The sequence below is a fragment of the Streptopelia decaocto genome, assembly GCF_964273445.1.
Source record: "Streptopelia decaocto genome assembly, contig: HAP1_SCAFFOLD_65, whole genome shotgun sequence".
NCBI classification, from domain to species: Eukaryota; Metazoa; Chordata; class Aves; order Columbiformes; family Columbidae; genus Streptopelia; species Streptopelia decaocto.
Genome location: NW_028115796.1, coordinates 337,239 through 407,811, shown reverse-complemented (window position 1 = coordinate 407,811; position 70,573 = coordinate 337,239). Strand labels below are relative to the sequence as shown.

The 70,573-nt window shown below is 50.2% G+C and overlaps 3 protein-coding genes and 1 pseudogene across 4 annotated transcripts; 2 read left to right on the top strand and 2 right to left on the bottom strand.

Annotated features, from left to right (window-relative positions):
• Window positions 1-29,700: 29,700 nt before the first annotated feature.
• On the top strand, window positions 29,701-30,663 carry LOC309452592 (olfactory receptor 14A16-like; the record flags this gene model as incomplete). The annotated part of the gene is made up of 1 exon (XM_082077214.1): window positions 29,701-30,663. The coding sequence occupies one exon, from the start codon at window positions 29,701-29,703 to the stop codon at window positions 30,661-30,663; it is 963 nt and encodes a 320-aa protein (XP_081933340.1).
• A 13,680-nt stretch (window positions 30,664-44,343) lies between these two features.
• LOC309452591 (olfactory receptor 14A16-like) lies at window positions 44,344-45,386 on the bottom strand (annotated as a pseudogene). Its single transcript has one exon. The product of its transcript is annotated as an olfactory receptor 14A16-like (transcript).
• A 14,873-nt stretch (window positions 45,387-60,259) lies between these two features.
• LOC309452598 (olfactory receptor 14J1-like) lies at window positions 60,260-61,174 on the bottom strand (the record flags this gene model as incomplete). The annotated part of the gene is made up of 1 exon (XM_082077219.1): window positions 60,260-61,174. One exon carries the CDS (start codon window positions 61,172-61,174, stop codon window positions 60,260-60,262), a length of 915 nt encoding a protein of 304 aa, XP_081933345.1.
• A 3,591-nt stretch (window positions 61,175-64,765) lies between these two features.
• Window positions 64,766-68,921, top strand: LOC309452590 (olfactory receptor 14A16-like; the record flags this gene model as incomplete). The annotated part of the gene is made up of 2 exons (XM_082077213.1): window positions 64,766-64,906; window positions 68,022-68,921. 2 exons carry the CDS (start codon window positions 64,766-64,768, stop codon window positions 68,919-68,921), a joined length of 1,041 nt encoding a protein of 346 aa, XP_081933339.1.
• Window positions 68,922-70,573: the final 1,652 nt, after the last annotated feature.

The following is a 70,573-nucleotide window of genomic DNA, read 5'->3' as shown; positions in this document are numbered from 1 at the left end:
TTGTGACATGGAGGTGACATGGGCCCCCAGTGTCCCACCCCACCCACTGCCCATCCACCCAGCACTCTTTGGAGGAAGGACTTCGGGGTGCTGCTGGCCCCGAGGCTGTCCTTCTGTCCAGGAGGCCCAGGTGGCTGTCCGTGCTCTTGGTGGTCATGCACTGGGCATGGCTGAAACCAGCTGGGAATGGCGGTGCCATGAAATTACTGAGGAGGTTATTCAGATACAAAGGAACTTCTTCTCTTTTCCTTTAACGTTACTAAATGAAACTATGAAAAACAATCCTCTAGTACATGCTGGTAATGAATTGCTCTGCAAAAGTGCTGCCATGGCTGCAGGAACCTGCCAGCCTACGTCTATTCCATTCAAGAATCTCAGCATTTTGGTGCCAGCTCCATGTGAAGCCAGGGGCCCTCGCACCTCTCCAGCCGTAGCTCTGATGGATCATCAGGCAGAGTGAGGCTAGAGGCGAATTCCCTTGCCAGGAGCGCCCCCTGTCTAGAGGGCTGTTAGGAGAAAGTCTGTCAGGAGCAAGGACTTCATATCTCAGTGCCTACTTCTGCTGCCTTTTTTTTTCCCAATCCACACACATGAACTGGAAGAAAAATGTCAGGAAATCCATGTTGGTAACACCCATATGGCTAACATAAGCTTGCCATTTTAGCCCCAAACTAGAGTCTTTTACAGGAATCCCTTTGCACCACAGGAAGGAGGCAAACTCCATGATTATATCAAACCCATCATATACAAATGAAGAAATCTCAGGGGTAGCATCCCTGCATCCCCCTGGAGCCCAGCCTAATTAGACCTGTCACAAGCTCTTTTCTCTGTGGTTTGCATGGTTTAGGTGGCTCGAAAACAGATGGCAATCTTCTCTTTTTTTCTTTCTTGTTTTTTTTTTTTTTTTTTTCCTGGTAAGCTCTTTTTATAGCAATGGGAAGACCACTCATACCATCATTTTTCTGCTCACGTGTATTATCTAGCACAGTGCAAATCATAGGCTGCTCCCAGTGTTGCCATGTCCTGCTGGAAAACACTCTTAGTGGGGAAAACAAATCCCCAGCCATAGGCTGGGCTGGACAGTGGCAATACACCACCATGGCAATAAGACTCGCTTTGAAAAACAAGCGAGCACAGGTGGCACTGGTGTGCTGGAAAGGTCAATCATGTTCAGACGTAGAACATTTGGATCCGTTCCCAAAGCACAGCCAGGCAAATGATGACTCTTCCCAAATGAGCAAAAACAGTCCATTGCTGCTACTGCAGTCTTGATTCCTTTTCTAGCCAAACCAAGATCCACAGTTGGCCATCTGTACAGGGGATGCGAAATGCACTTCAGCCGCAGCGTAAACCTTCCACACCTCATGTGGGACTTGCACCTTTCTCAGAGTTCTTTGCCTACCTCAGTGTGTGGCAAGAGGTTCAGAACTTATGAAAGCCTATAAGAGTTACTCTTTTGAGTACTGAAAGAGTAAGGAAGCTACTGTCACTTTGGACATTTGTGTCATACACACATGGGATAGTGTGTGGTATGTGGTGTGGTGTGTGGCATGGATTTTTTTTTTCTCCTTGTTCTCCTTGTGCTGCTCTATTCTGTACACTCACAATGAGTCCAATAAAGATGTGACTGTTGGACTGAAATGCCAGAGTGGTTTTAGATCCAAAAACTATTTCAGGGACACATACACAAAGGATACAACGGGAAACAGAATTTTATTTTATCTTTTTATTTATATTTATTTTATTACAATTACAATATAGAAATTACAATTACAATATACAAATAGTGTGTGCTCTGTTGTGTGGTGTGTTGTTTGGTCTTTGTTGTGGGTGGTGCTCTGTGTGCTGTGTTTTGTGAAGTGTGTTGTCTGGTGTGTGATATGTTGTGTGTTGTACTGTGTATTGTGTGCTTTTGTGTATTGTGTGGTGTGTGGAATGTTGTGTGTTTTGTTGTGGTATGTTGTGTATGTTGTGGTGGGTTGTGCGTTGTGTGTTGTGTGTTTTTTGTCTTGTGGTGTGTGTAGTGGTTGTGGTGTGTATTGTGTGGTGTTTTGTGGCACGGTGTGTGGTGTGTTGAGTGTTGTGGTGCGTTGTGCGGTGTGTTGTGTGGTGGGGTATGTGGTGTAGCGTGTGCTGTGGTGTGTCAAGTTGTCTGTTATGTGTGGGGTGGGGTGTGACGTGTTCTCTTGCAGTTTTTGCAGTGTGTAGTGTATTCTGTTGTGTGTTGTCATGTTTTGTGTGTCTTGTGTTGTGTTTATGGCATGTGGTGCAGTGTGGGAGGTGTGGTGCACTGTGTGAGCTGTGGTGTGGTGTGTGTTACCTTTTCTTGTGTGGTGTGGGGTTTTTATGTTATGTGGTTTGCTGTGTACTGTGCTCTATGGTGTGCTGTGTGCTCTGTGGTGTCTCGCTTTGCTGTTTAGTGCTGTGTTCAGTTTGTTGGGTTGTGCGTTGGATAGGGTGCTGCATGGTGTCTTCGTGTCTTGTGTGCTGTGTGGCACGATGTGATGTGTGGTGTTGTGTGCTGTGTTGTGTATTGTGTGGTGTTGTATATTGTGTGGTGTATTGTATGTTTGGTGTGGTGTGTCATGTGCTGTTTTGTGGTGTGTGAGGTGCTGTGTGTTGCATTGCATTGTGTGGTGTGCTCTGTGCTGTGGTGGGGCGTTTTGTGTTATGTTTGGTATTGTGTGGTGTTGCAAGAAGTGTGGTGTGGTGTGTGGTGTGTGATGTGTTTTCTGTGGTGTGTTGTGTGGTGTCATATGTGCTCTGGTGTGTAGTGTGTTGTGTAGTGCTACGTGGTGTATGGTGTTGTGGGGTGTGGTATGTGGTGTGTGCTATGTGGGGTGTTGTGTCTTGTTCTTTGGTGTGTGTGTTGTGCAGTGTATGTCTGGTGTTCCATGAGTGTGAAGAGGAAGAAGAATGAGAATGAGAAGGAGAAGGAGAAGGAGAAGGAGAAGGAGAAGGAGAAGGAGAAGGAGAAGGAGAAGGAGAAGGAGAAGGAGAAGGGAAGAAGGAGAAGGAGGAGAAGGAGGAGAGCTGGCTCCTGCTGCAAACTTGCCCTGGGAGAAGGAACCTGAGAAAGCCAGGGCACGAGTGGTGCCTTGGAGGGCAAGAGCAGTGGGCATGAACTGAGCCAAAAGGGCCCAGAGGAGCTCTGACAGGTGGTCATGCTCAATGCTGCAGAGGAAGGCAAAAAAACCCCGGGGACCAGCGCCAATCTGCCCCGGGGGAAAATTCCTTCCTGACCCCAACACTGGCGATCGGCTGTTCCCTGAGCATTTGAGCAAGACCTGGCTCCTCGACACACAGGCTGGTCATGCCTCCCAGGAGAACACAGAATAAAAGAATTATAGAATGATAGGATGAAGATCTCTTCTCTTCTCTTCTCTTCTCTTCTCTTCTCTTCTCTTCTCTTCTCTTCTCTTCTCTTCTCTTCTCTTCTCTCTCTCTCTCTTCTCTCTTCTCTCTTCTCTCCTCTCTTCTCTACTCTCTTCTCTCTTCTCTCTTCTCTTCTCTTCTCTTCTCTTCTCTTCTCTTCTCTTCTCTTCTCTTCTCTTCTCTTCTCTTCTCTTCTCTTCTCTTCTCTTCTCTTCTCTTCTCTTCTCTCTCTCTTCTCTCTTCTCTCTTCTCTCCTCTCTTCTCTACTCTCTTCTCCCTTCTCTCTCTTCTCTTCTCTTCTCTTCTCTTCTCTTCTCTTCTCTTCTCTTCTCTTCTCTTCTCTTCTCTTCTCTTCTCTTCTCTTCTCTTCTCTTCTCTTCTCTTCTCTTCTCTTCTCTTCTCTTCTCTTCTCCTCTTCTCTTCTCTTCTCTTCTCTCTCTTCTCTTCTTTCTTTCTTTCTCTTTCTCTTTCTCTTTCTCTTTCTCTTTCTCTTTCTCTTTCCCTTTTTCTCTCTTGTCCTCTTTCTTCACCTCTTCCCTCTCCCTCTCCCTCTTCCTCTTCTCTCTCCTCTTTTTCTTCCCTTCTTTTCACTAGCAGTACATGCTGACGAAATCCCTGACAAACACTTGTAACCTTGCCCAGCTTACCCATTCGCTCCATCACCTTGTGGGAAGGAGCCATGTACCTTCTGGTGGCCGTGAGAGCACCGGGCCCCCTTCAAACCACTCTGCATTCCACTTCCTACAGCTGCTTACCCTGGCTCCCCAGTCCATGAGGACGGTGAGCTCTGCACTGCTCCTCAAGAAGGCATTGCCTTGATTTTGCTACTGATATCCAGCTGAAAAGGATGTTCATCCATCAGATGAACTTGGTACGTGGCCCTGCTGGGAGATGGTCTTGCAGCGGAGAAACTCCAGCTGCCTCATTCAGGTCTTCCTCCTTCAGCCCCTGTCAAGGGATTCCACCGGCTCCTCAAGGACTTCCTCTCCAATGTCTTCAGGCTGCCTCCAGGCCAGCTCTGGCAGCAGACACGGGAGGCTGCTCCCTTTTATACTGTCCCAGGGCATTGTGACCTCAGCATTGCTGGCTGGTCACACTGTGACACGGAGGTGACATGGGCCCCCAGTGTCCCACCCCGTCTGCTGCCCATGCACCCAGCACTCCTTGGAGGAAGGACTTTGGGGTGTTGCTGGCCCCGAGGCTGCCTCCAGGCCAGCTCTGGCAGCAGACACGGGACGCTGCTCCCTTTTATACTGCCCCAGGGCATTGTGACCTCAGCATTGCCCGGTGGTCGCATTGTGACATGGAGGTGACATGGGCCCCCAGTGTCCCACCCCACCCACTGCCCATCCACCCAGCACTCTTTGGAGGAAGGACTTCGGGGTGCTGCTGGCCCCGAGGCTGTCCTTCTGTCCAGGAGGCCCAGGTGGCTGTCCGTGCTCTTGGTGGTCATGCACTGGGCATGGCTGAAACCAGCTGGGAATGGCGGTGCCATGAAATTACTGAGGAGGTTATTCAGATACAAAGGAACTTCTTCTCTTTTCCTTTAACGTTACTAAATGAAACTATGAAAAACAATCCTCTAGTACATGCTGGTAATGAATTGCTCTGCAAAAGTGCTGCCATGGCTGCAGGAACCTGCCAGCCTACGTCTATTCCATTCAAGAATCTCAGCATTTTGGTGCCAGCTCCATGTGAAGCCAGGGGCCCTCGCACCTCTCCAGCCGTAGCTCTGATGGATCATCAGGCAGAGTGAGGCTAGAGGCGAATTCCCTTGCCAGGAGCGCCCCCTGTCTAGAGGGCTGTTAGGAGAAAGTCTGTCAGGAGCAAGGACTTCATATCTCAGTGCCTACTTCTGCTGCCTTTTTTTTTCCCAATCCACACACATGAACTGGAAGAAAAATGTCAGGAAATCCATGTTGGTAACACCCATATGGCTAACATAAGCTTGCCATTTTAGCCCCAAACTAGAGTCTTTTACAGGAATCCCTTTGCACCACAGGAAGGAGGCAAACTCCATGATTATATCAAACCCATCATATACAAATGAAGAAATCTCAGGGGTAGCATCTCTGCATCCCCCTGGACCCCAGCCTAAATTAGACCTGTCACAAGCTCTTTTCTCTGTGGTTTGCATGGTTTAGGTGGCTCGAAAACAGATGGCAATCTTCTCTTTTTTTCTTTCTTGTTTTTTTTTTTTTTTTTCCTGGTAAGCTCTTTTTATAGCAATGGGAAGACCACTCATAGCATCATTTTTCTGCTCACGTGTATTATCTAGCACAGTGCAAATCATAGGCTGCTCCCAGTGTTGCCATGTCCTGCTGGAAAACACTCTTAGTGGGGAAAACAAATCCCCAGCCATAGGCTGGGCTGGACAGTGGCAATACACCACCATGGCAATAAGACTCGCTTTGAAAAACAAGCGAGCACAGGTGGCACTGGTGTGCTGGAAAGGTCAATCATGTTCAGACCTAGAACATTTGGATCCGTTCCCAAAGCACAGCCAGGCAAATGATGACTCTTCCCAAATGAGCAAAAACAGTCCATTGCTGCTACTGCAGTCTTGATTCCTTTTCTAGCCAAACCAAGATCCACAGTTGGCCATCTGTACAGGGGATGCGAAATGCACTTCAGCCGCAGCGTAAACCTTCCACACCTCATGTGGGACTTGCACCTTTCTCAGAGTTCTTTGCCTACCTCAGTTTGTGGCAAGAGGTTCAGAACTTATGAAAGCCTATAAGAGTTACTCTTTTGAGTACTGAAAGAGTAAGGAAGCTACTGTCACTTTGGACATTTGTGTCATACACACATGGGATAGTGTGTGGTATGTGGTGTGGTGTGTGGCATGGATTTTTTTTTTCTCCTTGTTCTCCTTGTGCTGCTCTATTCTGTACACTCACAATGAGTCCAATAAAGATGTGACTGTTGGACTGAAATGCCAGAGTGGTTTTAGATCCAAAAACTATTTCAGGGACACATACACAAAGGATACAACGGGAAACAGAATTTTATTTTATCTTCTTATTTATATTTATTTTATTACAATTACAATATAGAAATTACAATTACAATATACAAATAGTGTGTGCTCTGTTGTGTGGTGTGTTGTTTGGTCTTTGTTGTGGGTGGTGCTCTGTGTGCTGTGTTTTGTGAAGTGTGTTGTCTGGTGTGTGATATGTTGTGTGTTGTACTGTGTATTGTGTGCTTTTGTGTATTGTGTGGTGTGTGGAATGTTGTGTGTTTTGTTGTGGTATGTTGTGTATGTTGTGGTGGGTTGTGCGTTGTGTGTTGTGTGTTTTTTGTCTTGTGGTGTGTGAAGTGGTTTGTGGTGTGTGTAGTGGTTGTGGTGTGTATTGTGTGGTGTTTTGTGGCACGGTGTGTGGTGTGTTGAGTGTTGTGGTGCGTTGTGCGGTGTGTTGTGTGGTGGGGTATGTGGTGTAGCGTGTGCTGTGGTGTGCCAAGTTGTCTGTTATGTGTGGGGTGGGGTGTGACGTGTTCTCTTGCGGTTTTTGCAGTGTGTAGTGTATTGTGTTGTGTGTTGTCATGTTTTGTGTGTCTTGTGTTGTGTTTATGGCATGTGGTGCAGTGTGGGAGGTGTGGTGCACTGTGTGAGCTGTGGTGTGGTGTGTGTTACCTTTTCTTGTGTGGTGTGGGGTTTTTATGTTATGTGGTTTGCTGTGTACTGTGCTCTATGGTGTGCTGTGTGCTCTGTGGTGTCTCGCTTTGCTGTTTAGTGCTGTGTTCAGTTTGTTGGGTTGTGCGTTGGATAGGGTGCTGCATGGTGTCTTCGTGTCTTGTGTGCTGTGTGGCACGATGTGATGTGTGGTGTTGTGTGCTGTGTTGTGAATTGTGTGGTGTTGTATATTGTGTGGTGTATTGTATGTTTGGTGTGGTGTGTCATGTGCTGTTTTGTGGTGTGTGAGGTGCTGTGTGTTGCATTGCATTGTGTGGTGTGCTCTGTGCTGTGGTGGGGCGTTTTGTGTTATGTTTGGTATTGTGTGGTGTTGCAAGAAGTGTGGTGTGGTGTGTGGTGTGTGATGTGTTTTCTGTGGTGTGTTGTGTGGTGTCATATGTGCTCTGGTGTGTAGTGTGTTGTGTAGTGCTACGTGGTGTATGGTGTTGTGGGGTGTGGTATGTGGTGTGTGCTATGTGGGGTGTTGTGTCTTGTTCTTTGGTGTGTGTGTTGTGCAGTGTATGTCTGGTGTTCCATGAGTGTGAAGAGGAAGAAGAATGAGAAGGAGAAGGAGAAGGAGAAGGAGAAGGAGAAGGAGAAGGAGAAGGAGAAGGAGAAGGAGAAGGAGAAGGGAAGAAGGAGAAGGAGGAGAAGGAGGAGAGCTGGCTCCTGCTGCAAACTTGCCATGGGAGAAGGAACCTGAGAAAGCCAGGGCACGAGTGGTGCCTTGGAGGGCAAGAGCAGTGGGCATGAACTGAGCCAAAAGGGCCCAGAGGAGCTCTGACAGGTGGTCATGCTCAATGCTGCAGAGGAAGGCAAAAAAACCCGGGGACCAGGGCCAATCTGCCCCGGGGGAAAATTCCTTCCTGACCCCAACACTGGCGATCGGCTGTTCCCTGAGCATTTGAGCAAGACCTGGCTCCTCGACACACAGGCTGGTCATGCATCCCAGGAGAACACAGAATAAAAGAATTATAGAATGATAGGATGATGATCTCTTCTCTTCTCTTCTCTTCTCTTCTCTTCTCTTCTCTTCTCTTCTCTTCTCTTCTCTTCTCTTCTTTCTCTTCTCTTCTCTTCTCTTCTCTTCTCTTCTCTTCTCTTCTCTTCTCTTCTCTTCTCTTCTCTCTCTCTTCTCTTCTCTTCTCTTCTCTTCTCTTCTCTTCTCTTCTCTTCTCTTCTCTTCTCTTCTCTTCTCTTCTCTTCTCTTCTCTTCTCCTCTTCTCTTCTCTTCTCTTCTCTTCTCTTCTCTTCTCTTCTCTTCTCTTCTCTTCTCTTCTCTTCTCTTCTTCTCTTCTTTCTCTTCTCTTCTCTTCTCTTCTCTTCTCTTCTCTTCTCTTCTCTTCTCTTCTCTTCTCTTCTCTTCTCTTCTCTTCTCTTCTCTTCTCTTCTCTTCTCTTCTCTTCTTCTCTTCTCTTCTCCTCTTCTCTTCTCTTCTTTCTCTTTCTCTTTCCCTTTCCCTTTCCCTTTCCCTTTCCCTTTCCCTTTCTCTCTCTTGTCCTCTTTCTTCACCTCTTCCCTCTCCCTCTCCCTCTTCCTCTTCTCTCTCCTCTTTTTCTTCCCTTCTTTTCACTAGCAGTACATGCTGACGAAATCCCTGACAAACACTTGTAACCTTGCCCAGCTTACCCATTCGCTCCATCACCTTGTGGGAAGGAGCCATGTACCTTCTGGTGGCCGTGAGAGCACCGGGCCCCCTTGAAACCACTCTGCATTCCACTTCCTACAGCTGCTTACCCTGGCTCCCCAGTCCATGAGGACGGTGAGCTCTGCACTGCTCCTCAAGAAGGCATTGCCTTGATTTTGCTACTGATATCCAGCTGAAAAGGATGTTCATCCATCAGATGAACTTGGTACGTGGCCCTGCTGGGAGATGGTCTTGCAGCGGAGAAACTCCAGCTGCCTCATTCAGGTCTTCCTCCTTCAGCCCCTGTCAAGGGATTCCACCGGCTCCTCAAGGACTTCCTCTCCAATGTCTTCAGGCTGCCTCCAGGCCAGCTCTGGCAGCAGACACGGGAGGCTGCTCCCTTTTATACTGTCCCAGGGCATTGTGACCTCAGCATTGCTGGCTGGTCACACTGTGACACGGAGGTGACATGGGCCCCCAGTGTCCCACCCCGTCTGCTGCCCATGCACCCAGCACTCCTTGGAGGAAGGACTTTGGGGTGTTGCTGGCCCCGAGGCTGCCTCCAGGCCAGCTCTGGCAGCAGACACGGGACGCTGCTCCCTTTTATACTGCCCCAGGGCATTGTGACCTCAGCATTGCCCGGTGGTCGCATTGTGACATGGAGGTGACATGGGCCCCCAGTGTCCCACCCCACCCACTGCCCATCCACCCAGCACTCTTTGGAGGAAGGACTTCGGGGTGCTGCTGGCCCCGAGGCTGTCCTTCTGTCCAGGAGGCCCAGGTGGCTGTCCGTGCTCTTGGTGGTCATGCACTGGGCATGGCTGAAACCAGCTGGGAATGGCGGTGCCATGAAATTACTGAGGAGGTTATTCAGATACAAAGGAACTTCTTCTCTTTTCCTTTAACGTTACTAAATGAAACTATGAAAAACAATCCTCTAGTACATGCTGGTAATGAATTGCTCTGCAAAAGTGCTGCCATGGCTGCAGGAACCTGCCAGCCTACGTCTATTCCATTCAAGAATCTCAGCATTTTGGTGCCAGCTCCATGTGAAGCCAGGGGCCCTCGCACCTCTCCAGCCGTAGCTCTGATGGATCATCAGGCAGAGTGAGGCTAGAGGCGAATTCCCTTGCCAGGAGCGCCCCCTGTCTAGAGGGCTGTTAGGAGAAAGTCTGTCAGGAGCAAGGACTTCATATCTCAGTGCCTACTTCTGCTGCCTTTTTTTTTCCCAATCCACACACATGAACTGGAAGAAAAATGTCAGGAAATCCATGTTGGTAACACCCATATGGCTAACATAAGCTTGCCATTTTAGCCCCAAACCAGAGTCTTTTACAGGAATCCCTTTGCACCACAGGAAGGAGGCAAACTCCATGATTATATCAAACCCATCATATACAAATGAAGAAATCTCAGGGGTAGCATCTCTGCATCCCCCTGGACCCCAGCCTAAATTAGACCTGTCACAAGCTCTTTTCTCTGTGGTTTGCATGGTTTAGGTGGCTCGAAAACAGATGGCAATCTTCTCTTTTTTTCTTTCTTGTTTTTTTTTTTTTTTTTCCTGGTAAGCTCTTTTTATAGCAATGGGAAGACCACTCATAGCATCATTTTTCTGCTCACGTGTATTATCTAGCACAGTGCAAATCATAGGCTGCTCCCAGTGTTGCCATGTCCTGCTGGAAAACACTCTTAGTGGGGAAAACAAATCCCCAGCCATAGGCTGGGCTGGACAGTGGCAATACACCACCATGGCAATAAGACTCGCTTTGAAAAACAAGCGAGCACAGGTGGCACTGGTGTGCTGGAAAGGTCAATCATGTTCAGACCTAGAACATTTGGATCCGTTCCCAAAGCACAGCCAGGCAAATGATGACTCTTCCCAAATGAGCAAAAACAGTCCATTGCTGCTACTGCAGTCTTGATTCCTTTTCTAGCCAAACCAAGATCCACAGTTGGCCATCTGTACAGGGGATGCGAAATGCACTTCAGCCGCAGCGTAAACCTTCCACACCTCATGTGGGACTTGCACCTTTCTCAGAGTTCTTTGCCTACCTCAGTTTGTGGCAAGAGGTTCAGAACTTATGAAAGCCTATAAGAGTTACTCTTTTGAGTACTGAAAGAGTAAGGAAGCTACTGTCACTTTGGACATTTGTGTCATACACACATGGGATAGTGTGTGGTATGTGGTGTGGTGTGTGGCATGGATTTTTTTTTTCTCCTTGTTCTCCTTGTGCTGCTCTATTCTGTACACTCACAATGAGTCCAATAAAGATGTGACTGTTGGACTGAAATGCCAGAGTGGTTTTAGATCCAAAAACAATTTCAGGGACGCATACACAAAGGATACAACTGGAAACAGAATTTTATTTTATATTTTTATTTATATTTATTTTATTACAATTACAATATACAAATTACAATTACAATATACAAATAGTGTTTGCTGTCCTGTGTGGTGTGTTGTTTGGTCTTTGTTGTGGGTGGTGCTCTGTGTGCTGTGTTTTGTGAAGTGTGTTGTCTGGTGTGTGATATGTTGTGTGTTGTATTGTGTATTGTGTGCTTTTGTGTATTGTGTGGTGTGTGGAATGTTGTGTGTTTTGTTGTGGTATGTTGTGTATGTTGTGGTGGGTTGTGCGTTGTGTGTTGTGTGTTTTTTGTCTTGTGGTGTGTGAAGTGGTTTGTGGTGTGTGTAGTGGCTGTGTTGTGTATTGTGTGGTGTTTTGTGGCACGGTGTGTGGTGTGTTGAGTGTTGTGGTGCGTTGTGCGGTGTGTTGTGTGGTGGGGTATGTGGTGTAGCGTGTGCTGTGGTGTGTCAAGTTGTCTGTTATGTGTGGGGTGGGGTGTGACGTGTTCTCTTGCGGTTTTTGCAGTGTGTAGTGTATTGTGTTGTGTGTTGTCATGTTTTGTGTGTCTTGTGTTGTGTGGTACGGCGTGTGGTGCAGTGTGTGAGCTGTGGTGTGGTGTGTGTTACCTTTTCTTGTGTGGTGTGGTGTGGGGTTTTTATGTTGTGTCGTTTGCTGTGTACTGTGCTCTATTGTGTGCTGTGTGCTCTGAGGTGTCTCGCTTTGCTGTTTAGTGCTGTGTTCAGTTTGTTGGGTTGTGCGTTGGATAGGGTGCTGCATGGTGTCTTCGTGTCTTGTGTGCTGTGTGGCACGATGTGATGTGTGGTGTTGTGTGCTGTGTTGTGAATTGTGTGGTGTTGTATATTGTGTGGTGTATTGTATGTTTGGTGTGGTGTGTCATGTGCTGTTTTGTGGTGTGTGAGGTGCTGTGTGTTGCATTGCATTGTGTGGTGTGCTCTGTGCTGTGGTGGGGCGTTTTGTGTTATGTTTGGTATTGTGTGGTGTTGCAAGAAGTGTGGTGTGGTGTGTGGTGTGTGATGTGTTTTCTGTGGTGTGTTGTGTGGTGTCATATGTGCTCTGGTGTGTAGTGTGTTGTGTAGTGCTATGTGGTGTATGGTGTTGTGGGGTGTGGTATGTGGTGTGTGCTATGTGGGGTGTTGTGTCTTGTTCTTTGGTGTGTGTGGTGTGCAGTGTATGTCTGGTGTTCCATGAGTGTGAAGAGGAAGAAGGAGAAGAGAAGGAGAAGGAGAAGGAGAAGGAGAAGGAGAAGGAGAAGGAGAAGGAGAAGGGAAGAAGGAGAAGGAGGAGAGCTGGCTCCTGCTGCAAACTTGCCCTGGGAGAAAGAACCCGAGAAAGCCAGGGCACGAGTGGTGCCTTGGAGGGCAAGAGCAGTGGGCATGAACTGAGCCAAAAGGGCCCAGAGGAGCTCTGACAGAAGGTCATGCTCAATGCTGCAGAGGAAGGCAAAAAAACCCCGGGGACCAGGGCCAATCTGCCCCGGGGGAAAATTCCTTCCTGACCCCAACACTGGCGATCGGCTGTTCCCTGAGCATTTGAGCAAGACTTGGCTCCTCGACACACAGGCTGGTCATGCCTCCCAGGAGAACACAGAATAACAGAATGAAAGAATGATAGGATGATGATCTCTCTTCTCTTCTCTTCTCCTCTTCTCTCTCTTCTTCTCTTCTCTTCTCTTCTCTTCTCTTCTCTTCTCTTCTCTTCTCTTCTCCTCTTCTCTTATCTTTCTCTTTCTCTTTCTCTTTCTCTTTCTCTTCTCTTCTCTTCTCTTCTCTTCTCTTCTCTTCTCTTCTCTTCTCTTCTCTTCTCTTCTCTTCTCTTCTCTTCTCTTCTCTTCTCTTCTCTTCTCTTGTCTCTCTTCTCTTCTCTTCTTTCTCTTCTCTTATTCTTTCTCTCTCTTCTCCTCTTTCTTCACCTCTTCCCTGTCCCTCTTCCTCTTCTCTCTCCCTCTATTTCTTCCCCCTCCTTTCACTAGCAGTACATGCTGAGGAAATCCCTGACAAACACTTGTAACCTTGCCCAGCTTAGCCATTCGCTCCATCACCTTGTGGGAAGGAGCCATGTACCTTCTGGTGGCCGTGAGAGCACCGGGCCCTCTTGAAACCACTCTGCATTCCACTTCCTACAGCTGCTTACCCTAGCTCCCCAGTCCATGAGGACGGTGAGCTCTGCACTGCTCCTCAAGAAGGCATTCCCTTGATTTTGCTAATGCTATCCAGCTGAAAAGGATGTTCATCCATCAGATGAACTTGGAACGCGGCCCTGCTGGGAGATGGTCTTGCAGCGGAGAAACTCCAGCTGCCTCATTCAGGTCTTCCTCCTTCAGCCCCTGTCAAGGGATTCCACCGGCTCCTCAAGGACTTCCTCTCCAATGTCTTCAGGCTGCCTCCAGGCCAGCTCTGGCAGCAGACACGGGACGCTGCTCCCTTTTATACTGCCCCAGGGCATTGTGACCTCAGCATTGCCCGGTGGTCGCATTGTGACATGGAGGTGACATGGGCCCCCATTGTCCCACCCCGTCTGCTGCCCATGCACCCAGCACTCCTTGGAGGAAGGACTTTGGGGTGTTGCTGGCCCCGAGGCTGCCTCCAGGCCAGCTCTGGCAGCAGACACGGGACGCTGCTCCCTTTTATACTGCCCCAGGGTATTGTGACCTCAGCATTGCCTGGTGGTCGCATTGTGACATGGACGTGACATGGGCCCCCAGTGTCCCACCCCACCCACTGCCCATCCACCCAGCACTCTTTGGAGGAAGGACTTCGGGGTGCTGCTGGCCCCGAGGCTGTCCTTCTGTCCAGGAGGCCCAGGCGGCTGTCCCTGCTCTTGGTAGTCATGCACTGGGCATGGCTGAAACCACCTGGGAATGGCGGTGCCATGAAATTACTGAGGAGGTTATTCAGATACAAAGGAACTTCTTCTCTTTTCCTTTAACATTACTAAAAGAAACTATGAAAAACAATCCTCTAGTACATGCTGGTAATGAATTGCTCTGCGAAAGTGCTGCCATGGCTGCAGGAACCTGCCAGCCTACGTCTATTCCATTCAAGAATCTCAACAGTTTGGTGCCAGCTCCATGTGAAGCCAGGGGCCCTCGCACCTCTCCAGCCGTAGCTCTGATGGATCATCCGGCAGAGTGAGGCTAGAGGCGAATTCCCTTGCCAGGAGCGCCCCCTGTCCAGAGGGCTGTTAGGAGAAAGTCTGTCAGGAGCAAGGACTTCATATCTCAGTGCCTACTTCTGCTGCCTTTTTTTTTCCCCAATCCACACCCATGAATTGGAAGAAAAATGTCAGGAAATCCATGTTGGTAACACCCATATGGCTAACATAAGCTTGCCATTTTAGCCCTAAACTGGAGTCTTTTACAGGAATCCCTTTGCACCACAGGAAGGAGGCAAACTCCATGATTATATCAAACCCATCATATACAAATGAAGAAACCTTAGGGGTATCATTTCCCTGCATCTCCCTGGACCCCAGCCTAATTAGACCTGTCACAAGCTCTTTTCTCTGTGGTTTGCATGGTTTAGGTGGCTCGAAAACAGATGGAAATCTTCTCTTTTTTTCTTTCTTGTTTTTTTTTTTTTTTCCTGGTAAGCTCTTTCGATAGCAAAGGGAAGACCACTCATAGTATCATTTTTCTGCTCACGTGTATTATCTAGCACAGTGCAAATCATAGGCTGCTCCCAGTGTTGCCATGTCGTGCTGGAAAACACTCTTAGTGGGGAAAACAAATCCCCAGCCATAGGCTGGGCTGGACAGTGGCAATACACCACCATGGCAATAAGACTCGCTTTGAAAAACAAGCGAGCACAGGTGGCACTGGTGTGCTGGAAAGGTCAATCATGTTCAGACGTAGAACATTTGGATCCGTTCCCAAAGCACAGCCAGGCAAATGATGACTCTTCCCAAATGAGCAAAAACAGTCCATTGCTGCTACTGCAGTCTTGTTTCCTTTTCTAGCCAAACCAAGATCCACAGTTGGCCATCTGTACAGGGGATGTGAAATGCACTTCAGCCGCAGGGTAAACCTTCCACACCTCATGTGGGACTTGCACCTTTCTCAGAGTTATTTGCCTAGCTCAGTGTGTGGCAAGAGGTTCAGAACTTATGAAAGCCTCTAAGAGTTACTCTTTTGAGTACTGAAAGAGTAAGGAAGCTACTGTCACTTTGGACATTTGTGTCATACACACATGGGATAGTGTGTGGTATGTGGTGTGGTGTGTGGCGTGGATTTTTTTTTCTCCTTGTTCTCCTTGTGCTGCTCTATTCTGTACACTCACAATGAGTCCAATAAAGATGTGACTGTTGGACTGAAATGCCAGAGTGGTTTTAGATCCAAAAACAATTTCAGGGACGCATACACAAAGGATACAACTGGAAACAGAATTTTATTTTATCTTTTTATTTATATTTATTTTATTACAATTACAATATACAAATTACAATTACAATATAGAAATTGTGTGTGCTGTGTTGTGTGGTGTGTTGTTTGGTCTTTGTTGTGGGTGGTGCTCTGTGTGCTGTGTTTTGTGAAGTGTGTTGTCTGGTGTGTGATATGTTGTGTGTTGTACTGTGTATTGTGTGCTTTTGTGTATTGTGTGGTGTGTGGAATGTTGTGTGTTTTGTTGTGGTATGTTGTGTATGTTGTGGTGGGTTGTGCGTTGTGTGTTGTGTGTTTTTTGTCTTGTGGTGTGTGGTTTGTGATGTGTGTAGTGGCTGTGTTGTGTATTGTGTGGTGTTTTGTGGCACGGTGTGTGGTGTGTTGAGTGTTGTGGTGCGTTGTGCGGTGTGTTGTGTGGTGGGGTATGTGGTGTAGCGTGTGCTGTGGTGTTTCAAGTTGTCTGTTATGTGTGGGGTGGGGTGTGACGTGTTCTCTTGCGGTTTTTGCAGTGTGTAGTGTATTGTGTTGTGTGTTGTCATGTTTTGTGTGTCTTGTGGGAAACAAAAGTGCAATTTGAAGTTAATTTGGCCAATTCTGTCAGGGATAATAAAAAGTCCTTCTTCAAATATGTTAACAACAAAAGGAGGGGCAAGGAAAACCTCCATTCTCTGTTGGACTTTGAGGGAAATATAGTTAACAAAGATGAGGAGAAAGCTGAGGTACTTAATACCTACTTTGCCTCAGTTTTTACCAGTAAGACAGGTGGCCCTCAGGACAACTCATCTCTGGAGGTTGTTGACAGAGATAGGAACCTAAATAAGCCCCTTGTATTCCAGGAGGAAATAGTAAGTGATTTACAGAGCCATCTGGATCCTCACAAGTCTATGGGACCAGATGGGATCCATCCTAGGGTGATGAGGGAGCTAGCAGAAGAACTTGCCAAGCCGCTCTCCATCATCTTCCAACAGTCCTGGCTCACTGGGGAGGTCCCATATGATTGGAAATTGGCCAATGTTACCCCAGTCCACAAAAAGGGCTGCAAAGCTGACCCTGGCAACTACAGGCCTGTCAGCCTGACCTCGGTGCCTGGCAGGGTTATGGAGCAGATCATCCTGAATGGAATCACACAGCACCTTCAGGATGGACAAGGGATCAGACCCAGCCAGCATGGGTTTAGGAGAGGCAGGTCCTGTCTGACCAACCTGATCTCCTTTTATGATCAGGTAACTCACCTGGTGGATGAGGGGAAAGCCGTGGATGTGGTCTATCTGGACTTCAGCAAGGCCTTTGACACTGTCTCCCATAATATACTCCTGCAAAAGCTGGCAGCCCGTGGCTTGGACAAGTGTACTCTACGCTGGGTTAAGAACTGGCTGGAGGGCCGGGCCCAGAGAGTGCTGGTGAATGGGGCTGCATCTAGCTGGCGGCCGGTCACTAGTGGTGTTCCCCAGGGGTCAGTGTTGGGTCCAGTCCTATTTAACATCTTTATTGATGATTTAGATGAGGGGATTGAGACCATCATCAGCAAATTTGCTGATGACACCAAGTTGGGAGGGAGTGTCGACCTGCTGGAGGGCAGGAGGGCTCTGCAGAGAAATCTGGACAGACTGGAAAAATGGGCTGATTCCAACGGGATGAAATTCAATAAGGCCAAGTGCCGGGTGCTGCACTTTGGTCACAACAACCCCCTGCAGCGCTACAGGCTGGGCGCAGAGTGGCTGGAGAGCAGTCAGACAGAAAGGGACCTGGGGGACTAATGGACAGGAAGCTCAACATGAGCCAACAGTGTGCCCAGGTGGCCAAGAACGCCAATGGTGTCCTGTCCTGTATCCAAACTAGCGTGATCAGCAGAACAAGGGCAGTGAGCCTTCCCTTGTACTCTGCACTGGGGAGGCCACACCTGGAGTATTGTGTTCAGTTCTGGGCCCCTCAGCTCAAGAAAGAGATTGAAGTGCTGGAGCGGGTCCAGAGAAGAGCAACAAGACTGGGGAAGGGACTGGAACACAAGCCCTATGGGGAGAGGCTGAGGGAGCTGGGCTTGTTTAGTCTGGAGAAGAGGAGGCTTAGAGGTGACCTCATCACTCTCTAGAACTGCCTGAAGGGAAGTTCTAGCCAGGTGGGGATTGGTCTCTTCTCCCAGGCAGTCAGCAATAGGACAAGGGGGCTTAAACTTAAGTTTAGGCTGGAGATTAGGAAGCAATTCTTTGCAGAGAGAGTGGTCAGGCATTGGAATGGCTGCCCAGGGAGGTGCTGGACTCACCAGCCCTGGAGGTTTTTAAACTGAGATTGGACATGGCACTTAGTGCCATGATCTAGTAAATGGGCTGGTGTTGGACCAAGGGTTGGACTTGATGACCTCTGAGGTCTTTTCCAAACCAGTCGATTCTGTGATTCTGTGAATTAACTTCAGTTTTAAGAAAAAAAACAAACTAAAGTGTACTTCTGGGTGAGGATGGACCAGGCTCGGGATCAGGACCAGGGGTGCTGCAGGAGCAGGTGTCTCCCAGCACAGGCACAGCGGGGGGACCTGTTGACCTCAGCACCCCTGGGCCCCACCATGGCCCAGTTCAGCAGCCCTGGGCCCGAGGGCTCAGTCCCGGGACAGCCCCCCAACCAGGGTCAGACCTATTCCTGCTGCTGCCCTGAGGGTCACCAGCCCCAGGCAGCCCTGAGCCAGAGTGCAGGTGTCTGAGCTGGGCTGAGCTGGAAGGGGCTGCAAAACAGCTCATCGGAGGAGGCGATGGAAGAAGGTGCCGTGTGTGTGGCACCGGGGTGAACCGACACCCTCAGTTTGGTATCTGGACCCGTGCTGGGCTTGTACATGGACTAAGCCCCAGCTCAGAGCACAAATTGCTGTTCCCAGCCCCAGATGCCAAGCGCTGGTCCTGCTCTCTCCTCCCTGGTGCGGCCCGAGTGCACGACTGCCCTGCCTGCTCCTGCCTTGGGGCTTGGGGAGCTCGGGTCAAAAGGAAGGACAGACTGGTGTGGGTATGGGATCTTTAAGTGTCCTGGGGTTGCTTTGCTAATCACTCTGTAATGGTTCCTGGGCTATTAAGTCCAGAGATGCCCAGAGAGGCAAAAAAGTCCATGAACCAACTTTCGAATTAAGGTTTCCTTCTTACAAAAACCCCCACACTTCTATTTTCTCATCAGCAACAGACTGAGATGGAAGCTGAAGCAGCATGTGCCTCTTGTGAAAACAGGTAACAACAGATGGTTCCACTCAGTCGATCCTTAGTTGCTTCCTGCACAGGAAACCTGTCCATTAATTCAGTCTTTGGTGTCCAGGCAGGGCCTTGCTGATGTTCCTGTGTCGCAGCAAGTGTATGGATGTCAGGCTTTCTGCAGATTTGTTACCGAGTTTTCCTGTTTCTTTTAATTAGGAAAACCTTGCTGTGTACTCCTGAGGTCTCCCATAAGCTGGTGGGTTTAGAGCAGGACAGGGAGCTCCAGTGAGCTGAGGGAGGACCAGGCAGCATCACAGGCAAAGCAGACGGGAACTCGACTGGGTGAACATTAATGGAATTTATTGATAGAAGAAACAGGAATGTCTCCCCCATCTCTGGGCGGATCACCGTGCACCCTGAACCGATACAGGCAGGTGTAGTCCGGGTGGCCCCAGTTGCTCAGCACTTGCAGCCTGATGTAATTCACGACCCCAGGGAGCTCATTCTGCAAGGACAAGAAGAAATGAGTCGCCTTTTCCTCTCTGGCCTGTGAGCACTGACAGAAGTGCCGCAGTGACGGCCTCGATCAGCAGCTTCCTTCCTGCTGCCCTGGGGGGGCTTTTGACCTGTCGTGGTGCAGATGTTCACTCATTGGGCCATGAGAACAGCAAAGGAAGAAGCAGCGACCAGGTGCCTCAGCAAATACACAAAAAAGCTCTCGCCTGCTTTGGGGCACAGGCTTCCACAGTCAGAAGACCCAGTGCTGGGGTCAGTATAACATCTCATTGCCTTCTCTAGAAAGCCATGGAAACAGAATGGCCTCCCTGTCACTGCTCACTGACAGCACCAACAGAACCCTCAGGAAGCCCAGTATTTCTGGTCTCTAACTGGCAGACCAGCAGTCCTGCATCCTACGGGATGTGGCTGCTTGTGTGCACTTGGGGTCCAGAGAGTCAAGCTGCTTCCAGCTTCAACTGTGGTGCTTCTAAGCAATGAAGTTTAAACACAAAATGAAAGAGAAGAAGAGCGGCAGTGCAGCCATCCGCCACCAGGAAGTTAAAGCAGAAGAAAGGCAGCGTGGCACTCGCTCAAGGACAGGGCTGCCTGTACCCTTTGGCAGGGAAGCCTCTCCCCATCCAGCCGCATTTCTCCTCCTCTCCTGCAGTTCTCCTCCCTCTGTGTCCCCATACCTTCAGCTGGAAGGTCTGACTGGGATTCAGCGCCGCCAGGAAAGTGAACTGTCCCAGGAACGTTCCCTGCTCCTCGTGTTCTTCCTTGAAGCCCTACAGAAAGATGGGTGGAGAAAACAGAGCGTCTGGTGCACCATGGGAGACTGAACTTCAGCCGGTGAAGTACGGGGTTATTTCAGCTACGTAGTGCAAGGACCGTGAGCACAAGGACAAGATGAGAAGCTGCAGGTGGGCAGCACGTCACACTTGCCCACTCAACGAGTCCAGGCTGCCTGTCAGAAAAGGAGCAGACGCTCCCAGTGAGAGGGAGGTGACCTGAGGATCACAAATGCACTGGGACTGGAAGCCAAGAAGGCTTAGGACCATGCACTGTCCAGCTCCTTTTCCCTGTGGCTCCTGGAGTAGCATCTTGCCCCAGAAGCTCGAGTGGTACATTGAATAAAAGAGGAATACAATGGGAAGGAAGCAACTCCAAGGAGCCTGTTTGTTCTGAGAGACAGGAGGAAGCTTCAGGCCACCAGAATCTTTGACCCAGCTTCATTCCCTGATCAGAAATGCTGTGCAACCACCTGCTCCTGACTCCAGAGAAATCACTTACATAGACAGCAAAGTCCTTGGGAGCTCCGGAGATGCTTTCTCCGTGGAACGCTGTCCCTGAGACATGGGCCATGGTGACGGCTCTGGGGACGACCGGCATGGACAGCTTGATGAAGACGTGTCCCTGACTTCCTGGGAAGGGCCAGCAGTTGCCAGGATGATTGTCCGGCTGAAAGGACAAGAAACACTCAGCAGGGAGACACAGGAGACCAGGTCCATGCGGGAAGGGGCAGGAGAAGAAGCTTCGAGGAGCAAAGACAGGTGGGAAGGACACTTGGAGCAGCATGTGTGGTTCATTCTCCCAGCCTTTGTGTTACTGCTTCTTGGTGCTCCTACCTCCAGAATCAGCTCAGGAGATCTCATGTAATCCATCACTGGCAGGGAGTACAAGAACACCTTCGCTTTGGCAGTCCGGAGGGATGGAGAAGTCTTGGACTGAATGACGGCTGCCCCTGGAAATTCAAACATGAGCATGATCACCAGGCAGTGTCAGGAGGAATATTACATTGTTGACTTGGAAAAGGCTTCTCAGTTGTCATCCATGTCCTACAGTGGGTTCCCCTCTGTCTTGCTGGCACGACCCCTCTGGAACACATGGCAGGGGTCATCAAACTGTCGTATTTGGCCGTGGAAATAGGCAAGAATGTGAACCAGCCTTCCTGTGCTTCCCATGGGGTCTGGCCCGTTACAGGCTCTGTCAGTGGGGGCACTTTTAGGGCACAAGGTGACCCGTGACTTCTCACCCCTTCTCTCCTACCCCTGGGCACGTTCCAATGCCCATCTTGTCAATCGGGACAGGAGGCGCTTTGGAACTGGTTTGTTTGTACAATCTCACAATACCTGCTGATTTCAGGGCATAATCCGGCATCGGGACCTTCATTTCTTCCAGCTTCTCCAAAGCCTGATTGATGATCTCGTGAACAGCCTGGGAGGGAACACAAAGGAGAGCGCCTGTTGGAAGGAGAAGGACCGGGGCAAGCAGCTCCCCTGCAAGGCCAGCCAAGGTGAGCGGGGACAAGGCCCGTTTCAGATGGAGGGAACGCCCACACTGCCTGGAAGCCTCCCAGGTTTGCTCTGCTGTGATTGTCGGGATCAGAAAGGGGGGGCTGCTCACTCCAGTGCTCTGAATGCTGGAGCTGCGGGAAGGGGCTGTTCCTGTGGAGAGGCCCCAGGCCAGGCAGCACGGACAGACAACCCTTCTGGGCATGAGATAGGCCCGGCTTGACTCTGGACCTCTGAGACCATTCTTTCTTTCCAGCCCTCCCTTGAGGAGGACCTGAGATCTGGGCGCAGAGGAAGGTCCGACTCAGACAGCTGTCATTCCCATCACGCTCTCTCTTCCCCATAAGGAAGTGTGGAGCAACAGGAAAAGGGAGCATGGCCATGACAGCACTTGTTCCAGCAGCACCAGCCTGTTGGCTGTGACAGGGAATGGAGTAGGATACATGCTGGAGGGAGGATAAAACCCCTGAGTAGATCCTTCTCCCTTGTGCCCTTACCCGTCCAGTAACGCCTGGGAGCTTTGCCTGCTTCAGTCCTTCCTGCAGAGCCCGCTCAGCCACATCCTTTGTGCTCCAGCGCAGATGATAAAGCTGTTCCTGGAGCTTACGGAGCTGAATGGGCAGGGACAGGGCTTCGCTGAGGTCTCCCAATTCTGTACTGGTGCTCCAGGTTAAGGCGCCAAGTCGTCCCACATGGTAAACACCTGTCAGACACACACCAGAGCTTAGAAGTCGGTCTAAGGCTGGGCTGTGCCTCGGCCTGCCCGCTCCCCTTTCTGTGTCTCTCCCAAGTGCCATAGTTGTCTCTCCTCTTGTTGCCTTTGACAGTGGCCATCATGGCGTACGGGCTCCGCAATAGATGGACGTTCCCTGCCCTGGACTGTGCTCCTTGTCCTGCAGAAGATTCTCAGCCCCTGGGGCAGGAGAGCTCAGCCACGGCCTCTCCCTGGGCTGAAGAGAACTGGCTCAGCCCTCCTGGGGAAGGCAACTCAGCCCTTCCTCACCCACACCCGTCCCGCTGGAGCAGGGACTGGCACAGCTCTGTGGGGACTTTCTGCTCTTGGCTGAGCTCCTCTGCTCACAGCGGGGGAAGCGGAACAGGGCAGGATGGAGCCCCGAGTACCTCCTAAAGCACCGTCCTCAGGTTGGAGATCTGCAGAGACTCACCGAAAGAGAACAGACCAAGGAGCAGCACCAGGGTTGTTGCCTTCAGTGCCTTCATCTTCCTGCAGAGCCGATAAAGAAAAGGCTGGTGAAGCTGGCGGTTCCTGTGCAGATCAGCAGCAGACTGGAGAGCAGCAGCAGGGACTGCAGCCCTTGAGCCTGGCGTTCCTGCCGTGTGCATTGGCTTGGTCCTGCACCAGCTCCAGTCACTGCTGGAGGTGTCACCAGCTGCACCAGTGGGGGATTTGTCACGGCAAAGATTGTTTCCTTAGGGACAAAGGGCTCAAGGTTGACTCTGGACTAAGAGCAGGAGTTGCAACAGGACTTGTGTCCACACTTCACATCTGTGGGGCTGGAGAGGGATTCTCTGGAAATGGAAGGGACACAACGAATGCCCGTTTCTCCTGCCCAGCATCCAATGGACACTTGTGCTGCTCCTGTTCTCCACCCTCTCAAGAGAAGGTTCAGTCTGTGCCCCTACAGTCCAACAGCTGCCAGGGGAATGTGTGTCTCCCCTCTCTCAGCGTTTCTTTAGCAGCCAGGTTATCTCTGGCCCTTCTCTTGGCAGAACTGCAGACAAATGCAGACTGGAAAGAGGGAGGGAGGGCTGAATGTCAGTGCGTGCTGGCAAGCAATGGGCACCAAGGAAGCACCAAAGAAACCCTCTGGTGGCTGGACCCTGCTGCCCTGAGCCTGATCTGCCAAGACACAGCACACACCGCTCTGCAAGGGGGAAATTCCTCCTGCCTGTTCCAGGAGGCTCTCAACAGGCTCAGAGCATACACTCATCAGGAATAAACAATCCCTTTTGTTCTCCTAGAGAACTCCTTGCACCCCTCTGAGGATCTCGAGCCCCTTTCCTGAGGCAGAGCCCTGGTGAGGAGCTGACCAGGTTTCCCAAGGAAACCTCCTCTGTCAGGAACACAAGTCAGACCCATGGCCAACAGAGGACACGCTGGTGTCCTTCTGGTCCCCGTGGAGAGGAAAACCAAGCAGGCTCAGGGACAGAACCCACCCTGCAGAGCACAATACAGGACGGAGCTGAGCTCTCACAATTACTGCGGCAGGCTGTGTCTGGGCCACCCCCTGGGACTCTCTCTGTCCCATCCAAAATGGACCTGTCCCTCATTCTGCAGAGATCAAAGACTTTCTGGGCGCAGCCCTTGCGTTCATGAGGAGACTGAAAGGCGGCTGCTGCCTTCCAGCAGCTCCAGACCCAGCTCTCAGGCTGCCCTCGTGTTCCTCTCCTGTCCACCCTCCACCCACCCCAGCTGAGGAGGTGGAAAACACACCTAGGGAAAGGGGAGGAGGAGTTTTCAAACATACCTGTTCAGACCTTGAACCTTCTCTGGTTGTCCCTTGGTACCTGCTGAGGTGCAGGTAACAAGCATCTCGCTCGCTCGGGAGTGATCCAGAAACTCTGAAATCTCAGTTCCCTCAAGATCGAGAGTGACCGAGGCGCAGGGAGACCCCTGGTCTTATACCCTGCTGTGCTGACCTCAGCACTGATGCTGCTTTGTGACATCAACGGCAGTGGCTGATGTCACAATGGAAGAGGCTGCACCTCGTTTGGAGGCAAAGTCCCACCTGACAGGTGCAGGTCTCGCAGTCCTCTCTGCAAGGGAAGGAATCCTTCACCACAGAACGACGGGAAAGGTACAGGAACACGTTGCTCTCAGCAAACAGACTGTCAACCACTCTTCCTCTCGTTGACCAAAGTTCAGACGGTGTTACAAAACTACCACAAAAAAGTGATTCTTAGTCTTATTTTATGGACCATTGACCGCCCCATTGACCCCCACTGATCCTCATTGACTCCCACTGACCCGCATTGATCCCCATTGACTCCCATTGACTCCCATTGACCCCCACTGACCCCCATTGATCCCCATTGACTCCTATTGATCCCCATTGATCCCCATTGACTCTTGTTGACTCCCATTGACCCCATTGACTCCCATTGACCCCCACTGACTCCCATTGACCCAAATTGATCCCCATTGACTCCCATTGAGCCCCATTGACTCCTATTGACCCAAATTGATCCCCATTGATCCCCATTGACTCCCATTGACTCCCATTGACCCCCATTGATCCCCACTGACTCCCGTTGACTCTCACTGACCCCCATTGACCCCCATTGATCCCCATTGACTCCCGTTGACTCCCATTGCTCCCCATCGACTCTTATTGACCCCCATTGACCCCCACTGATCCCCATTGATCCCCATTGACTCCCATTGACCCCCATTGACTCCCATTGTCCCTAATTGACCCCATTGCCCCCCATTGACCCTCATATTAAATTAGCAGGACTTATTGAGAGGGCTTTAAACTAGATTTGAAGGGGAGGGGATGAAACCAGATGTGGCAGAGGCACAGCCAAGTGCAACATGCTGGCATCTGAGGGCAGTGCTAATGATGCCCTTCGGTCTGCCGACCAAGTGCAATCAATGGCCCAGCTGAAGTGCATCTGTACGAATGCACGCAGCTCAGGCAACAAACAGGAGGAGCTGGAAGCGCTTGTGAGGCAGAAAAGCTGTGATTTAATTGTCATCACAGAAACATGGTGGGATGACTCTCAGAACTGGAGCGCTGCAATGGGTGGATATAAGCTGTTCAGAAGGGACAGGTGAGGAAGGAGAGGAGGTGGGGAAGCCATGTATGTTAGGGAGGGTTTTGACTGTTTGGAACTTTATGAGGGTGATTATAGGGTTGAGTGTCCATGGGTAAGAATCAATGGGAAGGGCAACAAAGCAGACATCCTAGGGGATGGTCTGTTACAGGCCACCCAACCAGGATGAACAGGCAGATGAAATATTCTACAGACAGCTGTGAGAAGCCTCCTGATCAGCAGCCCTTGTTCTTATGAGGGACTTCAGCCTACCAGGTGTCTGCTGGAAGTACAACATGGCAGAGAGGAAGCAGTCTAGGAGGCTCCTGGAGTGTATGGAAGACAATCCTGACACAGCTGGTCAGTGAACCAACCAGGGAAGGAGCCCCACTGGATCTGTTGTTGTAAATAGAGAAGGGCTCATTGGAGGTCCCCTTGAGTGTAGTGATCATTAAATTATTGAGTTGATTATCCTTGGAGAAGTTAGAAGAGCGGTCAGCAGAACTGCTACTTTGGCCTTCAAGGGCAGACTTCAGCAAAGCCTTTAACACCGTATCCCACAGCATCTCCTGGAGAAGCTGCAGCTCATGGCCTCGATGGTGTATCTGCGATGGATAAAGAACTGGCTGGAAGGCCAGGCCCAAAGAGTTGTGGTGAATGGAGCCAAATCTAGTTGGTGGCTGGTCATGAGTGGTGTCCCCAGGTCTCAGTATTGGGGTCAATTTTGTTTAATCTCTTTATCAATGATCTGGATGAGGGGATCGAGTACACTCTTAGTAAGTTTTCAGATGACACCAAGTTGGGTGTGAGTGTTGATCTGCTGGAGGGTGGGAAGGCCATGCAGAGGGATCTGGATGAGCTTGATTGTTGGTCTGAGGTTTAACACGGCCATGCATGGGTCCTTCACTTGAGTCACAACAACCGCTACAGGCTCAGGAAGAGGTGCTGGAAAGCTGCCTGGCAGAGAGCGATCTGGGGTTGTTGGTTGACAGCAACTGAACACGAGGCAATGTGTGCCCAGGTGACTGAGGGGAGACCTTATCAGTCTGTACAACTACATGAAAGGAAGTTGCAGCATGATGGGTGTTGATCTCTTCTCCCAAGTAGCAAGTGATAGGATAAGAGGAAATGGCCTCAAGTTGTGTCAAAGAATGTTCAGATAAGATATGAGGAGACATTTCTCCATGGAAAAGGTTGTGAAGCAGTGGAACAGGCTGCCCAGGGAAGTGGTGGAGTCACCATCCCTGGAGGGGTTTAAGGGATGTTTAGATGGATTTCTTAGGGACATGGTTTAGTGCTAGAGTTGGGTTATGGTTGGACTCACTGATCCTGAGGGTCTCTTAGAGCTGAAATTATTCTATAATTCTATTGACAAACCAAATTCAGGGCCGTTATTCCCTTTAATGCCAATTACAACCCTGCAGTGTTACGTGAGGTGCCAAGGCTCTCACACACCCTCACATGCCTTGGGAGGGACAGAGATGGTCCTGTCCAGGGCAGCTATTCCTATTCACGGTGGGTGTGGGACAGGCACACAGACAGCACTGCAGACAGATTCGGTGCCTTTGTGCAAGAAACTCGTTCCCACCTCAGAAGCGTCACAAGATCTGTCCCTTCTCTATCCAGTAGATGTAGGGCAGTCAATGAATAGGAAGCACATCACACTGGGGTGTCCATGGGTATAGCTACACTTCCAAAATTCCTTTCTCTCTTTTCACCACCCTGTTCTCACCCCCTTGATAACACAATCAAGGCACAGACAAACCATTGTCACACTGGGCCTGTCAGCAGCACCTTGTCATTCCTAGAGATCACTGACATGTCTGCCCAAGTACCTCAGGGGCAGCAGAGACACCACTGACTAAACACGTTTCCTTCCAGGTCTGTCATTCCCAGACCTGTTTCTCTCTGTCCTTTGGGACAGAAGACTTTTCTCACTCTCCTGTTGCCCAATTTCAGCCCTAACTTTCCATCTACCAACCACTGTAACATTACTCTGCTGCTTTGGCCCAGCAGCGCTGGGGAGGCTGAAGCAGTGCAGGAGTAGCCTGAGAGTGCTTAAAGGGTGGTTTCAGAGGTGGTGGAAGTTTTCTTCATAGTGGGAAACAGAATTGGAATGAAGTAAAGGGACAGAGTGCAGCTGAGGAGGTCCAGGATGGACATGAGCAGAAAAGAATGTGATGGAAGGGCAGTGCTGTGGTGGAGCAGGTCAGCAGAGAGAGTCTGCATCAGCCCAAGGCTTTGTGCTTCAAGGAGCAGCTGGGGAGGATGGAGAGATCTCAGCAAAGGAAGGAAGATGCTCAGACAGGAGCAAGGTGGGGCAGCAGGGGGGATGTCTCCAGCCGGCAGGGAAAGAGGTGCAGGGGATGCCACAACACAGGACAGGCTGTCGTGGAGATGATCAAGTGATGTAAAGCGGCTCAAAGCCCCACCAGACATGAGCTCCTTCTCCCCTTGGCTATGGCTATTGTCTGCACCTCTGATGCCTGTGAGGAGACACCTTGTCCTTGCAGCACAGGGGCCTCATGGCCTCCTTGTCCCCAGCCAGGAACCTGGGAGGTGTGGGACCATAGTCCTTCCCTTGGCCTTGCACAGCCCCACATCACAATGGTCCAGGAAGGGCCCAGGCAATGTGGGATCGACAGGATCTGACTTCCCATGGTACAAGGTAAGGGCTTGGCTTTTGGTTAAAGAAACACAACCAGGTTTCCTCAGCATCAGAGACATCTTTACTTTGCTTTTCCTGACCTCCAGTTTTCTTCTCTAACCAAACCTGGATATTGTTTCTCAGTAGGTTCCCTCAGTGGGACCCATTAACAGTACAAGAAACTTTGGAGTTTGAATCTGAATCTGACTTCTTGAGAAGTTTCTTCAACTTCCTCCAGGGTCTGAGGTCCATGGACTCAGCACCAAACCCACCAGAGGGGTCATTAAAGCGCCTTGGGCTGCTCCTGTGCTGCTGCGCTGGGCTGGGCTCCTGGGACACAGGGAGCTCATGGCAGGGGCAGCGCTGCCGAGAGACAGCTCTGCCCAGGAGCAGCTCCTCTGCAAAGCGCAGCAGGGCTGAGGGCTCTGCCTGGGGATCTCAGGAGACGAGCAAGGCAGAGAGAGATTAAAGGTGGTCAGGACTGGGAGGATGACTGAGAGCTCACTGGAGGAGAAACCTTTGCAGCACTTGCCATGGTAAGTCTCTGGGTGCAGGGCAGTGCCGCTGTAGCTCCTGGAGGCATCTCCTGAAACTGGCACAGGCACAGCTTGTGGGATCTGTAAGGACGGGGCTCTTGTCAGGCCATGTTGAACAGCTCTGAAGCTGGGTGAGCACCCAGGGGTGCCCAGGGCTGTCCTGCAGAGCAGGGTCCCTGCACCCCAGGGCTGTGCTGGGGCAGGGACTCTGCCGCCTGCCAGGGTCAGCGCTCAGCCTGCCCGGGGAGATCCCATGGCAGCAGCTGTAGGGGGAAGGAGCGACCCCCGGCAGGGCAGGCAGGGAGCTTGTGGGGTTGAAGGGGGCTGTGTGGGTCAGGGCTGCTCAGAGCTCCAGATCCCCCCACAGACATGGCAGAGGGTCCTTCTGAACAACAACACTGATACAGCAACAGCTGCAAGGGAAGGAGTCTGTGCTTTCAGTCTTCCACTCTTGGTGGGCTGGGTGTGCAGTGGGAGATGAGGATTTATTTCTCTCTTTGGAGAAGACACTGAGACCCCAGTTCTCGTTAGGACTTGTCTGAGCTGCTCCTGAGCCCCTGCACACACAGAGCTGGCCCTGCACAGTGCCAGGAGGTGTGAGCAGGACAGAGCTGAGCACACAGCGGGTGGGACGGGGTCTGTGACACTGGCAGGGAGCAGACTCAGGGACAGAGACACAGCTCCAGGCAGCACAGACATGGGCAGGGAGAGGGAGATGGACCTGAAATGCTGGGGATGGGATTCAGGACCCCCCTGCAATCCCATGCAGTGCAGACACATTTCCCAGTGCAACCGCTGGTCTCCTCTCCTCCCCAGCAGACCCTCTGCCCCAAAGCCATGGGGTCCAGGTCACGAGTCTCCACCTCAGCAGCTGGACCTCCAGGTGAAGTGTTCCTGGAACGTGCTACTCAAATAAGGTGCTAAAAGTACTTGCTCTCCAGTGTCATTATGTGAGTGGCAGCAGCACAGTCGGGTCAGGAGAAGGTTCCACAGCATGCCCGTCTGCCTTTCTGTCCTTGCTTTATTTTCTGGTAGCACTGAAGTGTCCTTCCCTGATTCTCCACCTGTCCCTGGTGCTCTTGCTCTCTGGTGTTGGAATGGGAATGTGGGTCAATTTTTGTTCTGTCACCAACTCAGGGGGTCTTGCCCCAGAGGTGTGTTCATGGAAACTAGATGCCCAAGCGGCATTTTAAACTGTGATGAACTGTTTTTCTCAGCTGGTAGAAAGAGAGAATGAGCGGAAACATCCCTCCATCAGGGAGGGGGTTTTCCATGAGAAACAGCCTGTTTATTTTCCTCAGAGAAGTCTCCTCTAACTTGTCACTGTCCTTTCCTCCTATGACAGGTCCTCATGCCCACAGGCAGCAAATGTCCAACAGCAGCTCCATCACCCAGTTCCTCCTCCTGCCGTTCACAGACACACGGGAGCTGCAGCTCTTGCACTTCTGGCTCTTCTTGGGCATCTACCTGGCTGCCCTCCTGGGCAACGGCCTCATCATCATCACCATAGCCTGGGACCAGCACCTCCACACCCCCATGTACTTCTTCCTCCTCAACCTCTCCCTCCTTGACCTGGACTCCATCTCCACAATTGTCCCCAAGTCCATGGCCAGTTCCCTGTGGAACACCAGGGCCATTTCATACTTGGGATGTGCTTCTCAGCTCTTTCTGTTTGTCTTATTGACTTCAGCAGAGTATTGTCTCCTCACAGTCATGTCCTACGACCGCTATGTTGCCATCTGCAAACCCCTGCACTACGGGACCCTCCTGGGCAGCAGAGCTTGTGTCCACATGGCAGCAGCTGCCTGGGCCACTGGGTTTCTCAGTGCTCTGCTGCACACGGCCAATACATTTTCACTGCCCCTGTGCAAGGGCAATGCTGTGGACCAGTTCTTCTGTGAAATTCCCCAGATCCTCAGGCTCTCCTGCCCAGATGCCTACCTCAGAGAATCTAGGCTTATTGTTGTTGGTGTCTGTTTCTTCTTTTTTTGTTTTGTGCTCATTGTGGTGTCCTATGTGCAGATCTTCAGGGCTGTGCTGAGGATCCCCTCTGAGCAGGGACGGCACAAAGCCTTTTCCACCTGCCTCCCTCACCTGGCTGTGGTCTCTCTCTTTTTGATCACTGCCATTTTTTCCCATGTGAAGCCCCCCTCCATTTCTTCCCCATCCATAAACTTGGTGGTGTCTGTTCTGTACTCAGTGGTGCCTCCAGCAGTGAACCCCCTCATCTACAGCATGAGGAACCAAGAGCTCAAGGATGCCCTGAGGAAGCTCATGGCTGGATTCTTTTCAAAGGCATTAAACTTCCCATCTTCTGCGTATCACTCATGACATAACTCATGACAGGTCCAGTCTGTCGTTTTTATATTTTATAGTTGTATATGAATGTTTGGAGTTGGGTGAAGGTTTGTTTGATTTTGCTTTTTTAACTCTGATTATATTGCCCATAAAGAAATGTTATTATTCATCCCACTTTTAATTCTCTGTACACCTTTATAGTTCGAGTCATAGACCTTGTAAATGAGAAGTCATGCTCTCTGTGTATTTAAACAAAATAAATGACTCTGCAGTGAACTGTTTGTCTGAGATCTTTCCACCTTTGTGAAGCTCAATACGAGGTGTCTGTGTGTGAAGATGGAGGAAACAGTGACAGCACAGCAGCTCTGCCAGGCAGCACCAGCCTTGTTCTGCCCAGAGTCCTTCTCTTTTTACTTCCGCACCCTCCTTCTCAGCCCTTGTGTTGGTGCAAGACCTGAGTGCCCCCAAGGCTTGGTCACTGTCCTCCTCTGTGTCAGTCCTGTGACCAGGACAGGCAATGGGCACTTCTGTGACAGAGCTGGCCTCACAACAGCATCCCTCAGATACCGAAAACAGACTGAAGAATCTGCTCAAGAAGGGAGATCCTGTCCCTCACGTGTGGCTCAGGGCTCTTCCTGGGGCTGTGGGGAGTGCGATGCCCAGTGCAGGACAATGGTGTGACACTCCCTAGGGGTGCAAGGAGGCAATGGGGAGCCATGGCCATGACAACCATGTGTCTCCTCTTAGGCCTCGGTGGCAGGGACATCAGCCATAGCCGAGGGGACAAAGACCTTAGCTCTTTCAGGGACATCCAGCCTTGCCAGCAGCCTTGGCCATCTCCACCACTGTCCATTCCACACTGTGCCAGACCTGTGGCTGTTTCCCCACAGGCTGCAGACACCCCATTCACTTCCCCACCTTGTTCTCACCCTGGTGTGTCCCCACCTGTGCTGCTGTCTCTCCATCCTCACCAGCTGTTCCTTGAAACACAAAGCTGTGGCTGATCTGGACTCCTCTGAATGACCACAGCACTGCACACAGAATGACTTTTCTTTATCCACTCTGGACCTCCAGAGCTGCAGTTTCTGATGGTTTTCCTTTTTCATGCTGTTTCCCTCTGCCAAAAAAAAAAAAATTAAAAATTTCCATCATCTTGTAAAGTGATTTTCAAGATTTCTGAAGCTACTACTACCCTTTCTTGTCATGGTTTTACCACAACCACCAACCAAGACCATGAGAGCTGCTCACATCCTGCTCCCAGTCCCCAAGTGGGATAAGGGAGAGAACAGAAAGGGAAGGGAGAAACTTGTGGGTTTAGGAAAAAAAAAAAAAAAACAAAAAAAAACCAGTGAAAATAATACACTACTACTAATAATATTCTTATACTAAAATACACATAAAGTAAAATATATGATACTCAGTGCAATCCCCCACATAACTCCACTTGTGCCGAGCAGACAGCCCAAAAGAAGAGAGCACCCTGGTCCTGAACAGCTGATCCCAGCAAGAGAAAGTACAAGTGTAAAAGGCAGAGAGGCCCAAGGGCCAACTGAAAAACAGCAAAATGTCATAAAACTGAACTAACACTGAACTCCCAATAGAATGGAACTTCTGAACAGAGCTAACTAAAATAGCCAGAAACCCAAAACTAACTGGCTGGAAAAGGCATCTCCAGCTTTATACCAAGCATGACGCTAATGGTAGAGAATAGCTCGTTGATTGACCTGGATGTCAGTCAAGGTGCTGTCCTGTCTGTGCCCCCTCCTGCCAGTTTGCACCTGCAGCTGGACTCCAGAGAAGTCCTTGGTTTCACTGACAATAGTCAAGGTAAATGAAATAGAGATAGATAAATTAAATTAAGAAAATATACTCAGTACAATCCCTCATGTAACTCCAGTCACATGGAACAGCCAGTCCTGCAGAAGGGAGCACCATGGTCCTGAACAGCCCATCCCAGCAAGAGAGAGCAAAAGGGCAACAGGCAGAAAGGCCGAAAGGCCAACTGCAAAATGGCAGAACAGCAAAAGGCCGAACTGACATCCAACTCCTGACAGAATGAAACTTCTGAATGGAACTCACCAAACCAGCTGGAAAACCCAAAGTAATGGATGTAACAAGCCCTAAAAGCCGGCTCCAGCTTTAGACTGAACATGACGCTAATGATAGGGAATATTTCATTGGTCAGCCTGCATGTCAATCCAGGTGCTGTCCTGTTTGTGTCCCCTCCTGCCTATCTGCATCCACAGCTGGATGGTCAAAGATGTCCTTGGTTTCCTTGACAACAGCCAAGATACCAGTGAGTTCTGACATTCCTTTCATAGCAAATGGCAAACACTGTAAAGCTGCTAAAAGACAAAACGAACTCTATCCCAGGGAAGAAACAGCATTCTCTCATTATTCGCATAGTAAATCTAAACAAAAGACTGTACTGGCTATGAAAGAGAGAGGTTCAAAATGGATGAAGAAAATTAACCCAGTTTCAGTAGAAACAGCACGTTTTCTCAGCCTCCCCTTCAGCAGGCTAAAGAAGTTTGGGTCTCTCAACATCTCCACACATGACCCAGACTTTCTCTGGCCACACGACAGCTCCTCCCGTTCCTCCAGAATGGGGAACCTCACACTGGGACACACGGCTCCAGATGTGACCACACCAGTGCTGAGTCACGATGGACAATAACTGCCCTTGTCTGGGTGGCCACGCTCCTCCCAGTGCAGCCCAATGTGCTCATGGGCATGTTCCTGTTTAGCACCACTGAGAACTGGCTGAACATCCAGGCTCAGAGGGTTGTGACCAGTGGCACAAAGCCCAGCAGGAGGTACCATGAGGAGCACTGAAGGACACCATATCCCCACCCAACATCTCCTCCTACAGGTGTCTCTTGGGTCCCTGGAACCACCTCAGTGCCAACGGGGAGAGCACTGCCTCTATGGGGTGGAGGAGCTGGGGTATGGAATGAGGGTCCACGGGCAGTTTCTCCTGGTTGTTCATGCAGCAACAAGCTGGGCTGGGGGGGGATGGTCTCCAGTTTCCTGCATGCTGCTTTTTCTGGTGGAGATCACAGAGGCTGCTAGCCCTTTAGAGGACCCAGGACAGGCCTTGCCCTTCTTCTGGTCACAACTGGACCCCAGTTCTCCAGCTTGGCCCCAGCTCAGGAGCCTTGTCTAGGGGAGACTTTTGGGGTAAGGTTGACAAGAGGGGTGCATAAGTTTGTCTTAAGGACATGTGATGAGCACCAGGACTGAAGTGCCAGAGCATAAGGACCGGCATTTTTCTCTCTCTGGTGCTCCTGGCCCCATCCCCACAGGGCCCCAACCTGGCACTGATGCTATGCAGAGCAGGTTGGCTGCAGAACCATGGGGTGACTGCACACTGGTTGTGCTGCTCAGTGAGGGACACAGATGCAACTGGCTGGGCTGCACTGTCACTGAGTTCTTTCCTGGGGGTCTAAAGCTCTGGAATGGGTCCAGAGCATTTCTTGGGACCCAGTGGGTTTTCTGCTCATTTCGGTTCAGCAATGCCTTCCTTGTCCTTCAGGTTCCCAGAAACTGGTCCAGGAAGATGCTGCCTATCCCACTCCCAGGGACAGAGGTAGGCTGACCAGCCCTTAATTCTTCAAATCCTCCTTCAGGCCCTTCTTGAAGATGGCTTGACATCTTCCTTCCCCAAGGACCTCAGAACTTCTCTGATTCTGCTGTCACTCTTGAAAGCACAATCCAGAATCACGGGCAAGGGTGATGTAGCAGACAGGAGCACTTGCAATGAGCCGTCCCAGCAGCTGAGATGAATGTCACTGGGCCACTGAGGTTTGTTCCTGGAGTCACACACAGAAATGCCAGGGTTCCATCAGGCATCCATATCTGAGTTGGTCTGAGAACTCATGCATGCTCAGAGTCTGACCCTTTTACACATAGGGGCCATAGTCTCAGTTTCTCTCTGGCCTCCTGTTGCCACTCCAAAGGGATGGGAGACACCTCAGCACTGTGGTGTGTCACCTGCTCTGCACTCATCTGAGATGTCCCACGCCATGAGGAATGGACACAAGGACCTCAGTTCAAGGAAGAAGATCCAGTGGGTGGTTTCCCGTGGGCTGTTACTCCCCATGTGAAGTGATCTTGAGACACTGTCTGTCCCACAGGCCTTCATGGAACTCCCGGGATTAGCTGATGTCCTTAGTGTTCACCTGGGTTCATCTCACCTCACATACATGATGTGCATGGTCACATCTCATCTGTACAATGCAGACACGGACTTCTGACCTACTCATTCAGGAACAAATTCTCCAAGCTGCTGTGGAAATGGAGGGGCCAGTCCATGACGATGCCCTGGCGCAGCTTCTGTGGGGTGTCCAGTGCACAGGGGCATAGCCCAGCCCCTGCTCTGCTGGTCCTGCAGGTCTCTGGCAGGAGCCTGGCTGTGAGAGGACACTGCTGTGTGCCAGCTCTGCACACAGACTGTTTATCTGCAAAATGGTGTTTTCAACTGTGGGACACTTTCTTGCTCATATGTTTGAGAGAAGGTTTGGAAGAAGAGCCAAACCTTCCGGCCCTGCCCTGAGGAGATCACCTTTCTATCTGGAAAGGCTGTTCTGGGGCCAGCTCTGTCACAGCAGTGCCCATTGCCTGTCCCTGCCTGCGCTCACAGGACTGACACACAGCAGGACCGTGACAAAGCTGCCAGAGCACTCAGGCCTTGCACCAACACCAGGGATGAGAAGGAGAGTGTGGGAGTGGAACCAGAACAGCTCTGGAAGAACAAGCACTGGTGCTCCCTTCCAGCTCTTCTCCCCTCCTCCCATGCACACAGGAACTGTCCCTGCAGCTCCAATCAGGCCTTCGTGAAAGGAACCCATGAAAAAGAGTCACTACTTTGTGTTTAAATACAAAAGAGCATGGCCAGTGATTATAAAAGTAAAGCAGAAAAGCACTTTGAAAGGGGATGGCAGCATTTTCACAATTTAATAAACACCACCAAGAAACTATAGAGATGACAGGCTGGGCCTATAATTAGTTTCATTAAAAATCTGATATAGAAGCAGATGGGCAGTTTGTTGCTTCGTAACAGACTAAGATCAGACTTTCGACAGGGCATCTTTGAGCTGCTGGTTATTGTGTTGTTTTTTTTTTTTTTTTTCTGCAGATATTCTATCTTCAAATACGTGTCCAGGGGAAAGGCTCATTGAATCATAGAGTCAGTTAGGTTTGAAGAGAGCCCTGAACATCTTGTTTCACTCTCCTTCCCAAAACAGGGTGACCAGGTGAGGTTGTTCAAGGTTCCACTCAGCTTTGCATCATCTCCATCACAGCACAGAAGGGAGAATAAAGACCTTCAGCAGTTTTGGCCCAAATGCTGGGGGATGACACACTAACTGCACAGAGGACACTGCATCACAGATGCTATTTGGGCTTGATGTTTCAGTGAACTTCCCACCAAGCATCCACTTCTTCATCACAAACAGCATCAATCGGTCTATAAGGACACCACGAGAGACCATGTCCAAGGCATAGCACAATTTCATACACACAACATGCCTGTCTTTCCCCTGCCCATTTTGGTTCACAAGTCTCTTTCTTGTCCTTCAAGTGCCTGCAGATGGCTGCACGAGGACTTGTCCCATCACCTTCCCAGGGACAGAGACAAGCTGAGCAGCCTGTGATTCTCCCCATTCTCCTTCCTGCCTTTCTTGAAGATGGGTTTGACGGATGTCAGGACCTCCTCGATTGCGCTGTCATTTTGAAAACACAATCCAGAATCACAGGGCAACTGAGGTGAATCTCACAAGGTCAGTGGGGGTTTGTTCCCAGAGTCACACACAGAAATGTCAGGGTTGTGCCAGGTGTCCATAACTGAGTTGGCTTTGTGGACTCTCATCTGAGGCAGAATGATAGAATCATAGAATACTCTGATAGGAAGAGAGCCTTGGGATCATTCAGTCCAACCATAGCCCAGCTCTCGCACTAAACCATGTCCCTGAGAACCTCGTCTAAACACCTTTAAACCCCTCCAGGGGTGGTGACTCCCCCACTGCCCTGGGCCGCCTGTTCCAATGCCTGACAACCCTTTCCGGGAAATACTTTTTTCCTCATATCCAATCTAAACCTCCCCTGGTGCAAATTGCGGCCAATTCCTCTTGTCCTATCACTTGCTACTTGGGAGAAGAGACCAACACCCTCCATGTTCAACCTCCTCTCAGGCAGTTGTGGACAGTGAGAAGGTCTCCCCTCAGCCTCCTCCAGGCTGAACAGCCCCAGCTCCTTCAACCACTCCTCATCACACTTGTGCTCCAGTCCCTCAGCAGCTTTGTCGCCTCCTCTGCACTCTCTCTAGTACCTCAATGTCCTTCTTGAGATGAGGGGCCCAAAATTGAACACAGGATTCAAGATGCGGCCTCACCAGTGCTGAGCACAGTGGCACAATCACTTCTCTAGTCCTGCTGGCCACACTATTGCTGATACAAGCCCGGATGCTGTTGGTCTTTTTGGCCACCTGGAAACATTCTGGCTCATATTCAGCCAGCTATCGATCAACACCCGCACATCCCTTTCCACCAGGCAGCTTTACAGCCACTCCTCCCTGAGCCTCTAGCGCTGCCTGGGGTTGTTGTGACCCAAGTGTAGGACCCAGCACTTGGCTTTGTTAAGCCTCAGACAATAGGGGGCAGTTCTTCTGTGAAATCCCCCAGATCCTCAAGCTTTCCTGCTCACACTCCTGCCTCAGGGAAGTTGAGCTCCTTGTGGTTAGTCTCTTAGCAATAATTGGGTGTTTTGTTTTCATTCTTTTCTCCTATGTGCAGATCTTCAGGGCCGTGCTGAGGATCCCCTCTGAGCAGGGACGGCACAAAGCCTTTTCCACCTGCCTCCCTCACCTGGCCGTGGTCTCCCTGTTTTTCAGCACTGTCATGTTTGCCTAACTGAAGCCCCCGTCCATCTCCTCCCCATCCCTGGACCTGGTGGTGTCTGTTCTGTACTCAGTGGAGCCTCCAGCAGTGAACCCCCTCATCTACAGTATGAGGAACCAGCAGCTCCCTCAGCCTCCTATTCTCAAGGCTGAACAGCCCCAGCTCCCTCAACCGCTGCTCATAAGACTGGTGCTCCAGACCCTTCACCAGCCTTGTTACCCTCCTCTGAACTCTCTCCAGCACCTCGATGTCTTCCTTGCCATGAGGGGCCTAAAACTGACCCCATGATTCAAGGTGCAGCCTCACCAGTGCCCAGTACAAAGGGATGATCACTTCTCTAGTCCTGCTAAAGCTCTGATTGAATCAAGGCTTGAACACCTTGGTGTGACCCAGTTTGTGACAGGTTGGACTGCAGACTCCTGAGGTCCCTTCAACCTCAGTTCTCTCATGATCCCATTGTGATGTTGGGCTCTGTTTCTAACTGAAGCAGAGCAGGCGATGATGGAACAGGATCCACCTGTGCTGTAGGTGACCATCTAAACCAACATCTCAGCCAGTGAACCAGCCAACACCTCAGTGTGACTCGCTCTGGGCAAAGTGTGAGGAGTCCTGGGCAGGGAAGGTTCAGAGGTCATGGGGCGCTGTGCAAGACACAAAATTCTCTTGGCTTCATGCCTGCAGGTGCATCAGATGTCAGTTGATGTCAATGAAAATTAAAATAAGAATAACTGAAGACAAAGATCCAAAGCAGAGGATGGTGTCAAAAATTATTTATTTATTTAGTTAGTTTATTTTAAGGTCCTTGTAGGGGAGTTTCTTTTCTTTGAAAAGGAAATAGTTTTCCAGAACTGGGCATGGATTTAGGACACAAATGTCTTCAGCTCCAGGGACACAAACACCTGGTGCCAGTGTAGATGCCCTGGGAACCCCTGCCCAGGCTCCACCTGCACTGCAAGGTGCTCTGGTCTCCCCAGGTCCTGTGTGATAGATGCCAATCCCAGGCCAGCCCCTCAGGTACACTGGGGCCCTAAAATGGCACTGGCTGTTTATGGTGAGAAAATTGATGACTCATGTTTGTCTCGAAATGTGCACTTTCTTGTTGTTGTTCTTGTTTCTGGTTTGTTTTGTTGGTTTTGTTGCTGTTTTGTTGTTGGTTTTGTTTGTTGTTTAATTGGTTTGAGGGTTTTTTTGCTTTGGTTTTGTGGGGATTTTGTTTCCTTTGTTTGGTTGGTTTGTTTGTTCGATTGGAGATCTTTGTTTAGTTGTTTTTTTAACATATTAAAATTTAAAAGAAAAAAAGCCAAAAAGTGAATTATGGGGAAGTGCACCAAGGGTAGGAGAGGAAATACTGGTCTTCCCCTGTACTTCTATTACCAACACTCTAGTATTTCATCTCCCTCGTCATTCAGGAGTTCCCACCTCTCCTAATTAAATGTCCCTGTCCAAGGACAACTTTCCAGCACTGTCTGGACGTTTGCCCTTCCCAGTGCTCCCAGTTTTCTCCTCCACTCGCTGTTTGGTCGTTCAGTGGCCTCTCAACTGTCTGGTTTCTGCTTTGAGCTTCAGGGAGTTACAAACTTGCCCCATTCTTCAGAGCTCTAATTAACATGGCAGTCAACACGTTCATTGTGTTTATTTCTATCCTTTCCTATCTCTCTGTCTAAACCAGTTCTTGTGGGGGTGTCCCTTGTGGATGCTGGACCTCATCAGATCCAGCTTACACACACAGCTGAGGAGAGTGTTTTGCTGTTTATTGAACTGTGCAGTGTTTGCACAGGAGAGCAGGTGGAGCTGGTGCACAGGAGCTGCAGCATCTCCTGCAGAGCTCAGTGGAGAAGTCTGATGTAGGAAAAGTGATGCAATCTCTGGTGGCCAATGAGGGAACCGGCAGACTGGGGGTGGGTGTGAGGAGTCAGGTTGTCCATACAGTGTCCAGCCTCAAGGGACTGTTCTCCTGCCTGTCCAGATGTCTTCAGGAGACCCTCTGGATTAGTGTCCAGTGTAGAATGCTGCTGTAACTTCTTCTATACACTGAAAAATGACAGAAAATACCCTTGAAAGAAAAACCCTCCTTTATGAAATCTTCTTCGAAACCTTCATCAGCAAGTGTCCCATTGAAACCTCTCCAGTTAGTTCTACAAGGCTTGAAGATTTGAAGAAAATTAGAGAAAGAAACATCACTCATTAGGACTTTCTGTGTTTTAATGAGCCCCATGGTGTATTTGGTGCTGAGTCCATGAACCTCAGATACCAAGGACACACTGAAGAATCTGCTCAAGAAGTCCAAGTCAGAAGCAAACTCCAAAATACCTTGAAGCATTAATGGGCCCCACTGAGGGCTGTTACTGAAAGGCCTCCCCAGGGACTCGTTAGAGCAGATAATTGGAGGCAGTGATTGCATCAGGCAAAGGCAAAGTGCAGCAGCTCTGATGCTGAGAAAACCCTTGGTTTGTCTGATGAAGGACAATGGCCAAGCCTTGAGGCCCTGCCCCTAGGAAGGGAGATCCTGTCCCTCACGTGTGGCTCAGGGCTCTTCCTGGGACTGTGGGGAGTGCGATGCCCAGTGCAGGACAATGGTGTGACACTCCCTGGGGGTGCAAGGAGGCAATGGGGTGCCATGGCCATGACAACCATGTGTCTCCTCTTAGACCTTGCTGGCAGGGACATCAGCCATAGCCAAGGGGACAAAGACCTTGGCTCTTTCAGGGGCATCCAGCCTTGCCAGCGCCCTAGGCCATGTCCACCACAGTCCATCCTGCACTGTCCCAGGCCTGTGGCTGTTTCCCCACAGGCTGCAGACACCCCGTGCGCTTCCCCACCTTGTTCTCACCCCAGTGTGTCCCCACCTGTGCTTCTGTCTCTCCATCCTCACCAGCTGTTTCTGGAAACACAAAGCCATGCCTGATCCAGAGTCCCTCTGAATGACCACAGCACTGCGCTCAGAATGACAATTCTTTATCCTGAGCTCCACTCTGGACCTCCAGAGCTGCAGTTTCTGATGGCTTTCCTTTCTCATGCTGTTTCCCACTACAAAAAAAAAAAAAAAAAAAAGTGCCATCATCTTGGAAAGTGATTTTCAAGAGTTCTTGAGCCACTACTATCCTTCCCTCTCAATGTTCTACCCCAACCAGCAACTAAGACCACAATAACTGCTCTCACGTACTCCCCCAACCTATTAAGTGCGATATGGAAGATAACCGAAGGGAATGGAGAAACCCATGGGTTCAGAAATAGCATTTTAATAAGACAATAAAAATAGTATAATATACTACTACTACTATGTATATAATTAAATGAAATGAAATTTAAAAACTAAAATGAAATATAAAAAATCAAACTAAATTAAATTAAGAAAATATACTCAGTGCAATCCATCATGTAACTCCAGTCACACGGAACAGCCAGTCCTGGAGAAAGGAGCACCTTGGTCCCAAACAACCAATCCCAGCAAGTCAGAGCAAAAAGGCCCAAGGGCCAACTGCAAAATGGCAGAACAGCAAAAAACTCACTCAAAACTCCCAACAGAATGGAACTTTCAAACTAAACTAACCAAAGTACCTGGCAAATCTGAACTAACGGAAGTAACCAGCCAGAAATGTCAGCTCCAGCTTTATACTGAGCATGACACTAATTGTAGGTGTGGGAATATAAGGGAAGATTGGCAAGAAGGAGATTTGTAAATACACTTAAGTGACTGTACCGAGTTTAGAAAACACAAATCACACTAATTTAGGTTTAGCCTTGTGTGCTTCACAAGTTGAACCTCTGTCTTTATAGAACATAGACTTGTGAAATCTTAAAGGCACCTCCTCAAACATCCTTGAAATTCCTGCTCCACTCAATGACAAGAAGATGTGCCAGGGGAGGGTCAGGTTGGACATGAGGAAAAGGTTCTTCCCCCAGAGGTGCTGGACACTGAACAGGCTCCCCAGGGAGGTGTCACGGCCCCAACCTGACAGTGTTCAAGGAGAGACTGGACACCGTCCTCAGACACACGGGGTGACCTGTGGGGTGTCCTGTGCAGGGACAGGAGTTGGATTTGATGATCCTTGTGGGTCCTTCCAACTCAGGACATTCTATGATTCTGTGAAACACTAGGTCAAAAGTCCATGTTTTCATTGTACACATGAGATGTAAACACATGGCTCAGGGCTCTTCCTGGGACTGTGGGATGTGGGTGTGCAAGGCCCAGGGAAGGACAACACTGGTACAACAACTTCCAGCTTCCCCATGGGGCTGCAAGAAGGCAATGAGGCCCCAGTGCCATGAGGACATCATGTCTTCTCCTGGGCCTCAGTGGCAGAGACAACTGCCATGGCCAAGGGGACACAGACCTGGGTCCTGTGGGTCCCTCCCAGCCTTACAGCGCCCTTTCCCATCTCCACCACAGGCTGTTCTACACGGTGCTACCCCTGCCCCTCTTTCCCTGCAGGCTGCAGACACCCATCTCGCTTCCCCACCTGCTCTCACCCCAGCATTTCTGCACCTTCACTGATGTGTCTGCACCCTCACTGGCTGCTCTTTGGAACATAAACCATGGGCTGATCCAGCTCCCTCTGGGTCACCTCTTGCCCCACAGCACTGCCCTTCCAGTGACATTTCTTACTCCTGATAAACAGTCTCCACTTTCCAATCTGCACTTGGTGGCTTTGTTTTTTTTTTCTCTGCTGCTTTTTCCCACTACTTTGGAAGCTTTACCGCCTCAGAAACTGCCCATCACGCAGAGATCCCAACCTGTTATTCTCCATGTGGTCTTGCACTTGACCAGAGAGAAGTAACCTCACCATGATCTCCTAAATCCCATGAGTGCTGCTGGCCTTTCAGCTTCTCTGATTCACATGACCATGTCCCTGCTGCTGTCCCGTCATGTTCTCAGGTGGGATGGATGTGACAACCTGTCTCCAAGGGCTCTTCCTGGGTAGGATCTGTCATACTTAGGCTGAGGTTCTTTCCCAGCCATGTCCCTGCTGCTGGGCTGTCACCTCCAGAGACAGAACTGGCCTCACTGTCCCCTTCACAGCCACATGATTCTGCCTGGATTATGAGTGTCTGAGACACAACTGACCTCATAATACCACACCCATCCATCCCCCTCCTTAGCACCCAGGGCCTGACCAAGACTGAACCATGCTCTACATAGTCCTACACCTGCCCCTCTTTTCCTACAGGCTGTAGATACCCATCTCACTTCCTTGCCTTGCTTGAAGAGAGTCCTTGTCTCACTCATCTTGTCTCACTTTCCTGCTCAAGGCTGGGTGAACACTGTCCTGTTCAAGGCCTTGACCCATCTTTGCATCACCGTCAAAAGAGTTAAAATCGCATTCTACAGGAGGACATGTCCAATCCCTTCCCAGGGACAGAGAAAGGCTGACCAGGCTCCCAATGCCTTTGCTTGCCTTTCTTGAATATGGTTTTGATTTCTGCCTTTTCCAAGGAGCCCAGAACCTCCTTAATTACCCTGTTTCTTATGAGAGCACAATCCAGAATCCCAGGCAAGGGTGAAAGAGCAGACTGGAGCCCTGGCAATGATCCTGTCCAAGGAAGCTGAGATCAGTCTCACTGGGGCAGTGGGGTTTGTTCCTGGAGTCACACACAGAAATGTCAGGTTCTGTCAGGCGTCCATGTCTGAGCTGGCCTCGTGGACTGCTTCTGTACCCAGGGATGTTCAGAGACAGAGTCTGTCCCTTTTACGCATAGAGGCCGTAGTCTCAGTTTCTCTCTGGCCTCCTGTTGCCACTCCCAAAGGATGGGAGGCACCTCAGCTTTGTGGTGTGTCACCTGCTCTGCACTCATCTGAGATGTCCCATGTCATGAGAAATGGACACGGGGATCACAGTTGGAGGATGCACAACCCAGTGTTGCATTCAGGTGGTTTCCCATAGGATGTTTCTGCCAACATGAAGTGACCTCGAGACATTGTCTGTCCCACTGAACTCTCTTCATGGAAATATCAGGAATAGCTGATGCTGTTTATGCTCACTTGGGCTCATCTCACCTCACATACATGATGTGCGTGCTCACATCTCATTTGTACGATGCAAACATGGATTGCTGATCTGCTCATTCAGTGTGCCTCCATGGAAGGAAGAGCAACCTCTGTGAGCTGGGGAGAGAGGCCAGAGCTAGAAATGGTGGTTGTGAGGGGCCAGTCCATGACGATGCCCTGGGGCAGCTTCTGTGGGGTGTCCAGTGCACAGGGGCACAGCCCAGCCCCTGCTCTGCTGGTCCTGCAGGTCTCTGGCAGGAGCCTGGCTGTGAGAGGACACTGCTGTGTGCCAGCCCTGCACACACACACTGTTCAGCTGTACACTGGTGTTTAATCTGTGGTCACTTTTCTGGGCACGTTCTTGAGAGCATCTTTGTAAGAAGAGCTAAACCTTCACACCCTGCCCTGATGAGATCACCTTTCTATCTGGAAAGGCTGTTGTGAGTCCAGCTCTGTGACACAAGCACCCATTGCCTGTCCCTGCCTGCGCTCACAGGACTGACACACAGCAGGACCGTGACAAAGCTGCCAGAGCACTCAGGCCTTGCACCAACACAAGGGATGAGAAGGAGAGTGTGGAGTGGAACCAGAACAGCTCTGAAAGAACAAGCGCTGGTGCTCCCTGGCAGAGCTGCATTGCTGGACTTTTTTCCCTTCCATCCATGCACACAGGAACTGTCCTTGCAGCTCTAGAAAGGTTTTGTTGAAAGGATGTCAACTAAAAAATTTGGTGAAGGACCCTTTATTTTCCTTAAACACAGAGAGCACAATTCCTCACTGACACAGACACTCAGTGTGAAAACAAAAGCAGGCAGTGAATTACAAAGGGAATTAAAATATTATCATAATAACAAAACCACAACTAGAGACAGAAAAAACTGCACACATAATGATCCTGCAAGGAGTTAGATTGTAACTCTTATATAGAAGACAGAGACAGTTTATAGCTTCAGAAGAAATCCAGTCATTTGTTTCCAGAGGGCATCCTTGAGCTCCTGGTTCCTCATGCTGTAGATGAGGGGGTTCACTGCTGGAGGCACCACTGAGTACAGAACAGACACCACCAGATCCAGGAATGGGGAGGAGATGGAGGGGGGCTTCAGGTAGGCAGACATGGCAGTGCTGACAAACAGGGAGACCACGGCCAGGTGGGGGAGGCAGGTGGAAAAGGCTTTGTGCCGTCCCTGCTCAGAGGGGATCCTCAGCACGGCCCTGAAGATCTGCACATAGGAGAAAAGAATGAAAACAAAACACATAAAAGATAAACAGGCACTGACCACCATAAGCCCAAGTTCCCTGAGGTAGGAGTGTGAGCAGGAGAGCTTGAGGATCTGGGGGATTTCACAGAAGAACTGGTCCAGGGCATTGCCCTTGCACAGGGGCAGTGAAAATGTATTGGCTGTGTGCAGCAGAGCAGTGAGAAACCCAGTGGCCCAGGCAGCTGCTGCCATGTGGACACAAGCTCTGCTGCCCAGGAGGGTCCCGTAGTGCAGGGGTTTGCAGATGGCAACGTAGCGGTCGTAGGACATGATAGTGAGGAGATAAAACTCTGCTGAAGCTAAAAAGAAAAATAGAAAGAGTTGTGTAGCACATCCTGCATAGGAAATGACCCTGGTATCCCACAGAGAGTTGGCCATGGACTTGGGGACAGTGGTGGAGATGCAGCCCAGGTCGAGGAGGGCGAGGTTGAGCAGGAAGAAGTACATGGGGGTGTGGAGGTGCTGGTCCCAGGCTATGGTGGTGATGATGAGGCCGTTGCCCAGGAGGGCAGCCAGGTAGATGCCCAGGAAGAGCCAGAAGTGCAAGAGCTGCAGCTCCCGTGTGTCTGCGAACAGCAGGAGGAGGAACTGGGTGATGGAGCTGCTGTTGGACATTGGCTGCCTGTGGGCACGAGGACCTGTGCAAGGAGGAAAGACAGTTACATGTTAGGAGTGACGTCTCTGAGGAAAATAAACATGCTGTTTCTCATGAAAAACCCCCTCCCTGATGGAAGGGAGGTTTCCGCTCATTCTCTCTTTCTACTAAGTTTGAATAGCAGTTCATCACAGCTTAAAATGCAGCTTGGGCATCTAGATACCATGAACACACCTCTGGGTCAAGACCCCCTGTGTTGGTGTCAGAACAAAAACTGACCCACAGTGCCACCCCAACCCCAGAGAGCAAGAGCACCAGGGACAGGTGGAGAAACAGGGAAGGACACTGCAGTGCTACCAGAAAATAAAGCAAGGACAGAAAGGCAGACGGGCATGCTGTGGAACCTTCTCCTTACCCGGCTGTGCTGTTGCCACTCACATAATGACACTGTGAAGCAAGTACTTTTAGCACCTTTTTTGAGTACCACGTTGCAGGAACCCTTCACCTGGAGGTCCAGCTGCTGAGGTGGAGACTCGTGACCTGGACTTCGGGGCAGAGGGTCTGCTGGGGAGGAGAGGAGACCAGGGGTTGCACTGGGAAATGTGTCTGCACTGCAGGGGATGACAGGGGGTCCTGAATCCTGTCTCAAGCATTTCAGGTTGTAGCTCCCTCTCCCTGCCCACGTCTTTGCTGCCTGCAGCTGTGTCTCTGTCCCTGAGTCTGCTCCCTGTCAGTGTCACAGACCCCGTCCCACCCGCTGTGTGCACAGTCTGTCCTGCTCACACCTCCTGGCACTGCGCAGGGGCAGCTCTGTGTGTGCAGGGGCTCAGGAGCAGCTCAGACACGTCCTAACGAGAACTGGGGTCTCAGTGTCTTCTCCAAAGAGAGAAATAAATCCCCATCTCCCACTGCACACCCAGACAACCAAGAGTGGAAAACTGAAAGCACACACTGCTTCCCTTCTGGCTGTTCCTGTATTGATGTCCTTGTTCTGAAGGACCCTCTGCCATGTCTGTGGGGTTGATCTGGAGCTCTGAGCAGCCCTGACCTACACAGCCCCCTTCAACCCCACAAGCTCCCTGCCTGCCCTGCCGGGGGTCGCTCCTTCCACCCACAGCTGCTGCCATGGGATCTCCCGGGCAGGCTGAGCGCTGACCCTGGCAGGCGGCAGAGACCCTGCCCGGCACAGCCCTGGGGTGCAGGGACCCTGCTCTGCAGGACAGCCCTGGGCACCCCTGGGTGCTCACCCGGCTTCACAGTGTTCAACATGGCCTGACAAGAGCCCCGTCCTTACAGATCCCACAAGCTGTGCCTGTGCCAGTTTTAGGAGATGCCTCCAGGAGCTACAGCTGCACTGCCCTGCACCAGAGACTTACCATGGCAAGGGCTGCAAAGGTTTCTCCTCCAGTGAGCTCTCAGTCATCCTCCCAGTCCTGACCACCTTTAATCTCTCTCTGCCTTGCTCGTCTGCTGAGATCCCCAGGCAGAGCCCTCAGCCCTGCTGCATGTGCAGAGGAGCTGCTCCTGGGCAGAGCTGTCTCTCTGCAGCGCTGCCGCTGCCATGAGCTCCCTGTGTCCCAGGAGCCCAGCCCAGCTCAGCAGCACAGGAGCAGCCCAAGGCGCTTTAATGACCCCTCTGGTGGGTTTGTTGCTGAGTCCATGGACCTCAGACCCTGGAGGAAGGTGATGAAACCTCTGAAGAAATCAAAGTCAGGTTCAAACTCCAAAGTTTCTTGTAACGTTAATGGGTCCCACTGAGGGACACAGCTGAGAAACCATCCCAGGTGTCTGGTCAGAGAAGAAAATTGGAGGTAGAGATGACAGGTCAGGAGAAGCAAAGTAAATGTCTCTCTGATGCTGAGTAAACCTGGATGTGTTTCATTAGACAAAGGGCCAGGCCCTGAACCCCAGCCCTGGGAAGTCAGATCCTGTCCCTCCCATGTTGCCCAGGGCCCTTCCTGGGACAGTGTGATGTGAGGCTGTGCAAGGCCAAAGGTAGGACTACGGTCCCACACCTCCCAGCTTCCTGGCTGGGGACAAGGAGGCCATGAGGCCCCTGTGCTGCAAGGACAAGGTGTCTCCTCACAGGCATCAGAGGTGCAGACAACAGCCATAGCCAAGGGCAGAAGGAGCTCGTGTCTGGTGGGGCTTTCAGCCCCTTTAAATCCCATGATCATCTCCACGACAGCCTGTCCTATGCTGTGGCATCCCCTGCACCTCTGTCCCTGCAGGCTGGAGACATCCCCCCTGCTGCCCCACCTTGCTCTTGTCTGAGCACCTTCCTTCCTTTGCTGAGATCTCTCCATCCTCCCCAGCTGCTCCTTGAAGCACAAAGCCTTGGGCTGATGCAGACTCCCTCTGCTGACCTGCTCCCCCACAGCACTGCCCTTCCATCGCATTCCTTTCTGCTCATGTCCAGCCTGGACCTCCCCAGCTGCACTTTGGGCCATTATTTCTTTCTCATGCTCTTTCCCACTATGCAGAAACCTCCACCACCTCTGAAACCGCCCTTCAAGCACTCTCAGGCTACTCCTGCACTGCTGCAGCCTCCCCAGCGCTGCTAGGCCAAAGCAGCCCAGGTCCCTCAGCACCCCACACCATGTGCACAAGGTGCTGAACCTGCCTTGGCACAGCCCTGCACTCTCCTGTTCCTCCCTGCTTCTCCAAACTGGGAAGCCGCACACTGGCACACACCCGTGTGTGTGGGTCACACCAGTGCTGAACCGAATGGGATGAGAACTGCAGGTGTCTGGGTCCCCACGCTCCTCCTCATGCAGCCCCGTGTGCAGCTGCCTTGTTCATGGTGAGCGTGCACCACAGGCTGGTGTGGGGACCTTGTCGTGCCCAGGCCCTTCTCCTCAGGGTCACTGCTCAGCGTGTCAGGTCCTGCTCTCTCCTGATCAATGGGGTTATTGTGCCACCCTGATACAGAACTGGCCACTTCCTCTTATCAAACTTCAGATCTTTCTGATGGGTGAATTCCAGATTTCCTCAAAGTTGCGTCTCTACCTGAACAGAAGCTCCATTCGCTCAGCTGTTAATGTTTCCATGCAGATGGCTTATCCTGATTAGGGTGTCTCTCCCAAGAAAACAGGATAAGGAGTTACAGGGCACTAAAAACACTGTCTCGTGGAGAAACTGTGGAGTCTTGGGCGTCCAGTACTCATAATGCCAGATGTCTGCACTTTGAGGGGAAGTTTCCATTCATATGGTAGAGCAGCAGGAATGTGTGGAGCTCTGCCTGGGGACAGACAATGTCATCTGAACGTTGAGGAGTCAGCATGAGAGGACAGAACAACATGGGCAATGTTGTGGTGACTGGACATCAGCTACAGAGTCACTGATGAGAAATTGGAATTAGATGAGGCCTCCTTCAGACAAATGAAAGAAGCCTCATGTTTCCAGGGCCGTGTCCTCGTGGCAAACCTAAGATATCCCAATATCTGCAAGGTACCAGCCATCCAGGAGGGTTTGGAGCTCATTGACAACATTTCCTGACACGGGTGACTGAGGAGACAGTGGGGTGAGGTGCCCTGTGGGACTTCACACTTACAAACCAGAAAGAGTTGGTCAGGATGGAACAGTCAGGGATGGGAAAGTGGAGCTGAGGCTCCTGGGAGATGAGAACAAGGCCAAGAGCAGGATTTCAGGAGAGCAAGCTTTGGCCTGCTGAGGGACCTGCTTGGGTCCTGTGGGATATGACCTTGGTGTCTGCAGAGCTTTTCTCTCACAGTTCCTCCCTTCTGTCTCCCACCTGCTGTTGTGCAGCGTTTTTTACCCTTTCTCAAATACAATATCCCAGAGGTGCTGCCAGCGTCACTGAGTGGCTCAGATTGGGCAAGGAGTGGGTCCATCTTGGAGCAGCTGAAATCAGCTCTGTCTGACATTGGTCAAACTCCTGTTGTCTTCTCAGAGAGGTGACAACGGTAGCACACCCACACTCACCCTCAGTTCCAAGACTTTGCCGTGTAAACCCAGTACAGGGTGACAACGTGTTGGGTGTTACAAACTGCTGGATTGTGGAGAAGAAATTGTAAAGATCCTCTGTTGGCAACTCAAGGAAGACACCAGTCAATGAGCAGATTCCTACGGGGAACTGAAATTGCCCTGACATTCAGTGGTCAGGCAAAGCTGCAGATGCCAACACTCCAAAGAATCTTGGGCCAACTGCTTAACAGAGCTGCCTGATGGGCCAACAAGGGTGATGTTCACCAGGTCTGGAACTGGGAAAGAAGGAAGAGCTGGTGAGGGATGTGAACCTTGGCTGTTGTGACCAGGAGACAGTGGGGTCCCAGGCCCCAGAGGGGAGGGAGGAAGACCAGCAGCAGAGCACAGGCTGGTGGGCTCCAGAGGAGAAGACTTGGACATAACTGGGGGATGGCAGCCAATAAAGGTGGTGACATGGAAGTAGATCTGAAGGTTGTAGGAGCTCAGGAAATCTGATCAGCCTTACAGGGCAGCCTGCTCCAAGCACAAGAATGATCTCTCCAAGTACCCATGAAAAGAAGCATTTATCTCGTGAGGCTGCTCCTCTGAACTGTTGGAGCTGCAGGAGAAAAAGGCAGCACACAGGAGGTGGGGGCAGGGGAAGCTGCAAAGGAGGAATTGAGAAACCTTGGCCATGGATGTAGAGAATATGCCAAAGCTGACCTGGACTTGATGTCTGAAGGGGAGTGTAAGAGCAGCAAGATGAGCGGGCACATTTTCCTTACAGTAAAAGAATAGACAGGGTGAACGTGGGCCTGCTGCTGAACTTCATAAGAGTAGAATCAGACAGGACTGAGGTTCTTCATGGCTTCTTTGCCTCCATCTTCACCAGCAAGGTCTCCTGGGACTTGGTTCCTGAAGGCAGGAGTCTGGAGAACACCCAGCAGTGGATGGGGCTCAAGTCAGGGGTGACCTGAGCAAACTCAGACACCATTACAGAACAGGAGATGGGTCACTTGACCAGCTCCCTGAACACAAGTATCGCTGTGCTGTGACATCTGAGATTCCCAGGAACACCCACCTCTTGGTCCAGAGGAGTGTTACTCCTATTGAGGTGTCCTGGTCTGTCTCCTTACTTAAGTGGTGCTTTAGGCACCCACTTTTGTGACATGTTGTTGTTTCTTCATCAGGAGATGCCCCAGATCAATAAGAATTGGAGGCTGCTGCTACCACCTCTTCTGGAAATGGAGAGGAGAGAAGGGGTGGAAGGCAACAGAAGAAATGCTACTGTATTGCTCTTTATTATGGAAATGGTCTCTGTTTGGCTATTCCTGGAATATCTCTAATCATCCACACCACACTTGAAGCCTACATGTTCCTGGGTGTGGGAACAGTAGGCTGTGCAGTTCCAGCTAAAGGATCTTGAACAGATTATACACAAGTATGTTTTTTATGAGTGTAAGAAGTGATAACCCAGGCCAGTGAGAATGATATCTCGGGTTGGAAAACCACCCTCATATGTATGATGTGTGAATGTTTGGCCTGGGATTGTGAATAAGTGGGTCAGTACGTCGCCCACAAGATACTCATGGGAACGTGACTGAAAGGAGTCACAGGACGAGTATGGTGTGTTTAGAATAACATTGATTGAAAACACTGTCCAACCTCTTGGTCCAGCCCTGTATCTGTAAACACATAAGTTGACAACTGTTAATAAAAGAGAGTTCAGCTCTGCCTGGCTCTGCTCTCGCTGCTAACAGGAACCCTGTGCCTGTGCGTCTCTGTCCGTGTCTGTATGAACTGTTCTCATCGCCGCACCCGGCAATCTCAGCAGACATGTCACGCTGATCCCTGGGTTCAAGGAGCTGGTCAAGAGCCTCATCACCATTTCTGTAACGGTGGCTTTGCTGCCTGGCTGATGTGCAGACTCTGCACATGGAGGCTGACCCCTCTTGAGCAACCTGCTCTGAAAGGGTTAACAAGGAGGGATGTTCTTTCTGCAAGGGCATTAGGACAGGGAAACAGAACCTGGTTTAGGGCAAATGGAAAGGTGCGCAAAAGATGCAGTCAGGACTGTTTGGGGGCACTTGTAAAGCAGCCCTGCACATGTGAATTATTCCTGTGGTCAGGGAGAACCTGAGAGCTTTGTCTAAATTGAAAACATGAAGGGGATGAAAGGACAGCGTCATTCAGGCTCAAAGTGACCTCAGGAGGTGTCTTGACCAACCTCCTACTCACAGCAGGGTCAGACCAGATTACTCAGGGCTTTATCCAAACACATCTTGGTCACTTTCTGGGACAGAGTGAGTGCCACTCCTGGGAAACAGCTTCAAGTGCTTGACTGTCCTCATGACTGGAAAGTTTCTCCCTTTCTACAGCACCTTTCCAAGCCCAACCACTCAGATGACTTTTTACCCATCTACTTCCACACTGACACAGACCATAATATCCTACCTTAGACACAAGAATATTGTGGGGGATGATGCCAAATGCCTTGCTGACTTCTAGGTAACAGACCACCACTGCTCTCCCCATGTCCACAACCCTGTCCTTTCCTCACAGAAAGCAAAGAGGATGGACAGACACAACCTGCCCTGGGTAAACCCCGTCACCTTCTCTTCCAGACACCCAGAAATGGGGTCCTAGTGGACATGTTCTGGGGCACAGCCCTTAGTTCCCCTGCTCACCCATTGGCCATTTTGAAAAGTGCACACACTGTGTGAGAGCTGCCAGTGGTCAGGGAGTCCCCCCAGTCTCCATGAGCTTTCCAAGATGGTGGAGAGTGGCCTCACTGGGACATGGTCCTGCTGTCCCAGCTCCTGGGATGCTGCCCCTGCTGTCCCATAGACTGGAAAGGATTGTGTTAGTTCCGGTGACCCCTGACTTGATCCACATCCACTGCTGCTTGTTCTCCTTCAGATTCCTGTCTCAAGTCACAGATGCTTGGGAGGCAGCAATTTCTCAGAAGAAAGATTCTTCCATTCAGAGTGGTGGTAGGAAATGTATTTTGCTGAGTAACAGGATACAATTATATATTTTACTATATACTTACCAACACGTAAGTATTTTTTTTCCTTATGATCACATAGACAGAAAACACAGATCTGTTGAGATCACTGTCAACATGGCATTCTAAAAAGAGAATGGCTCAATTAACAGTTCAATTATCTTTCTTAATGCTGTAGGCTTTGCTAGGATAGAAATCTTGAGAACATTTTTTTTTTTTTAATGGAGGGAAAAGGAAACCAGATGAAAGATTTAAAGTGAAGATAGTGTCTTCTTGCAACTTTAAGAATCAAATGTTACTGGTGTTTTATTTCTCTATTCTTTGTTTTGAATACTTTAAATATCAGTGTTTTCTCATGAGATCAAAATGAGACTTTTCAGGATGTGCATTAAGAATGAGAGGAGAACTTCTGATCCTCCACTACATTTGCCTTCTCAGCACTCTCTCTGTTATCTGTGCATCTCATCTCCCTCATCCTCCAGGTATTTCCTCCTGCCCTGACTAAACTGACCATGTCTGAAGTCCCATTTCCAGCAGCTGATCTGCACACAACACTTGTAATTGCCATCTGGGTTTCCCTTCCTCTTACTGTTTGATCACTCCGACACTTGTCAACAACCCAGTTGCTGCTTTCAGCTTCAAGGAGTTAAAAGCTTCCTTGTCTTTCAGTAGTGTGTCTAATTCTGTCTTTACCCAACTCTTTTATTGTGTTTATTTTATAATATTTCCTTTCTGTCTAGAACATTTCTTGCATGGTTCTGCCTCGGAGAAGATGAACCTCAGTGGTGGCAGCTTGTCCTTGGTGTACAGTTGAGGAGTGTGTTTTCTTTTAATCATGACTCTCATCAGTTGTATTTTGTGTGTTCAAGGGTAAAGCAAAGTCCCTCTTTGCTGTGTGCACTTGGGTCTCCAAGGAGAGCAGGTGGGAGCTGGTGCAAAGGAGCTGGCACATCCAGCTGCAGGTGCAGTGAAGTCTGGTGTAAGGAAAAGGGATGCAAGGCCCAGGGGGCCAATGAGAGAAACGATGGGGTTGGGGAGGTGAGGAGCAAGGTTGTCCACACAGTGTGAGACCTCAAGGGACAGCTTCTCCAGCCAGTCCAGACCTCCTTAGGAGAGACCCTGGATCAACATCAGACAATGCTGCAGTCACCTCCTCTCCAAACTGAAAAGTATTAAAATACACCCTTTACAATAGAAAGACTTTTTTATCAGAAGCTTTTTGAAATCTTTCTCCATAATTACACAAAGAAAACTCTCTAATTAACTATACAAGATTGAAAGGACACTACAAGAAGAGTTTGTTAGAGTTTTCTTGAGTGTAATGAGCCCCATGGTGCATTTGGTGCTGAGTCCTTGAACGTTGCTCAGGTGCTGAGAGGAGATTGCACAAACCTTTCCAGAAGTCAAAGCCAGAAGAAAAAAGTACTAAGTTCCTTGAAGTATTAATGAGTCCCACTGAGGGCAAGTACCAGCAAAGCCTCCCCAGGGACTCGTTAGAGCAGAGAATTGGAGGCCATGGTGGCAGATAAACAAAGAGAAACGTGCAGGCAGCTGAGGTGCTGAGAAAACCCTGGTTTAGTTGGATGAAGCAGAGAGGCCAAGGCCTGACCCCCAGCCCCTGGGAAGGCAGATCCTGTCCCTCACACATTGCTCAGGGCTCTTCCTGGGGCAGGGGATGTGGGCTGTGTGGTGTGAGAGAAGGACAATGGTGTGACAGTTCCCAGCCTTACTGGGGGTGTGCAAGGAGGCCATGAGGTGCCCCAGTGCCTGAGGACAACATGTCTCCTCACAGGCCTTGGTGGCAGAGGCCATTGCCATAGACAAGGGGACAAAGGCTTGGGTTCTCTTGGTGACATCCAGCCTTGCCAGTGCCCTTTGCCATCTCCACCACAGGTTGTCCTACACTGTCCCTCAGCTGCTTCTGTTTCCCTGCAGGCTGTAGACACCCATCTCGCTTCCTCCCCTTGCTCTCACCCTGGTATTTCCATACATTGACTGATGTGTCTCCACTCTCATGCTCTGTTCCTGGAAACACAAGTACATGGACTGATCTCCTGCTCCTTCTGGATGATTTCTCATACCACAGCACTGCCCTTTGAGTGACATTTCTTTCTCCTCCTGTCCACTCTCCACCTTCTAATCTAGAATGGTGTGGCAGTGTTTCTCTGCTCTGCTGTAGAAAGGAGGATCCTGAAAACTACTAACCTGTCAGCCTCTTACCTGTGCCTGGGAAGATCATGGAACAGATCCTCCTAGAAGCTGTGCAAAGGCACAAGGAGGACAGCCAGCACGGCTTCAACCAAGGGCAAGTCCTGCCTAACTAACCTAGTGGCCTTCTACGATGGAGTAACTACATCAGTGGACAAAGGAAGGGCTATGGATGTCATCTATCTGGACTTCTGTAAAGCCTTTGACATGGTCTCTCACAACATCCTTCTCTTTAATTTGGATAGGTACGGATTTGATGTCTGGACTGTTCTGTGGGTGAGGAACTGGCTCAGTGGTCACACCCAGAGAGTGGTGGTCAATGGCACAATGTCTGTATGGCCACTGCTGACAAGTGATGTCCCTCAGGGGTCCATACTGGGATCAGTACTGTTTAATATCTTCATCAATGACATAGTGGGATCAAGTGCAGCCTCAGCAAGTTTGCAGATGTCACCAAACTGAGCAGTGTTCCTGATATGCCTGAGGGACAGATGCCATCAAGAAGGGCCAGGATAAGCATGAGAAGTGGACCCATGTGAATCCCCGGAAAGACATGAATGTGTTGGAGAGAGCCCAGAGCAGGGTGACCGAGATGATCAAAGGGATGGAACAGCTCTGCTGGGAGGACAGGCTGGGAGAGTTGGTGCAGTTCAGCCTGGAGAAGAGAAGGCTCCGGGGGGACCTTATTGCCGCCTTTGTGTACTTAAAAGAAGACAATAAGAATGATGGGGACAGACTTCTGAGCAGGACATGTTGTGATAGGACAAGGGGTCATGGTTTTCAACTAGAAGGGGAGAGTTAAAGGCCAGACATGAGGAAGACATTTTTTACAATGGAGAAGATGAAATAACAGCACCAATTGCCCAGAGAGGTGGTGGATGCCCCATCCCTGGAGACATCCCAGGCCAGGCTGGATGGGACTCTGAGCAACCTGAGCTGGTTGAAGACATCCCTGCTCATAGAAGGTGTTGGACTAGACGGCCTTTCAAGCTCCATTGCAACACTCTCTATGATTCTATGATTCCTTCCTCCAAGGAAAGCTCCACCACCTGGGAAATGACCCTTCAAGCAGAGAATCACAGGATCATAGAATCATAGAATCATAGAATCATTTGAGTTGGAAGAGACCATTAAGATCATGGAGTCCAACCATAACCTAACTCTAGAACTAAACTATGTCCCTAACAGCTTCATCTATACGTCTTTTAGACACCTCCAAGTATGGTGACTCAACCACTTCCCTGGGCAGCCTGTTCCACTGCTTCACAAACTTTTCCATGAAGAAATGTTTCCTAATATCAATTCTGCACATTTTCTGGCACAAGCTGAGGCCGTTTCCTCTCATCCTATCACTTGCTACTCAGAAGAAGACCAACACCCTCCATGCTACAACCTCTTTTCAGACAGTTGTAGAGAGTGAGAAGGTCTCCCCTCAGTCTCCTTTTCTCCAGGCTAAACACCCCTTTGTCCCTCAGCTGCTCCTTAGAAGTCTTGTGCTCCAGACCCTCAACAGCCTTGTCCCCCTCCTCTGCATTCACTCCAGCACCTCAAGGCTTTTGCAATAGTGAGGAGCCCAAAACTGAACCAAGGGTTTGAGTTGTGGTCTCACCAGCATCAAGTACAAGGGGACGATAACTGCCCTGTTTCTGTCCACTACTCTATTCTTAATACAAGCCAGGAGGCCATTGGCCTTTTTGGCCACCTGGGCACACACTGGCTAATGTTCAGCTGCTGTCAACCAACACCCCCAGATTTTACATCTCTGCTTCCGCCTCTTTGTTTTCTTCTTCTTCTGTCTATTCTGACATGAAAGAGCTCTCCATGGAAAAGATTCATGGAATCCTACAATAACCCAGGTTGGAAGAGACCCCTGAACACCATCTCTGTCCCACTGACCTTTATGGCACCCCAAGGAATAGCTGATGGCATTTGTGCTCCCTTGGGTTCATCTCACCACATGCACACAGTGGACATGCACATGATGTGTATGTTTACAACTCATCTGCACAATGAAAACATGGGCTTTTGACCTAGTGTTTCATACAATCTTAGAATGTCCTGAGTTGGAAGGACCCACGAGGATCATGGAGTCCAACTCCTGTCCCTGCACAGGACACCCCACAGGTCACACCGTGTGTCTGAGGATGTTGTCCAGTCTCTCCTTGATCACTGTCAGGTTGGGGCCGTGACACCTCCCTGGGGAGCCTGTTCAGTGTCCAGCACCTCTGGGGGAAGAACCTTTTCCTCATGTGCAACAGACCCTCCCCTGGCACATATTTCTTCTGTTCCCTTGGGTTCTCTCATTGGTCACCAGTGAGAAGAGATCAATAACTTCCCTTCCTTATCCCCTTGTGAGGAAGCTGTAGCCACCATGAGGTCTCCTTTGAGTCTTTTCTTCAGCTCTGATGCTCAGAAACCCCTTGGTTTGCTTTCTGAAGCAGAAAGGAAGAGCCATGACCTGCAGGCAATGGGAAGGGGGATCCTGTCCCTCACACACGGCTCAGGGCTCTTCCTGGGACCGTGGGATGTGGGTGTGCAAGGCCCAGGGAAGGACAACACTGGTACAACAACTTCCAGCTTCCCCATGGGGCTGCAAGGAGGCACCGAGGCCCCAGTGCCATGAGGACAACATGTCTTCTCCTGGGCCTCAGTGGCAGAGACAACTGCCATGGCCAAGGGGACAGAGACCTGGGTTCTGTGGGTCCCTTCCAGCCTTACAGCGACCTTTGCCATCTCCACCACAGGCTGTTCTACACGGTGCTACCCCTGCCCCTCTTTCCCTGCAGGCTGCAGACACCCATCTCGCTTCCCCACCTGCTCTCACCCCAGCATTTCTGCACCTTCACTGCTGTGTCTGCACCCTCACTGTCTGCTCTTTGGAACACAAACCATGGGCTGATCCCTCTGGGTGACCTCTTGAACCACAGCACTGCCCTTCCAGTTTTATTTCTTCCTCCTCATATCCAGTCCTCACCTTCCAAGCTGTACTATCTGACATTTTTTTGTATTTCCTGCCTCTTCCCACTATCAAGGGAAGCTCAGACACCTCAGAAACTGTCCTTCATGCAGGAAATCCAACCTGTTAGCCTTCTTATGGTCTTTTACCTGACCAGAGAGAAGTCACCTCACCATGATCTTCTAAATCCCACAACTGCTGCTGTTCTTTCAGCTTCTCTGACAGACACGACCGTGTCCCTGCTGCTGTCCCGTCATGTTCTCAGGTGGGATGGACATGACAACACGTCTCTCTTCCTGGGTAGGGCCTGTGGGCACTTTGGCAGAGGTTCTTTCCCAGCCTTGTCCCTGCTGCTGGGCTGTTACCTCCAGAGACAGAACTGACCTCACTGCCCCCTTCACAGTCACATGATTCCGCCTGGATTATGAGTGTCTGAGACACAACTGACCTCATAATACCACACCCATCCATCCCCCTCCTTAGCACCCAGGACCTGAACAAGACTGAACCGTGCTCTACACAGTCCTACCCCTTGCCCCTCTTTTCCACAGGCTGTAGACATCCATCTCGCTTCCTCACCTTGTTCAAATAATTCAAATATATTTCCTACTAACAATGAGAGTGAAAAGCACTCCTCACTGGAACTTCTGTATTTATGTTAACACAGCACATATGTCCTCTTTTGCCTTTTTTTTTTCCTATTCTTCCACCTATTCTCTCTCCTGAAACCTCTCCAAGGCAAAAATTCTGTCAAATCACAGAATAACTCAGGTTTGCAGAGAGCCCTTGTCTCACTCATCTTGTCTCACTCTCCTGCTCAGGGCAGAGTGAACCAGGTGAGGTTGCTCAAGGCCTCCACCCAGGTTTGCCTCATCCTCAGAGGCACTAAAGATTCACTCTGTTACATCATAGAAGGGGAGAATAAAGATGTTCAACAGTGTTGTCCAAGTGCTGGTCACTGAGGGATGACACCAGTAACTGGCTGCACACAGGACTTTGTACCACTGGTGATATTTGGGCTTGATGGTTCAGCCAACTTCCCACCCAGTATCCACTTCTTGAGCCCCATCAGCCCCACTCTGGCCAGAAGGAGACCATGTCTGAGCCTTGCAAATGCCCTGTACACAACATGCCTTGCTTTCCCCTGTCCATTTGGGTTCAGCAATCCCTTCCTTGTCACTCACATTCCTGGAAATGGCTGCAGGAGGACATGTCCCATCCCCTTCCAGGGAGGGAGGAAGGGTGGCCAGCCTGTGTTTATCCCAGTTCTAATTCCTGCTCTTCTTGAAGATGGGTTTGAGGTTTTTGTTTTCTAAGGACCCCAGAACCATTCTGATTTTTATGGCACTTTTGAGATCACAATCTGGAATCACAAGAAAGGGTGACAGAGCAGACTGGAGCACTTGAAATGATCCTGTCCAAGGCAGCTGAGACGAATCTCACTGATCCAGTGGGGTTTCTTAATGGAGTCACACACAGAAATGTCAGGTTCTGTCAGGCATCCATATCTGAGTTGGTCTCAGGACTCCTTGTTCACCCAGGGATGCTCAGAGACAGTCTGTCCCTATTACACACAGAGGCAGGAGTCACAGTGTCCCTTTGGCCTCCTGTTGCCACTCCCAAAGGACGGGAGACACCTCAGCCCTGTGCTGTGTCACCTGCTCTGCACTCATCTGAGATGTCCCACGTCATGAGGAATGGACACAGGGACCTCAGTTCAAGGAAGCACAACCCAGTGCTGCATTCAGGTGATTTTCCATAGGTTGTTCCTCACAATATGAAGTGACCTCAAGACCTCGTCTGTCTCACAGGCCTTCACGGAATGGAAAGGAATAGTTGATGGTGTTTGTGCTCACTCAGGTTCATGTCACCTCACGTACATGATGTGCATGCTCACATCTCATCTGTACAAGGAAAACATAGACTATTCATTGAGTGTCCATCCATGGAGAGCAAACAGCCTCTGTGGGTGAGAAGCCAGTGCTGGAAATGATGGTTGAGAGGGGCCCGTCCATGGTGATTGACCTGGGGCTCCTTCCACGGACTGTCCAGTGCACTGGGGCACAGCTCAGCACCTGCTCTGCTGGTCCTGCAGGTCTCTGGCAGGAGCCTGGCTGTGTGAGGACACTGCTGTGTGCCAGCCCTGCACACACACGCTCTGTTCAGCTGTACTCTGGTGTTTCATCTCTGGGTCACTTTCTTGAAAATGTTATTGAGAAAAACTTTGTAAGAAGATGTAAACCTTCAGGTCCTGCCCTGACCAGGTCACCTTTCTATCTGGAAAGGCTGTTGTGAGGCCAGCTCTGTGACAGCAGTGCCCATTGCCTGTCCCTGCCTGCGCCCACAGGACTGACACACAGCAGGACGGTGACCAAGCTGCCAGAGCACTCAGGCCTTGCACCAACACAAGGGATGAGAAGGAGAGTGTGGGAGTGGAACCAGAACAGCTCTGGAAGAACAAGCGCTGCTGCTCCCTGGCAGGCCTGCCATGATGGACTCTTTTACCCTCCTCCCATGGACAGGAACTGTTCCTGCAAGTCCAAAAGGCCTTGTAGGAAGGATATAGTGAAAATCAAGTCACTACAGGACCCTTTACTTTGTTTAAATACACACAGATCATGGCTCCTCATTTACACAACCAGGGGTTATAAAAGAAAAGCAGACAGTGATTTGGAAAGGGGATGACAACATTATCAGAACAAAAAATGCCAACGACAACAGAAAATACAGATGCAACAAGTTACATTAAAACTTGTATGTAGAAGCAGATGAGCAGTTTATTGCTTCAGAAAACACTAGGATATGAGTTTCCACAGAGCATCCTTGAGCTCCTGGTTCCTCATGCAGTAGATGAGGGGGTTCACTGCTGGAGGCACCACCGAGTACAGAACTGACACCACCAGATCCAGCCATGGGGAGGAGATGGAGGGAGGCTTCAGGTAGGCAAATATGCCTGTGCTGACAAACAGAGAGACCACGGCCAGCTGAGGGAGGCAGGTGGAAAGGGCTTTGTGCCGTCCCTGCTCAGAGGGGATCCTCAGCACGGCCCTCAAGATCTGCACATAGGACACCACAATGAACACAAAAAACATGAAAAGTAAACAGGCACTAACCACCATAAGCCCAAGTTCCCTGAGGTAGGAGTGTGAGCAGGAGAGCTTGAGGATCTGGGGGATTTCACAGAAGAACTGGCCCAGGGCATTGCCCTTGCACAGGGGCAGCGAAAATGTATTGGCTGTGTGCAGCAGAGCATTGAGAAACCCAGTGGCCCAGGCAGCTGCTGCCATGTGGACACAAGCTCTGCTGCCCAGGAGGGTCCCGTAGTGCAGGGGTTTGCAGATGGCAACGTAGCGGTCATAGGACATGACTGTTAGGAGACAATACTCTGCTGTGATCAAGAAGAGAAACAAAAAGAGCTGTGTCGCACATCCCAAGTAGGAGATGGCCCTGGAATCCCAGAGGGAGTTGGCCATGGATTTGGGGACAATGGTGGAGATGCAGCCCAGGTCCAGAAGGGCGAGGTTGAGCAGGAAGAAGTACATGGGGGTGTGGAGGTGCTGGTCCCAGGCTATGGTGGTGATGATGAGGCCGTTGCCCAGGAGGGCAGCCAGGTAGATGCCCAGGAAGAGCCAGAAGTGCAAGAGCTGCAGCTCCCGTGTGTCTGTGAATGGCAGGAGGAGGAACTGGGTGATGGAGCTGCTGTTGGACATTTGCTGCCTGTGGGCATGAGGACCTGTGCAAGGAGGAAAAGATAGTGAAGATTTAGATGAGACTTCTCTGGGAATAATCAAAACCATTTCCCACAGACTCTCACACCCTGTCACACAAAGAGACACTTTTCTTTTTCCAGGAGAACGACCTGGCTGGAGCCCTCGTTGGTGCTTGATGAGTGTGCAATGAAGAGCAGGGTCTGTGCCCAGGGGCTCCTGAGGAGTCAGCCGGACCCTGTGTGATTGGGTGGGCAGGGGCCAGTCCTGGGGTTCAGCATTGTCAGCTGGAACCACTCCTGGTGCAGAAGGGACTGTCAGCATCTGTACCCCCAGGCCTGAGAAACTGAGTTTGAGAGGTTTGGCGTTTCTACAGCTCCTTCTCCCCTCCCACCCAGGGGAGTGTTGTTGGGTGTCAGAAACCCTCAGCATTTCTGCTGCACTCAGGGAGAACAGAGCGAGTCCTGCAAGACCAGAGGGTGCCTGTGGGTCAGTGCAGAGTGAGGGCAGCTGCTCTGTCCCTCTGTCCTGCTCCAGCTGCCCTGGGCTGGCACCTTTCTGAGATGGGGACTGATCACACTCCCATGTTACCCTGAAAAGCCACCAGGCACTGCTGAGAGCAGAGGGATCCAAGTCTGGCCATGACAAGTCTCAGCCTTTCCTAAGGTCTCAGCACCCAGTGTTTAGCCCCGGACACACACAGCTCATTCCCCAGCCCCACAGACTGCATTGCCCACAGCCCACAGGTCAGAGCAAAGCTGGGACACGTGTTCCCATGGACACACCTGCAGGAAAGGACCCACAAGATCAGGCTGTGACTCTGCAGCTGAAACTGCCATCCCCAGAGAGCCTGACAGCAAGAACAAGATCCCAACAGCAGTGACCCAGAGCAGGGGAGCAAGAAGGAAAATGCGGTGAGGGTGGGTGTGAGAGAGGCCAGGGCAGAGGCAGCCGGGCACTCAGACAGCATCACCCTTCCCCAGCTGTGCAGCCACCTCCCAGACACCAACATTGCCGGGCAGCTGCTCTCAGCCCCTGTGCTCTGCAGAGGAACTGGAGCTCTGGCTGCACAGGAGCTGCTTCATGCCTTGGAGCCCCTGGCCCTGAGAGCAGAGGCTTTGCTGGGTGGGAGAGGAGGCCAGGGGGCTGATCAGACGAGGGTTCTGCACTGGAAGGGATCATACAGAGTTTTCTGTGTTCTCCCTTCCACAAAATTTCTAGTTTGGGTTTCCTTTCATTCGCTGATCATATCCCTGCTTCATGGACATTTTCCTCCTGTGAGGTGTTTCCCTGTTCTGCATCTTTTCCCTGTCAGCACTCACAGACCCCATCCTACCCACTGTGCACTCACCCTGGCCCTACAGACACCTGCCTGTTTGCAGGGAAGTCCCTGGGCACATTTTCTTGTTTGCAGGTGGAGAAGTGCAGGCTAGAACAACCCTGCTGGGTCCAGCAAAGGTGACGCTGGTGCTGTCCATAGAAGAGGAGTAGCAGAAGGTACTTTAGGAGGATGCTGTCAAAGCTGATGACCACTCAAAGTTACAGCTCAGTGGTCCCAGTGACTTGTTCAAGCATGAGAGCTCCTTTTCCATTTCTCTTCTCAAATTCCCCAGGAGAAGCAAATTGAAAACACTGACTGAGAAAAGCTCCTTAGCTTTACAGTAATCCCTGTCTTTACCTTCCCCTTGAAAAGTCCTGTTGGAAATGTCCTAGAGTGATCTGGAGCTGTGAGCAGCCCTGACCCATGCAGCACCCTCTCCACAGCAGAAGGACCGTGCCCTGGTGAGGGTCACTTCTCCCACCTGGTGCTGCTCCCCTCAGTGTTGTTGGGATCTCCCGGGCAGGCTGAGCACTGACCCTGGCAGGTGGCAGAGTCCCTGCCCTGGCACAGCCCTGAGTGCAGGGACCCTGCTCTGCAGGACAGCCCTGGGCACCCCTGGGTGCATACTTGCCTTTGCAATCTGTAGCTGTCCCTGGGTGAAGTACACCAACATGCCCTGTGCCCCTGAAGGTGCAGCAGAACAGCTGTGCCCCAAAGCAGGTCCGTTTTCTTTACTCTGGAGAAACTGCAAGCATCCTAATGAGAGATCCCATAGGCTGTGGGATGTGCTCGCTTTAGGAAATCGATCCAGGAACTGCAGCTGCATTGCCCTGGAGCCAGAGACTCACCATGCTAAGGGCTATGAAGATTTTTCTCCAAGTGAACTCTCCTCTGCCCTCCCACCCCAGACTGTCTTATACCTCTTGTTTCCTCACTCCTCTCCCCTCGGTGCTGCAGGCAGAGCCCTCAGCCCTGCTGCGCTCTGCAGAGGAGCTGCTCCTGGGCAGAGCTGTCTCTTTACAGTGCTACCTGGTTGCCGTGAGCTCCCACCATCCCAGAGTCCAGCCCAGCTCAGCAGCAGAGGAGCAGCCCAAGGCAGCACTTTCTCTTGGCCCTCTGGGCTCCCTCCAGGTGTCCCTGGGGCTCCAGGGGAACCTGCTGTGAAACAGGCTGAAGTCACCACTGATGTTCCCTCTCTCAGCTGGCCGGAGACATATTTCTAAAAGTATGATTTCCCCTCTCGGAGACAAAGTTACATCTAAAAATCACCTTTCTTGTGTTATTATTACACAGGACACCCAGAGAGAGACAGGGAGGGATCTTCTTTACCCATGCAGAGGAAACGGATTCAGCAGAGTCAGTGGAGGCATCTCATCCTGCATTGCTGTTCCCAGCATTTGAAGGAGACACAGGTCCCATCCGTCCTTCCCACAAACCCACAGCAGGTGGGATTCCTCTTGCCTCTGTTCAGGGGTGCACAAAAGAGACACACAATGCAAACACCTGCATGTCAGCCTCTTTTCTCAACTCCCATGCTAATTGAGACAGATGGCAGGATGAGATGTTCAGATGCAAATACCAGCTGACATTTGGGTTGCCAGAGGTCATACAAGATACATAGAGGAAACTGTGAGCTTTAATAGAGTTCACAGAGACAGGAAAATGAAGGAATCCAATGAAGAACAGGTAGATCCCAGACTCTTATTTCACAATTTACCTGAATTCACACAGAAGGGGTGGGAAGCTTGGCTTGTAAGGGTAAAACTGCTCAGGGTTTTCCTTGCTTGGGTTCCCTCTTCTGGAGGCCTCAGCTTCAGCTGTTATCTACACTATAGCTTACAAATAAGTTATTTATTTAAGAAGCATTTCTGGCATCCTCGTTCGACTATCTGATTTGGGTAACCTTGTGAGATGAAACTTTCCTTAACATAAGCATGAGAGATAGCTACCTCTGAATCCCTTTCTATCCCCAGGAGTATAAACCCAGGATGAGGCACTCCGATTGATTCAGCTGGAAGCCTCCCCTTAGCAGGGGTAAAGGAGATCCCTGCCAACCTTTTCTTGGTGTCCTGACTAATGATGGGACAATGAAATGGTGATTTATGGACCTAAATCTAATTTTGGCAGGAGAAATGACACAGCTGGAAAGAGGTGGAATGCCTTCTTTGTTTCAGTCTTCAGTAGTAAAACCAGTTGTGCTTCAGGTACACACCCTCCCTGAGCCTGAAGACAGGGATGGGGAGCAGAATGAAGCCCAAATAATCCAAGACAAAATGACTGGTGACCTGCTACACCACTTAGACACCCACAAGTCTATTGGGCCAGATGGGATATATCCAAGGATACTGAGGGAGCTGGGGGATGTGAACCACCAAGCCACTTTCGGTTGTTTACCAGCAGTCTTGGTTAAACAGGTAGGTCCTGATGCTGTAAAACTGGCTACTTGAAGAAACTTCTGAAAGCAGAATTTAAGGTTTTAGAAACAAGCATCCCTTTAAAGACTGATGCACATCACTCAGGCACAGGATCGCTCTGCCTAATGAGGACCCTGAACAATTCCCAGACATAGGTTTTATTCTACATTTTCATTACATTTCCAAGAAATCCTTTGCATATGCATTACATTCCTTTGTTTTTTGGTTTGTGACCTGCTTCAGCTGCTGTCGTCACCTTATTTTCTGAGACCAAGGGCATGGTCTCCTACCCACCTCCTGCTTAACTTGAAATATACCATTCTTGTGACTTCATGCCTAATAAGTGCTTAAAACCTAAAATCTGTGAACCTTATTCTTATTCATTTAAGAAGTGCCTAAAATCTATGACCCTTATTCTTATCAACTTATTACTAATTGCTGATTTTAAGTATAATTAATGCCTCCTCTTTTCTTGAGGGTTTGTAGCCATTAGGCTTCAATCCTCATTAAAATCCAAGTTTATAATCAGCAACATTCAGCTGAAGGACTCTTTATCCAACAGTCTTGAGATATGTGTTAAAGCAAGACTCAACTAATTGTGTGAGCCTCAAAATGTCTAAACTACAAGGTCAATAGTGTCCATAGTTCGTGACTGTTCTGCAAGCCGTTCTTATCTTTGTTGTATGAGCACTAAAACTGAAAGGATTTATGTAACTTTAGGTTAGCAATTGCAGACAGGATTCATGCCTTAAATCTAGGACACTTATTCATATAGTCTTATTTTATTACTAATTGATGATTTTAGGTATCAGGCTTTTCAAGTGCTAGACCACAACTGATGTACATATTCCCTGAGTTCATCCAGTTACCTGCTGTTTCATACACCCAGAAATGCCATCCCAGACAACATGCTCTGGGACATGTTCCTCATCCAAAGTGAAGATGAGCATCCTTTTAGTCCCCAGCTCATCCTCTGGACCTGTTGGAAAGACACATGCAACATTCGCTTAGTGCCAGTGTCAGAGAGTCCCCCCAGTCTCCATGACCTTTCAAAGATGATGGAGAGTGGCCTCACTGTGACATTGTCTTACTTACTCAGCACCCTTGGATGTCACCTGTTTTCCTATGAACTGGCAATGTTTGACTTTGCTCAAGTAGACTTTGGTTTGATTCTGGTCCACAACTGGCTGTTCTCCAGATTCTTACCTTGAGGCACAAAGGTTTGGGAGACCTTGCTGGTGAAATCTGAGGCAAAAAGGACATAGAATATCACAGTTTTATCTACACCCACTCTTTCTATATTCAGCACTGTCCAATCAGTATCTTTGTTTACTTCTTTAAGCATTCCTGAAGTAGGAACAGCTTGTTATGATTATTTTGAATTCACTTTTAGGTTTTGCCTCTGTATTTATACAAAGAAATGTTCTGTTTGGATGATGCTGTCCTTGAAGACCAGCTGTGCTGAGCTCTGCTGCCCTTCGGTGCTGCTGACAACTGAATCCCTACTGCAACTCCCCAGAATAGGTCAAAATCTGCTCCTCTAATGTCCAGAATCTGCAGTCTTCTGTTCTGCTTCCTCACTACCCTGAGAGGTGGCACTCTGCTGTTTAAGGGGCATGACAGACAATTTTCACATCACTGAGCAGCTCTGCCTTGATCAGAAGTGTCAGATCCAGGTTTGCATTACCCTGGTTGGCCAGTCTTTCAGCTGTGCTAAGATGTCCTGAGACACTCCAGAAACCACCAGGACTGTTTGTGTGCTGCCATATCCCCATTCCAGAAAATGCCAGGGGCATTGCAGTCCCCAGGGAGACTCAGGCTTCTATACCCAGGGACTTAATTCAGATCCTTAGAGAAGACTCTCTGTCCTCTTCCTCACCCTGACTGCAGGTTTCTCATCTCCCACCACAATGTCATCTTTACTGGCCTTTCCCCTGATCCTCACTCACAAGGCCTCAAGTTTTCACCAGTGGAGAAATTACCAAGCACCCAACTGTCTGTCTGTCCCCTGGCTCCATCTGCAGCAGCTCTGTGGCATTTCTGTCCTTTTCCTCTCCTGTCTTTGCTCACCTTGTTCTCATCACTGGAGTTTCTGGGGTGGGGTTCAGGTTAAGCTGCAGTTCAGAGACCAGTCCTGTGGGTCCTGCCATGCAGAGGTATCCATCGGAGTAAAGTGTCAAGTCGTCTCCTAATTTGCAGGTCCAGGGCAATGCAAATGAGTGGATTCTCCTTTCAGGACAGCCCAAATTTAGGACATTTGACTCTCCCTGGAGGTTCCTGCTGAGCTGTGGGCTGCCCTCTAGAAGCAAACAGCTCTGCCATGACATCCTTGTGCTATCTCACAGTCCCATGGAGAAGACGCTTTGGCTTTAAGGCCATGGCAGTGCGGCTTATCACCTGTATGTGGGCAGCTGCAATGAGCCATGTGTATCCCTGGCTGGAAGGGCAGAGCTGAGATCCTCCTTAGGTACAGTGAGGTGGGGTGAGAAGTTTGGTGATCTGCCCTTGGAAACCGGATTCCTCTGCTCTCAGCAGTGGCCAGTTTCTGCTCAGGGGAACATCTGGACGTGTTCATCCTCCAGATCAAGGAGAAACCAGCCCAGGGCAGCTGAGACCAGGAGTGAAGGACAGACCAGCTGCCCTCACTCTGCATTGACAGTCACTTTGCCTCTTAGCACCCTCAAGATGTCAGCTGGTATGCAGCAGAAATAGCATTTCTGCCTCAAAAACACCCCTCAGATGTGGTGGGAAAACTGGAACAGAAGAAACAAAACAAAGTCCCCACAGTTCTGCTCTGCAGTGTGGTGAAATGGGAGTGGCAATGCTGAAAAGCTCTTCAATATCATGGGTGGATTTAAACTGAGATTACCCTGTGTTCCTATTTACCTATTGTGGAAGGGCGGTACTGACTCCTGCAGAGCCTACAGCAGAGGCCCTGCTCCCAGTGACACCATCAGCCAGCACCAGCCACAGCTCATGAAAGACCCCTGCCAAAGTCTTCCTGAAAGGGCCAAGGTGATTAGGGGATTTTTATGAGTATTGAAGGTATTTTGCCCAGAGAAATCTTACCTAACTTATTTATACCTTTTCCTCTTTGGACAGTCCCAATGCATAGAGGTCCAACAGCAGCTCCATCACCCAGTTCCTCCTCCTGCCGTTCGCAGGCACACGGGAGCTGCAGCTCTTGCACTTCTGGCTCTTCCTGGGCATCTACCTGGCTGCCCTCCTGGGCAACGGCCTCATCATCACCACCGTAGCCTGGGACCAGCACCTCCACACCCCCATGTACTTCTTCCTGCTCAACCTCACCCTCCTCGACCTGGGCTCCGTCTCCACCACTGTGCCCAAGTCCATGGCCAATTCCCTCTGGAACACCAGGGCCATCTCCTACACAGGATGTGCTACCCAAGTGTTTCTGGTTGTCTTTTTAGCTTCAGCAGAGTTTTTTCTTCTCACCATCATGGCCTACGACCGCTATGTTGCCATCTGCAAACCCCTGCACTATGGGACCCTCCTGGGCAGCAGAGCTTGTGTCCACATGGCAGCAGCTGCCTGGGCCACTGGGTTTCTCAGTGCTCTGCTGCACACAGCCAATACATTTTCACTGCCCCTGTGCAAGGGCAATGCCCTGGGCCAGTTCTTCTGTGAAATCCCCCAGATCCTCAAGCTCTCCTGCTGGGACACCTACCTCAGGGAAGTCTGGGTTCTTGTGATTTCTTTCTCAGTGGCATTCAGCTGTTTTGTTTTCATTTTTTTCTCCTATGTACAGATCTTCAGGACCGTGCTGAGGATCCCCTCTGAGCAGGGACGGCACAAAGCCTTTTCCATGTGTCTCCCTCACCTGGCCGTGGTCTCCCTGGTTGTCAGCACTGTCATACTTTCCCACCTGAAGCCCCCCTCCATCTCCTCCCCATTCCTGGATCTGGTGGTGTCTGTTCTGTACTCAGTGGTGCCTCCAGCAGTGAACCTCCTCATCTACAGTATGAGGAACAAGGAGATCAAGGATTCAGTGTAGCAACTAATGAATGGCTGTTTTATGAAGCAATAAACTGCCCATAATCTTCTGCATAGCATATATAATATAAATCATTTTCCCACTGAGTGGTTGTGCCCATGTGCATTGGACACCCTAGAGAACCTGCTGCAGGTCAATCATCATGGACTGGCCTTTCACAGCCACCATTTCCAGCACTGGCTTCTCACTTCAGCTTGAAGAGGTTCTTTGTCCCTCCCTGGCAGCACAACTAATGAGTAGGTCAGACATCCATGTTTGCATTGTGTAAACAAGATGTAAACAAATGCACAAAGTGCTTTTGAGGTGATGAACCCCAGTGAGCCGAAACACCATCAGCTGTTATTTGGGGTTCAATGAAGGTTAGTGGGACAGACAGTGTCTTGATGTGATTTCATGTTGAGAGTAACATCCCTTGGGGAACCACCTGAGTGTAGCACTGGGATGTGCTTCCTGGAACTGAAGTTCCCATGTCCATTCTTTATGCCATGGGGCATCTCATGTAAGTGCAGAGTAGGGTGACAAATGGCAGGGCTGAGGTGCCTCCCAGCCTCCTGGAGTGGCAGCAGGAGGTCAGAGAGACACAGTGACTCCTGCACCTGTGTGTACAAGGGAAACACTCTGTCTCTCAACATCCATGGGTGCATAAGGAGTCCATGGTGAGGTTACTTCGCTCTGGTCAGGCTAAAGACCACAAGAAGTCTGACAGGTTGGGGTCCCTGCCTGCAGAGCAGTTTCTGAGATAGTCAAGCTTTCCATGGTAGTGGGAAGAGGCCGGAGAGGGGAAAAAATAATAACTGAAAAGGACAACTTGGGAGGTGCATTCTGGATATCAGGAGGAAGAAATGTCAGTGGAAGGGCAGTGCTGTAGTGCAGGAGGTCACCCAGAGGCAGTCGGGATCAGCCCATGGCTTTGTGTTTCAACAAACAGCCAGTGAGGGTGCAGTGAATGAGGCACGGACTCTCAGGAAGGTGCAATGAGAGACATTTATTACAAACTCAGGCCTGCATTTATACTTGCTATGATTCTTGCTCAAGCATTTGCTGATTTGCCAAGTGAGTTTTTACATAAGCGATCTATTTCGTGTTCCCACCAAATTTACTGTCATAAAACCAGTTTTTGTCTATCATAAGCTATCACTCTGTCCTTGATGTAGCAATCCTGTATCAGTCCCTCTGTCCTTGATGTCTCACATAGCATACGGTACTTGCTTCTTGTATTTTTCCACTAGCGCTTGTTCTCACACTGTCGACTCTCGCAGTTTCTCACAGGCCCAATCTTAGCACACTGCCACATCTCCACTTTGTGTTTAATAGTGCATAGCCATAGCAGTATGTAATTGCATAGCTATTACCTGATTAAACCTTTTTTCGATCATTTGTTGTAACTAGATGTCTCTTTGAGATGGTTTAAAAACCCAGTTGGAGATTCCTTACAATCCTGATTAATCTCAAAAAGTTTTGGCATATTTATACCTGTAGGTATAGTGTGTCTAATCCTGTATAAAATCCGCTGTCAATAACAATTCAGCCTGTCGTTAGATTTAAGAATGTTATGATCCCACCCTGGATTGACCAAGGGACAATTTTGATCTAAGTTCCCTGTATATTCCCTGCCAATATCTGCCCTATACAACAGTGTTTCAATCTCTTTC